At 50.5% G+C, this 70,570-nt stretch overlaps 1 protein-coding gene and 1 long non-coding RNA gene across 5 annotated transcripts; one reads left to right on the top strand and one right to left on the bottom strand.

Moving 5' to 3' along the window:
- Positions 1-12,151: 12,151 nt before the first annotated feature.
- On the bottom strand, positions 12,152-26,896 carry LOC131485529 (uncharacterized). The gene is made up of 3 exons (XR_009248890.1): positions 26,766-26,896; positions 16,590-16,775; positions 12,152-12,481 (listed from the first exon to the last, which is right to left on the bottom strand). It is a non-coding gene; the product is annotated as an uncharacterized LOC131485529 (long non-coding RNA).
- On the top strand, positions 25,473-69,689 carry STK35 (serine/threonine kinase 35). 4 transcript variants are annotated; one of them, XR_009248889.1, is made up of 5 exons: positions 25,473-25,914; positions 26,505-27,102; positions 39,318-40,067; positions 65,142-65,251; positions 65,391-69,689. XR_009248889.1 is itself a non-coding variant. In XM_058685104.1 (4 exons), exons 1-3 carry the CDS (start codon positions 25,609-25,611, stop codon positions 40,028-40,030), a joined length of 1,617 nt encoding a protein of 538 aa, XP_058541087.1. In that variant the 5' UTR covers positions 25,473-25,608; the 3' UTR covers positions 40,031-40,067; positions 65,142-69,689. The 4 variants fall into 4 exon arrangements, 3 of the variants coding, with proteins under 3 accessions (XP_058541087.1, XP_058541088.1, XP_058541089.1); XM_058685104.1 differs by having other exon boundaries at positions 65,142-69,689; XM_058685105.1 differs by lacking the exons at positions 65,142-65,251; positions 65,391-69,689 and adding an exon at positions 40,263-40,409.
- Positions 69,690-70,570: the final 881 nt, after the last annotated feature.

Raw genomic sequence — 70,570 nt, 5'->3', positions numbered from 1 at the left:
TACCCACTTGTCCAATTACCTCCTGGAGATCAATTAAATCCTTGAAATGAAATTGCTGGGCCGAAGGTGCTGCACATTTAAAATTTTTGATACACGCCGCCAAATCGCCCTCCAAGAAAGGTTGCACCAACTCCGTCGCTGGAACAATGAACATGCATCACTGGCCCACCTCGCCGGAGAGGAGAACGGGTGGCTTTGTTAACACAGCCTTTGGAAGCAGAGAGCTTCGTCATTCAGGTACCAATTACATTTGGAAATGAGATGAGCATGTGGAATCTCCCCCATTCATCTCTCTGGGAGTTTCAAGGCTCCGCTCCTGGGCAGATGAAACAGTGAAACAAAACCGGTGAGAGGAAGTCAGTGTGGAGCCAGGACGTTTACCCTGATGAGTGTTTTCATTTAGGACTGACTTCCAGGGCTTGCTTCGCTCTGACTGGAAGGAGCAGCCACAGCACACTCTGTCCCCAGTTGTTCTCTGCTGGTGACGCTTCCTTCCTAAACCAGGCACACTGAGCCCATCAGCCGGCTTCTTAAAAGCCAATCGAGGGGCGCCCGGGTGGCTCAGTCAGTTAAGCATCCGACTTCGGCTCAGGTCATGATCTCACAGTTCATGGGTTCACGCCTTGCACCCGGGTCTGAGCCGACAGTGCGGAGCCTGCTTGGGATTCTCGGTCTCTCCCTCTCTCTCCCCTTCCCTCTCTCCCTCTCTCTCTGCCGCTCCGTCACTCGCTCTCTCTCTCAAAATAAAAAAATCAAGCAAATCACGATGCCCCACCCGAAACATGTTCTGGAGAATGATGCCCGACCTACCCACACAATTGCAGCCCTTCACTGCATGATAATAATGATAACATCAACCACAGCATAAAAGTTAGCACTTACACTACAGGACGTTACTGTTTAATGGGTTTCAGTTGGGATGATAAGAAAGTTCTGGAGACGGGATGGTTGGTGATGGTTGTACAACAATGTGCAAGTACCTAATGCCTCTGACTTGGACACTACAGGATGGTTAAAACGATAACTTTTATGTTATGTATATTTTACTACAATGGAAAAAAAATGTAAAAAAAAAAAAAATCCCCGACTTCCCGTTTCTGGTCCAGCACCCAAGACACTTGGAAGTCGTCACTCTGTCCCGACAGCAAGGACAAAGCTAAACAAACCGAAAAATCAACAATTCTTCTTAAATCTGTAAGAGACATGAGGTCCCAGGGCACACTCCTGCCCCCAAATTGCACAGACAGGCAGATCCAGAGAATCGCAACTTGCCGAAGCAGAAACTTCTACGCGAACCAGTGCCAGGGTAGGAAAACCTGAGCGATAATCGACAACTTGCAGCGGGTGTGAATAAGACTGAGAGATAAAACCTGGGGCACCCAGTCACGGGGAGCCCCGAGACTTTTTACAAGTTTTTCCTCCAGCAGCTTGACCAGGTTCTCAGGGTGAATATTGGAATTTTAGTGACTATGGAAGGAAAATCCCGTCAAGCCTCTGCCAGGGCAAGTAGGAAATACACCAAAGCACTCTATTCTTCCTCCCAATGCCCGCCCTCAGGAGAAACCATTTCTTCCAGAGCTTTACCTACTGGGTTTTATCAGAGCCTAACTGACCCAGGGGAAGGAAATATCCAGCTCCAGCAACTGTCTAGGCATCATGTCCCCTCTCTGGGAGGGAAAAACTGAGAAATGCTTGTCAAGTCCACAGCCCAGAGACACAGACTCATTTACAAGACTGAGACCTCATCACGGGACAATAGCATGCTGGCCCTCCCTACGCTTTATCACCACATCACTAAAGGTCTATTTACCAGGGTTTCTTTTATCCAGTAGGGCTTTCAAAGCAAACAAACAAACAAATCATAAGGCATACTAAAAGGCAAAAACACAGTTCAAAGAGACAGAGAAAACATGAGAACCAGACTCAGAGATAGCAGGATGTTGAAGTGATCAGACTGGGAATTTAAAATAACTATGATTAAAAAATAAGTAAAATAAAACATGATTAATATACTAAAGGCGCTCATGGAAAAAGTAAACATGATGCAAGAACAGATGGGCAATATAAGCAGAGACGTAGACATTCTAACAAAGAACAGAAAGAGAAAGGTTACAGTTTAAAAACCCTGTAACAGAAAGGAAGTCTGCCTCCCTTCAAGACACATAACACGAGGGGTTATGTGAACAACTATAGCATAGGGGTTCAGATGCGGGGTGGCTCCCAGATACTAATTCTATTCAACACATCATGTGGATTAGGGCTGGACCAACTCAGACACTTCACACTCTTCTCCTGGTAGATATTAATATCTGGTGCTGAACCAGAGGGGTCAGGTGTTGCCCTGACCTCACCTGCCCTTTACCAAGTTCAGGTTCAAGTTCACAGTATTCAGAAGAGCCTCAGTAAACCCAGCCCTAGTAGGTAACCTAAGGACAGAGGCAAAAAGAGTTTTAGGGATTGCCCTGTCTTCCCCTTTTTCTTTTTCCAGTCAGCTCACTCTGCCTTCTGCTGAGCTTTGAAGCATAATTCAAAGGCCTGAGCTGATCTACTCCCAAGCACCTGCCCAGCCGAGCTCTCTGCCCAATTAACAAGCACTTTACCCTGAGACTGGGCAGATGGGTGCTGCTGGGATATTATTACTCGGTTCTCCAGCAAGCCTGGGCTTCTGCATCCAGAGGCAGCAGATGTATTCCTCTAAAGGAGGTGAGGAAGGCGTACAGAGGCCCAGGGAAGCACCAAGGGGGTCACCCAACCCAGACAGGAGGTTGGGGGTCAGGGAAGACTTCCTGGAAACCCAGTATTTCAGATGAGTCTGGAAGGAGGGGCGGGAATTAACCCTATTGACAAGGAACAGATGCTCCCCAAAGTGTCTGTGTATGCAGAGCCTGGAGGTGTGAGAAGGCAAAATAAATACACTTAGGAAACAAGCCCAGGGTGAGAGCTTAGAAATCCAGTCGGTAAGTGGCTCATCTCTTCTCGCACCTCAGACTCCCCCCCCCCCCCCCCCCCCCCCGGAGAACCTGATGCGTTCTAGCCCCGTTGTGAGCTCAAATATACACGGACACAGAAACTGGCACCCAGCGGCAGCAGGGATCCCAGGTTCAGGGTCCGTTCCTTAGGTCAACCCCGGTCTGTAGCAGTTACCCAAACAGCCCCCAGAGAAGGCCAGCGTGGCAACTGCAGCAACCCCCTGCCTCTGCAACATTGTTTTCTTTCATCTCTCTCGTCCAGCGGACACTTAGTGACTAATAATCTTTATTTCAAAGGGAGGCAAGGAAAAGCCAACTCAAAGCTTCCCGAGCTTGGAGGCGGTTTGACAACTGATGTGTTTCGCTGTAGGGCAAACGAGTACCCAGCCAGACTTGGCGAGGAGGCCCAAATGTCATGATTGCAGGTCTTTTCTTTGGGGCAGTTGGGTTTCTTCACAAAAGGAAGCTCCAAGCCACTGCTTGGGGCAAGGGAGCCGCAGGGGGTGTTGCTTAATGAGCCTCAACGCAAATACTCTGAAGCCCTTTTTTAGGCAACCCCTGTGTCTAAATTCAGCACCCCCCTCTCTTCCCATATGCTGGGACTGTGGTCCCGAAATCTGGAACCTCTCTGGTTAAAGTTCTCCAGAGACTAAACCCCTGGTATCCTCCGAGGAGAGAAGCACCTGACGACATGGGTTCCAAGTGCCCCACGACAAAGAATTTCAGTCCGTCCTCTTCGTTTTTGGCAACCCGATTTCCCTCCACTTCCTGCAGTACTTGGTTCTCTGGCAATTCTAGAGCCTTCCAGGATTCCGGGGTGAATCGGCTGTTCCTTTACATGTGTTCCTCCTTCGGCAGGATGGTTGACCCTCCTCCACTCTGCCAAATCTTTTGCCATCCACCAGACCGGTTACTGGCTTCCTATTGTGTTTCACGTTTAGAGGTGTCTCCTGATCTCATCAAAGACGTAGAGGATGTTTGCTTATTCTTCTTATCGTCTGAAGTGGAGCTGATGAGCGGAGAACAAGAGAGAAAGAAAACCCGGCCACCCTTGAATATACTTAACGCTACTGACCTGCACACCCGCAAAAGGTAAACAGACGGTGCACGCACTGTCATGTGGTTTTCACTGCCACGAAAAGCAAAACAAAACTGAGCCACCTTCAAACCCGAAGTCTCCCCGCTGAGTTTTCTATGGATTCTGAAAACCAAACACAACAAGCCATCTCCTTGAAACCCTATTTACCTGCTGCACGTGGATATTTTGATTCCTTCTACACAATCGATGGAGACAGTTACTGGGGATACCCACGGCAGTGGTCCTCAAAGTGTGGTCCCCAGGCCAGCAGCCCTGGCGTTACCTGGAAGCTTGCCAGAAATGCACATTCCCAGGTCCTACCCCAGAACTACTGACTCAGAAGTTCTGCAATGTGTGTTTTGAGGCCCTCCATGACTAAACATTGCCTATCAGCTTTGTGACAGCTGACACATAAAGTTTGAGAACCACTCACTTCAGCAATATGGGGGCGGGGGGGCCGGAAAGAATGAAAGCAAGTACAGGCTGGGGCGCCTGGGTGGCTCAGTCGGTTAAGTGCCTGACTCTTGATTTCGGCTCAGGTCATGATCTCACGGCTCGGGGGTTCCAGTCCCGTGTGGGGCTCTGTGTCAGGCATGGAGTCTGTTTAAGATTCTCTCTCCCTCTCTCTCTCTGCGCCTTCCCCCCACTTGTGCTCACGCTCCCTCTCAAAAACTAACAATAATAATAAGTAAAAAGGGAATTAAAGAATAAAAGAGAAATCAAGTATAGGCTGAACATCAAAGGAAGGGTCTAACTTCGTAACACGGATAAAATGTAAAGGAAATCATGAACTAGGAAGAGAAAGTAAGTCACTGTGTGCCTCCCATGTGTCACATGCCGTGCTTTCCAGTTTCCATACTTTTTTTTTTTAACGTTTTTTAAATTTATTTTTGAGACAGAGAGAGACAGAGCAAGAACGGGAGAGGGGCAGAGAGAGAGGGAGACACAGAATCGGAAGCAGGCTCCAGGCACTGAGCCATCAGCCCAGAGCCCGACGCGGGGCTCGAACTCACAGACCGCGAGATCGTGACCTGAGCCGAAGTCGGACGCTCAACCGACTGAGCCACCCAGGCGCCCCATCCAGTTTCCATACTTATTTAATCCTTACAGTTTCCTTGAAAAGAAAGGATTATTCACCCCATTTTACAGGTAAGAAAACTGAGGCTTAGGAAAAGTAAGTAACTTAGCTGACTAAGAAGGATTTCAACCAAGGTCTGCCTGACTCCATTGGCCCTTCTCTCTGTTTTCCTCAACACCGAGAATATTGCTGGCTACGGAAGACAGAAATGAAAACAAGGTTTCTCCTCTGCTTGGTAAAATCCTATTCACCCTCCAAAGCAGAACCAAATTTCACCTCCCCTGGGAAGTCTTTAAGAACTGCCTCGCTGGGGCACCTGGGTGGCTCAGTGGGCTAAGCATCCAACTTCAGCTCAGGACATGATGTCATGGTTCGTGGGTTCGAGCCCAGCATCCGGCTCTCTGCTGTTAGTGTGGACCCAGCTTTGGTACTCTCCTCTCTCTCTACCTGCCTCTCTCTCTGTACCACCCCCCTCCTGCTCACACTTTCATTCCCTCTCTCTTTCTCTCAAAAATAAACATAATCACTAAAAAAAAAAAAAAAAAAAAAAGACTATCTGCCTTGCTCAAAGTTAACCTGCCTGTAGCATTTCGCACATACCTATCTTGAGTACCTCATATGCCTTATTATCGAAGTTCTGAAATCTTTGTTCCCAGGATCCCTTAGAATTTATTGATTCAGAGGCAAATGAATCTCGAACTAACCCCCACAGTTTGTACAAAAATTTTTCATCAAAAAAGGATTAGATGTAAAATGTAACACTTTTAGGGAAAAAAACACACCTTTTCAGAAAAAAAACTTACAAAAATCTTTGTGACCTAGGGCTGGGTGAAAAGTTCTTAGAAAAAGCATGAGTCATCAAAATGATAATAATAATACATCGGACCATGCAAAATGAAAACCTTCTGCTCCGTGAAAGGCCCCATAAAGAGGACAAAAGCATGGGGAGAAAATATGTGCAAACCACATACATAAAGAACTCTCTGCACCCAAGAGTGAGCACAGACAATCTGATTAGAAAATGGGCAGCAAACATGAACAGACACTGCACTGAAAAGGATATACAGATGGCAAGTAAGCACATAAGAATATTTTCAACATCATTAGCCGTCAGGAAATGCCAATTCAGATCGCAATGAGATTATCACTACACAACTATCACAATGGCCAAGATAAAGCACAGTGATAACACCAAATGCTGGTGGAGATGGGGAGAAACCAGTGATTGGGTCTTCTGCATGTAGTTTCTAGATCAAGTCCAGAAAAATCCTTGAAGTGCCAAGCCAGTCTGGACGCAAACTGGACTCAAGAGTGAAACGGTACAGCCACTCAGCAAAAAAAAAAAAAAGTATGGTGACTTCATACAAAACGAAACGTGCTTACTATACTACCCAGCAATTGTATTGGGGGGCATTTACCCCAGAGAAGTAAAAGCTTCTGTTCACTCGAAAACCTGTACACGAATGTTCATGGCAACTTTATCTGCAACAGCCAGAAGTCAGAAACCATCCAAATGTCCTTCCAGAAGGGGAACGAGGCAAAACCATCATGTATCCATGGCATCGAGCACTCAGCCATAGTACAAGGGGGCACCACTGATATTCACAAGCCCTCAGCTGGATCTCAAGGGACTTATGCTGAGCGAAAACGCCAATCTCAAAAGGTTACACAATAGGGGCGCCTGGGTGGCGCAGTCGGTTAAGCGTCCGACATCAGCCAGGTCACGATCTCGCGGTCCGTGAGTTCGAGCCCCGCGTCAGGCTCTGGGCTGATGGCTCGGAGCCTGGAGCCTGTTTCCGATTCTGTGTCTCCCTCTCTCTCTGCCCCTCCCCCGTTCATGCTCTGTCTCTCTCTGTCCCAAAAATAAATAAAAAACGTTGAAAAAAAAAAAATTAAAAAAAAAAAAAAAAAAAGGTTACACAATATATATTCCACTTACAGAACATCCTTGAAATAACAAGATTACAGAGAGGGAGACAGGGGTCAGGGAGGGGAGGGGGAAGGAGGGGACTGTGGGTCCAAGTAGGTAGTAGGGGAGACACCTGTGACGGAATTGTTCTACATCTTGACTGTGGTTTGGGTCACACAAATCTCTGCATGGGATAAAGTGGCGTCGATTTAAGCGCACACACTCGTAAAACTGATGCAATCCAGATCAGGAAGCTGGACTGTATCACTGCCGATCTTACACAGGATGTTAACCATTGGGAGAAACTGGGTGAAGAGCACCCAGGCTCTCTCTGTACTTTCTCACAACCCCACGTGAACCTCCCATGGTCTCAAAGTGAAAGTTTAAAAACATATATGGTCCGCAAAGGGATTTTGTTGACGTGAGCCATGTTAACTGGCATTTACTATATTAGACACTAAAATGGAGATTTTTCTTGTTGTTGTTGTTTTTTTAATTTTTTAATGTTTATTTATTTTCGAGAGAAACAGCACGAGCGGGGGAGGGGCAGACAGCGAGGGAGACGCAGAATCAGAAGCGGGCTCCAGGCTCTGAGCGATCAGCACAGAGCCCGACGCGGGGCTCAAACCCATGAACCATGAGATCATGACCTGAGCCAAAGTCAGACGCTTAACTGACTGAGCCACCCAGGTGCCCCTAACTTATCTTCAAAACAGTAATAAGCCCCTCTCGTGTTAATGTAGACAAACCACTTTTCATGAAACACAAGCATAGTTTTCGAAACATAGCGAGAAGAGTGACCTTGTTTTGCAAATTTACAAATTCTCTTTAATGTCTGCTTCACAGACAACTGATTCTCCTGTCTGCTTCTGCATTAAAATATGTTGTGATAACACACTTCATGCAGCCCTTGGAAAAGTCCATCTTACCCACATGAAAAATTGAGAGTGAAAAAGGACATAGAGCATCTTAGTGTTATGGTGAAAATAGTTTGGGCCTCATGGACCCCCTTAAAGGGTCTCAGGGGCCCCCCAGGTATCCTGGGGCCACACTTTGGAAATTCTTGTATTATCGCGATCATTCTTTGCCACATCCACACCGGTGCTTAGTGAGTGAGGACAGGGAGACTATCTCTGTCATTTTTGTATTCCAAGCACCTTATACCGTGCCTGGCAAAAAGATGATACCCAATAAATATTTGATGAACCACTGGAATATTAACAGCTTGTCAGCCCTTGGAGAGAGAGAGAGAGAGAGAGAGAGAGTGAGAGAGAACGAGCGAGATCACCAATCTGCTTGACAATATGTGCTTTAGACCTTTCAGTTCTGAGTCAGAATAAAGGTCAGACTGTTCTGGCAGAGCTCGGTCCCAAAGAACAAACATTGTTCTGAGAAACCAGGAGGCTCCTGGGGCATGAAACATGGGTTTGCAAGGACTGAGTGGCCTTTGGAGAAAGGTCTCGCTGTGTCACAACTTCTCACAAGTCTTGACCTTGAAGCCTTGCCACACCACCCAGAGTAAAACCTGGGGAGATGGGGGCTTTGTGGGTTGTGCCAAGACATAACGAATTCTCTTCTCCCACTCTATTATCCTCCTACCCCTCAGTCCCTAGGTCATCCCCGGAGCACCCACTGGTGACCAGTCTGTCCACTTGGTCCACAGCCACCCGTTCTAACCACCGCTCCAGGTTACAAGTTGGTTCTCATTTCTCATCCCAAGAGTTCGCCAGAGCATAGAGCAGGGAGCCTAGAAAGATGCAGAAGTGGACTTCGAGTCGCCACTGAGAAAGGCTCGTTAGAATCCACTCTGTGTCAGACACTGAGCCAGGCCTGTGGGCTCTTCCGCCATGACCAGGCTCATGCCCCGCCCCCAGCAGGAAGTCCTGCTCTGGTAGAGAGATAGCTTGGCTCCATGTGAGGAGGCAACAGGGCTCTGAAGCGGAGACAGAAATCCTCTCTCCTAGGATCAGGGACAGGAGGTACATTTGCTTTTGCCTTAAAAGGAAGGAGATGGCTGTTGCCAGGCAGAGGAAGGGTCAGCACACCTAAAGGTGATGTGTTAGGGAAGTTGTGTTGACACAGACCTCAAGGAACAGTGGGCTAAATAAAATGGAAGTTTCTTTCTTTCTTTGGTCACAGTCGGGACTTAGATGGTCTAGGGCCCCGATGGTGACCCCCACAGCATCAGCGGGCCAGGAACTCCAGCCAGTGGATTTCCAAGGGGAAGCGGAAGGGAAGACAAGTTCTTTCCTAACGAGGGCACGCATAGGAAGTCGCTCAACTCCCGCTTCACCTCTGCTCACCTCCCGATGGGCCAGAGCACAGTTGCAAGGGAGGCTGGGAAATGCGATTGCAAAACGCCACCTCCCATTGCTCTATAGAGACCAGGGGACAACTGGAGGTCTCTGCCCCAGGCATAGAGGGGAGAAAGTGCAGGGAGGTTCGAGGAGCCAGTAGCTAGGTGTGTTTCAAAGTTGCGGGAAGGAAAAACGAGAGATGGGTTGGGGCCCTCCGGTGAAGAAGGGCCACTTCATTCTGGAAGTCGGTGAGGCCCAAACTTGAGCACACCCATCAGCATCACCAGACGGCCTGTTGAAGCCCAAATCCTGAGCCGCCCCCCTACCCCAGAGTGTCTGATTCAGCAAATCTGCCGGGGGGGGGGGGGGGGGGGACACAAATGCACATTGCTAATCACTTCCCCCGGTGCTACAGGGACTGAGAAATGTGGGGTCACAGAAAGTTTTAAAGAGAAGAACAAGACGACAAGATCTGTTTTTCAGAAGGCTGTTTCTGTCCAGGGATAGAGAACGAGCTGTACTGGAGCCTCCCCAGAGCACTAGGACTTCTCACCCTCTTGTTCCTGCGTGTTCCTGAGAAATTTCACTCAAGAAAAACCGGGATGATAAAGAGCCTACAAAGCAGAGTTCACAGAACGCCAGTGCTCACGGGTCACTCCCTACTTCCTGGCAGGGCTTGATGGCATCGGTACCAACCCGGACCGACCCGCTCTTGGCATTGAGTGCAGGAGCCTGGATAGGGGTGAGGGTAGGCAAGTGCCTTTCCTCCCTGGCCCTGGGTTTCTTCACCAATAATACTCATGAGGAGCATTTACCTATCTGGGGTGCCGATGACTGTCAGGTGGCACAGATCAAAAAGTTGGCCAATGTCCTGAGGCTGTGGGGACTCACAGACCCATGGCACCGTAGCTTGGAGAGTAAAATGGCATGCCCCCCGAAGGCAACTTGACAATCAAACCAGAATGTAAGATGTCCATGCCCTTTGATCCGAGAGCTACATTTCCAGCAAATAAGCCCATAGATATGCTCACGTTTATGTGCAAAAGACAAGTTGTTCAACACCCATTGTTTGTACTGGCCAGAGGCCGGAAACAACCTAGATGTCATCCAGAGAGGGCTGGTTAAATAAACCATGGTGCATTCACAAATGGAATAATGGACAGCCCTTCAAAATAATAAGTCAGGTCTATACGAGCCAGTTTACCTGTCAGAGATTGATGATGGTGATGATGATGATCATGGATAAATATATATAGGTATGTGTGTGTATCTCTCAATATATATGTATATTTCATATATATATATATATATATATATATATATACACACACATATGAGAGAAAGGGAGATACACACCCACACACACACAGATACAGGAAGAGGTTATATGTAATATATATATGAGAGAAAGGGAGATACACGCACTCATACATACAGATAAAGGAAGAGGCTATATGTAATATATATATACATATATATGTATATGAGAGAAAGGGAGATACGCGCGCGCACACACACACACACACACACACACAGATACAGGAAGAGGCTATATGTAATATATATATATATATATATACACACACACACACACACACACATATATATATATATATGAGAGAAAGGGAGATACACACACGCACACACACACACAGATATAGGAAGAGGCTATATGTAATGTATATATATATATATATATATAGAGAGAGAGAGAGAGAGAGAGAGAGGGAAAGGGAGATACATGCACACACACACACAGATACAGGAAGAGGCTATATGTAATATATATATATATATATATATATATATATATATATATGAGAGAAAGGGAGATACACGCACACACACACACACACACACAGATACAGGAAGAGGCAAAATACTGCCATGACATCCTGCATTTAAAAAATATACACGTGTAGGGGCGCCTGGGTGGCGCAGTCGGTTAAGCGTCCGACTTCAGCCAGGTCACGATCTCGCGGTCCGTGAGTTCGAGCCCCGCGTCAGGCTCTGGGCTGATGGCTCGGAGCCTGGAGCCTGTTTCCGATTCTGTGTCTCCCTCTCTCTCTGCCCCTCCCCCGTTCATGCTCTGTCTCTCTCTGTCCCAAAAATAAAAAAAAATAAAAAAAAAAAACGTTGAAAAAAATAAAATAAAATAAAAAATATACACGTGTAAAGAAGAAAAGAGCACATCTATATACACACACACATATACATATATATATATGAGAGAAAGGGAGATACACACACGCACACACACACACACACAGATACAGGAAGAGGCTATATGTAATATATATATATATATATGAGAGAAAGGGAGATACACACACACACATGTACACACATGTACACACACACAGATACAGGAAGAGGCTATATGTAATATATATATATATATATACGTATATATATATCTAGATATATATATATATACGTATATATATATATCTAGATATATATATACGTATATATATATATATATCTAGATATATATATATATGAGAGAAAGGGAGATAAACACACACAGATACAGGAAGAGGCAAAATACTGCCATGATATCCTGCATTTAAAAAATATACATGTGTAAAGAAGAAAAGAGCGCATCTATATACACACACACATATACATATATATATATGCTTACCTATCTCTGGAAGGATTTGGAGAAACAGCTTGCCTGTTCAAGACAGGAATTGGAACGGAGGTCCAGGGTGAGAAAGAAACTTACTTTTCACTGCAACATTTTTTTGTCTTTTTTTTTTTTCAACCCTCGGTATGCATTATTTATTTAAATAAATAAACATACAAACAATGCCATATGCTTTACATACTTTATCGAACTGAATAACCTAGAAGGGAAGTACTCTTACTATTTCCAAGGCACAAGGACGTTCACTCATTTGGGGGAAGGATGGGGGTGGGGAGGCGGCAGAAGGAGCCTTGATCGGTAGGGTTTGCCAGTTCCCATGAGGTAACTTCTCCCACCGTGGCTAATTTCAAGCTGCCAATGGGACACCACCGAGCAGAGCTGGGAAGACACGCACACGATCAGCTCTAATGGGCCTGGCGGAACCAGTTCCAGCACACGTCTGTCGGGGATCTTGCCAAGGAAGGCACCCGTGGCTTCCCGCTTCACACCTGAAAGGGCTGCTTTTCAAGAGCAAAACAAATGTAAGTAAAATACACCACTTCAGGACCTAAGGGCAGCTTCCGGGGATCTTTAGACATAGATGCTGGAGCATTTATTTGTAGTGTAGATAGCCTGGCTTGTTCTGCAACGGATTTGAAACAGACACCCCGAAATTAAAATTAAGCATCTGCCATTCTCTTTATGAAATACTGCCACAGCCATACCAGCAGAAGGCAATAAAAGAATAATAAATTAATCAGTGTTAGCATTCTGTCAACACAGCCCCACAGACTTACCGGGGCCAGCAATCTACATTAGGAAGTTGGCGTAGAAACTTTCCCAGGGCTTTAATGGCAGAGGTGGGGGCGAGAGGACCAGACGGACTTGGATTTGCGTGGTGTCCTGGCTTTGCCGTCTGCTAGGCACCTTGGGTAAGTCACCTTACCTTCTGACTCCCAGTTTGCACATGGGCTACGTGAGGACAGTGGCATCACAGATTTGAGCAGACACGTTCACCACATTTAATAGATGAGGTTAACACGTGGTGTATACTTAGAGATGAGGCAGGGTGTTCCTCCCTAAAAAATCACCCCACAGCATAAAGTGAGAGCTGTCTTATATTTAGGATCTTATGAAGGCTCATAGAATGTTCCATGTTCCCTAGACTCTCAATTACTTGCTTTTAAACAACAAAGTATTCTTCCAGGAAGACCCATTTATAGAAGTCACCTGATGAAAGAAGTTTTTTTTTAAAAAAAAAAAAAAAAAAGCAAACAGGGGCGCATGGGTGCCTCAGTCTGTTAAGTGACTTTGGCTCAGGTCATGATCTCACGGTCTGTGGGTTCAAGCCCAGCATCACGCTCTGTGCTGACAGCTCAGAGCCTAGAGCCTGCTTTGGATTCTGTGTCTCCTTCTCTCTCTGCCCCCCCCTCACTCACGCTCTGTCTCTCAAAAATCAATAAACATTAAAAAAAATTAAAAACAATTTTTTTTCAACTTTTTTTTTAATTTTATTATTATTTTTTTTTATTTTTGGGACAGAGAGAGACAGAGCATGAACGGGGGAGGGGCAGAGAGAGAGGGAGACACAGAATCGGAAACAGGCTCCAGGCTCCGAGCCATCAGCCCAGAGCCTGACGCGGGGCTCGGACTCTCGGACCGCGAGATCGTGACCTGGCTGAAGTCGGACGCTTAACCGACTGCGCCACCCAGGCGCCCCTAAAAACAATTTTTGATACATTATACTGCGGTTGGCCTCATACCCCCTATAATGAAGCAAGCCTTATAAAATGACTTTGAAAGCAATAAATTAAATGTTAAGATGCTGTGATTGCAAACAGAAACCAATAGAACAAACAGAAAAACAATAGTGTCCTAAGATTAAGTGAGTCAGGACTTTGAGATTAAAATCTTTCGGCAAGAGAATCAATAAAGGCTGAAAAAAGTGCTGCATCACACACAATTTAAATAGGAGGGAAATTTATGCGATCCAGGAAGCAATCCAGGCGATTCAGAAACCATCCCCAGCAATAATAAAGATCCTGAAATATAAGACGCACAGAAAGAGATGGAATAAAATCATTTTGTAGCTGTAATCACCAAGGCGGGGTGTGGTACCGGCACAAAAACAGACACATAGACTGATGGAATAGAATAGAGACCCCAGAATTGGACCCACAAATGTATGGCCAACTAATCTTTGACAAAGCAGGAAAGAGGATCCAATGGAAAAAAGCCTCTTTAGCAAATGGTGCTGGGAGAACTGGACAGCAACATGTAGAATGAAACTAGACCACTTTCTTATACCATACACAAAAATAACCTCAAAATGGATGGGAGACCTAAATGTGAGACAGGAAACCATCAAAACCCAAGAGGAGAAAACAGGAAACAACCTCTTTGACCTCAGCCCCAGCAATTTCTAGCTCAACACGTCTCCAAAGGCAAGGGAATTAAAAGCAAAAATGAACTATTGGGACCTCATCAAGATAAAAAGCTTCTACACTGCAAAGGAAACAATCAACAAAACTAAAAGGCAACCGACGGAATGGGAGAAGATATTTACAAATGACATATCAGATAAAGGGTTAGTATCCAAAATCAATAAAGAATTTACCAAACTCAACACCTGAAAAAGAAATAATCCAGTGAAGAAACGGCCAAAAGACATGAATAGACACTTCTCCAAAGAAGACATCCAGGTGGCCAGCAGACACATGAAAAGATGCTCAACGTCACCCCTCATCAGGGAAATACAAATCAAAACACACTGAGATACCACCTCACACCTGTCAGAATGGCTAAAGTTAACTCAGGAAACAACAGATGCTAGTGAGGATGTGGAGAAATGGGAACCCTCCTGCACTGTTGGTGGGAATGCAAACTGGTGCAGCCGCTCTGGAAAACAGTATGGAGGTTCCTCAAAAAATTAAAAATAGAACCACCCTACGACCCAGCAATAGCACTACTAGGAATTTATCCAAGGGATATAGGATTGCTGATGCATAGGGGCACATGTACCCCAGTGTTTATAGCAGCGCTTTCAACAATAACCAAATTATGGAAAGAGCCTAAATGTCCATCAACTGACGAATGGATAAAGAAGTTGTGGTTTATATATACAACAGAATACTAGTTGGCAATGAGAAAGAATGAAATCTGGCCATTTGCAGCAATGTGGATGGAACTGGAGGGTCTATGCTAAGTGAAAGAAACCGGGCAGAGAAAGATAGATATCATATGTTTTCACTCATATGTGGAACTTGAGAAACCTAACAGAAGACCATGGGGGAAGGGAAGGGGAAAAAATAATTACAAACGGAGAGAGAGGGAGGCAAGCCATAAGATACTCTTAAATACAGAGAACAAACTGAGGGTTGATGGGGGCATAGGGGAGAGGGGAAAATGGGTGATGGGCATTGAGGAGGGCACTTGTTGGGATGAGCACTGGGTGTTGCATGTAAGTGATGAATGATTCACTTTGGGGGGAATCTAGCCCCAAAATCAAGAGCACACTGTATACACTGTATGTTAGCCAACTTGAGAGTAAATTATATTTAAAAAAATCATTTTGGGGGCACCTGGGTGGCTCAGTTGGTTAAGTGTCTGACTTCGGCTCAGGTCATGATCTCACGATCTGTGAGTTCAAGCCCCACGTCAGGCTCTGTGCTGACAGCTCAGAGCCTGGAGCCCGTTTCAGATTCTGTGTCTCCCTCTCTCTCTGCCCCTCCCCTGTTCATGCTCTGTCTTTCTCTGTCTCAAAAATAAATAAACGTTAAAAAAAAATTTTGTTTTTAAAAATCATTGTGTAAAATGTGAGAGTGGAAAAAAACCCAGTACGTCTCAATTAACATATTATTTCTTAATATACATTTAAATATTATTTAAATAATATATTAATAAACTTGAAAGTACGTGCATACCTAAAATAATAAATTAAATATTGCACATGGACATTTGATTATTTCATCTACGGCCTTAAGAATTTATGTATTCAAGAAGCACCTGGGTGGTTCAGTGGGGTTATTTAGCATCCGGCTCCTGATTTCAGCTCAGGTCATGAGCTCGCAGTTCGTGGGATCAAGCCCCGTGTTAGGCTCTGTGCTGACAGCACAGAGCCTGCTTGGAATTGTCTCTCTCCCTCCCTTTCTGCCCCTCCCCCACCCATGCCCACGTGCACACTCACTCTCTCTCTCTCAAAATAAATAAATAAACTTAAAAAAAAGGAATTTGTATATTCAAGTTGACCCCCCCAAATGGTTTCTTTTTTGCAATCTTCTCGTTGTGAAAAATGGGAGGGTCGCCTTATATTTACAACTACCAAATACTGAGATAAGAATGTGCAAGCACTTAAAACTCAACATAGCCCTGTGTGATCTGTAACAAGAACTATTACAGTTAATACTATTTTTATTCTGAATGTTCCACCACCAGCTGGGATCTTTGGCGGTGCTCCTCAAAGCACTCACCTGGACTGAAATTCCCCAAGCTACTTCCTAGCTGTGTGATCTTGGGCAAGTTGCCTAACCTCTCTGTGCCTCATCCGTAAACTAGAGATCATAAGAGTATCTCCCATGGTTAGAACTTCAACAGATCGGTATATGTAAGAAGTGTTTGAACCAGTACCTGGTGAGTGTTTCTTCAATGTTAGTTATTACCATGACATTCAGCAATGGAGAACTCTATTGATGAACACGGCAGCTTTCTTCACAATGCAGCGAGATTTCATCATCAACAGGGAACCTGTCTTGCTCATCAGGATTCCCAACTCACACACAGGCAGAGCTGTAGACCGGAATTGGTGGAACCACTCTGGAAAACAGGACAAAGATTCCTCAAAAAATTCAATATAGACCTACCATAGGATCCAGCAATTCCATTTCTGTGTGTTGATCTGAAGAAAATGGAAACACTAACCGGAAAAGATCCGTGCACCCCTAAGTTCATGGCACCATTATTTACAACAGCCACAAGATAGAAACAACCTAAGCGTCCGTCAGTGGATAAACTGATAAAGAAAATGTGATACATGTATAGGAATATCACTCAGTCGTAAAAAGGAAGGAGATCTTGCCATTTGTGACAACGGGGATGGACTTTGAGGGCGTTATGGGAAGTGAAAGAGGTCAGACTAAGACAAATACTGTATAATCTCACTTATATGCAGACCCTACGAAAAGAAACAAAACAAAACAAAAACAAAAACAAAAAATATTCCAACAACCCAAGCCCTCAGATACAGAGGACAAATTAGTGGTCACTTTCAGAAGCAGGGGGTGAGGGGAACGGGTAAAGGGGGTCGAAGGTACAATCTGAAGTTAGAAAATAACATGGGGATGTAATATACAGGATGGTGACTATAGTTAATGATAGTCTGTTGCATATTTGAAAGTCGGTAAGAAAGGAGATCTTCAAAGTTCTCATCACAGGGGCGCCTGAGTGGCTCAGTCGGTTAAGTGACCCACTCTTGATTTCAGCTGAGTGATCAACTCTTGATTTGATCTTGTGGTTCGTGAGTTCCAGCCTTGAGTGGGGTTCTTCCTCCTCACTGACAGTACAGAGACTGCTTGGGATTCTCTCTCTCCCCACTGCATCTCTCTCTCTCTCTCTCTCTCTCAAAATAAACAAGTAAACTTAAAACAGTTATTTTAAAAAGTTCTCATCGGGGCGCCTGGGTGGCTCAGTCGGTTAAGTGGCCAACTTCGGCTCAGGTCATGATCTCGCGGTCCGTGGGTTCGAGCCCCACGTTGGACTCCGTGCCGACAGCTCAGAGCCTGGAGCCTGTTTCAGATTCTGTGTCTCCCTCTTTCTCTGACCCTCCCCCGTTCATGCTCTGTCTCTCTGTCTCAAAAATAAATAAATGTTAAAAAAACAATTTTAAGAAGTTCTCATGACAAGAAAAATAATTGTGTAACCATGCGTGGTGATAGATATTAACTAGACTTACTGAGGTGATCATTTCATAATACATGCAAATAGTGAATCCTTATGTTTTACCCCTGAAACTAATATGTTATGTGTCAGTTACACCTCCATTAAAGAAGAAAAAAAAAAAAAAAAGCCTAGACTGGATATTTCTTTACGTCCCTACAGTGAGTTCTTCACAATAAGAACTGAATTTTATTCATCTCAGTCCCCAAATGACAAACAGTAGGTGCTTAATCAGTATTCATTGAGCAAGTGAGAATGAGGTGCAGTCTACGTTACTGCACATTATTTTTCACTGAATTGTATTGTTTTTTTTTCACATCTATAAAAAAGTACTTAAAAATTAATCCCAAAAAGGCATACATTAAAAGTTCAAATCATACAAAAATGTTGAGAGTAGAAGGACCACCTGGAGAGAATGCTTCTCGGCATCTAGAGTATTCTTTATCAAAATGTTTCCTTTATGTATGCATAATCTAACATGTAAGTACCAAGGCTATATCATGTACTGGTTTAAGACCACGAGCTTTGGAATCAGATATGCTGGGGTTTAAAATCAGGCTTTACCTTGGGGCACCTGGGTGGTTCAGTCAGTTAAGCGTCTGACTACAGCTCAGGTCATGATCTCACAGCTTGTGAGTTCAAGCCCAGCATCGGGCTCTATGCTGACAGCTCGGAGACTGGAGACTGCTTCGGAGTCTGTGTCTCCCTCTCTCTCTCTGCCCCTCCTCTGCTCACTCTCTCTCTCTCTCTCAAAAAATAAATAAACATTAAAAAAAATTTTTTTTAAAAATCAAGCTCCACCTTTTCAGTGGCATGGTCTTGAGAAAGTCACATAACCTCCCCATGCCTCATGTTCTATGGAAAATGAAGATAATGAAACCTACCCTATGGGCTTATAGGCTATAAGTCTAAATAGAGCACTTAGGATAGCAACAAATACAGAGAAACAACTCGGTGAAGGTTAGCGATTATGTACGTACATATATTTAAACAAAATTTGAAGTCACACTATAGATCCTAGTTTGCATGTGCTTTTTTTAATGTAACAATATGTTGCAAACACTTGTTCTGTGGCAGTACATACGGGAGCCAATTCCTTCTTTCTGATGCCTACATTATATTCAAATGTGTATATAAGTAATCTCCTGTCTCTGCCACCTGAGTATTTCTAATATTTTACCATTACAAACAACCACAATAAAAATCCTCGTTGCCTATATATTGCTTTATCCTTGGGTATTTCTATAGGATAAGTTCTAGAAATGGGATCGCTGGATCCAAGTGTATGAATTTTTAACTATATTAATAAACAATGAGTTATCAAATTGCCTCCCCCAAAGGCTGTATCCTTTACACTTTGATCAACGAGTGTACTTTGTTGCCTTGTGCCTGTGGATGTTTTAACCCGGTTCCCCCAACCATTTATTTGGACCGTCCCAGTAGTTAACCAGAATCAGGGACTTCGCCCTGTTACTTCTGCATTATATTCCCTCATCTTTCCAAAAATCATAAACAACTCCTAAGAACCTAGCAACCAGTGTTCTGCGGACACATAGCCTGACAAAGAATGTTTACGCTATTCTCAGATGGGAGAAGAGAAAAGGTTGGAATTTCTGAGCCTCTTCTGCGGCCAATAGGAAGACCATTTGAAATTACAACAATCCATTAAGTTTGGGAAACAGGTGCCTCTAACTGCTTCCATCTTTATTTTCCGTGACTCGGACCCTCTTTGAAGAGACCAGAGGCCCTCTTTGTCGAGTCTTACTGGAGGTGCGATGTCTCCAGTGCAGCGTCCCCAGGGTGTGATTTGAGTACCTAACTTACTTGTAGGTCTTCTGATGCTTTTAGGTAATACCAGGACAACAGGTGGATGTCAGAGCCAGAAGCTGAACAGCGCCACCAAGCTGACAGGCTGCTTCAGTGGTAGCTAAATCCCATGCCCATGTTTATTTTTAATTTCATTTTAATCCAAGTAGTAAATATACATAATGTTGAAGAGTTAGTTACTACTGCAGACTGGACCCTACTACAAGGCTTATAAGAAGAACCTCCCGTGCTACCCCCAGTCACAGCCATGAAGCAATAACTCATTCTGTAGTTATCTCTTCAAACCTGATTATGGGGTCACTTCCAAGATCTTTTCATTTTAGGCTTTTTGTATTGATCTGCGGCTACGGAGAAAAAGAATTTCGTTTTCCTCTCTCTCGCTCTCTCACTCTCTCTTTCTTTACACACACACACACACACACACACACACACACACACCCTCTCCAATTTTCCCCAAATAATTACATCATAATTTTTGGTTAAATCAATGTGCTGTTTTCACATTATAATGACAATGTAATATTATCTCCAGCTAAGTGTTGATGCTTATGATAATTACAACGTTTTTCTTATGAATCGCTTTTGTTTTCTTGGCTTTAATAAACACTGTGTGTCTTATTTGCTTAGTTTTCTCTATAATAGCTCCAATCCATCTCCAACTTCTTTGCCAGAACTCCAATCCTTTATAATTGTCTCAGCTTTGTGCTCAGTCTAGGGGCAGCGTAATGTAATGTGGTTCTTCACGTGTGGTCCCTGGACCAGCAACAGGAACAGCATCACCTGGGACCTAGCTAGAGATGCAAATTACCAAGCCCTACCCAAAGACTTACTGATGAGCCACCACTCTGGGGCTGGGGCCCAGCAATCTGGTTTTTTGACCAGCCCTCCACCTCCAAGGGATGCCGACGCGCACTCACGCTCGAGAGCACCAGGACAATGGTTACGAGTTCGGATACCCAAACCCAAGGCCACTGGGGTTCGGATCCCAACTACTGCACCCGTTTGTGATGGAACAGCTTCCAGGGCCCAATCTTCCCATCCATAAAATGGGGCCAAAGCGTCCCTCCCACATAGCTGGGCAGCATAACCGGCTTCAGCATTGCTTTTTTCCTTTTGAGATGGAGTGCAAGCAGGGAGGGGCAGAGAGAGAGAGAGAGAGAGAGAGAGAGAGAGAGAATCCCAAACAGGCTCCATGCTTTCGTCAGCACAGAACCCCATGTGGGGCTTGAACTCACGAACTGTGAGATCATGACCTGAGCATAAATCAAGGGTCGGAGGCTTAACCCACTGAGGCAGGTAGGTGCCACAAGCTCTAGCTTTTCTTGTAGACACCCCTCCTGGAGACCAGTAGAACCAGTTCCATTATGGGAGGGGAGTGCAAGCCAGCTGCAAAGCCTCCCCCAGTCTTCCAGGGTCTCCCGCTCAGAACCAGCCCTCCTCTGAGCACACACCTCAAGCCTCTGTCTGTCAGCACCTCCAAAGTGAAGCCCCCTCCGGCACCCCTGTAGGAGCCTCTCCTCTTTTTAACGCCTCCCATCCTCCCCTCCCCCTACGACAGCCACCATTTCATACCGTTCTCTGCCTCTGCTGCCTGGCCCTACCCTCCCTCCGCTTCCCCCTTCCCTCCTAGCCCACCAGAGCCAGCTCTCCCCCTTCCCCACCATTCCTTCCACACCCCTCCACTCCACCCAACTCTCCCCTCCTGGGCCAGAGCTCTCCACTGTCCCAGGGAGTCACCCCTAGGGTGGCCCCTGGGGCGTTCTCCTCCCCCTGAAATACTGCAGGATGGGCGGGAGCATCACCACTCTGCCTCCTCCCCCTGGGCAGTACTCAGAGTAACCATCTGTGAGAGCCTCAGCTCTCCCCTCCCGCTCCCTCGCTTTCCTTGAGGTTCCGTATATCACAAAGACTCAATAAATCCCAAGTCCTCATAGGGCCCATGCATCCCTGCCTCACGACCCACCTACCACATCTCTCTCTCTCCACTTCCGGCTTCTCCTGCCCCGTTCCCTGCGTTCCAGCCACGCTGGCCTCCTTTGCACCTACTGTTTCCCTCGGACACAAATGCTCTTCCGATAGATACGCATTTGGTGGATTCTAGCAGGTCTCTGCTCAACGGGCACCTCCTTAGAGAGGGTTTCCCAAGCCGCCATTCGAATATAGCACCTGCTTGGGGCGCCTGGGTAGCTCAGCCGGTTGAGCCTCTGACTTCGGCTTAGGCCATGATCTCCCGGTTCATGGGTTCAAGCCCCGCATCGGGCTCTGTGCTGACAGCTTGGAGCCTGGAGCCTGCCTTGGGTTGTCTCCCTCTTTCTCTGTCCCTCCCCTGCTTGCACTCTCTCTCTTTCGCTCTCAAAAATAAATAAAACATTCAAATAAACAAACAAACAAAAATAAAAAGGCTCAGTTGGGAAACTAGCTGGAAGAAAGACTCCATTGGCCTTGTTCAGCTTCTGGGGCCAGGAACAGCACGAACAGGGCCAGCCCTGCCTCAGCACTACACAGCCTTCGGTCCTGAGAAGTGCTAAGTAAGGACACTGGTGTTCATGGCCTGGCGGGATTTGGGTTTGTGTATTCACATTTTAAACCAACTTCATTGCCATATAATTTACATCCCATAAAAGTCCATCACCCAGAAAATTCCCTTGCGCCCTTCAGCAGTCCCACTCCCACCCCAAGGATAACCACCGATAGGTTTTCTGCTGCCGTGGATCAGTGCTGCTTGCCTGTATATTAATGGGATCATCTAGTGTGCTCTTTTTAATTCATTTTTTTTACAGCTTTAATGAGGTTAAGCTGTAAAACTGATGCACAAAAAACCGCACTTATTCAAAGTGTACAATTTGAAGTGATGTTAACATATCCCTCCCCTGAAACTACCACAAGATAACTTCTTTTTTTTTTTATTTTTTAATGTTTATTTATTTTTTAAAACGTTTATTCATTTTTTAAAATTTTCTTAACTTTTTTTTTTAACGTTTATTTATTATTGAGAGACAGAGATAGAGCATGAGCAGGGCAGGGGCTGAGAGACAGGGAGACACAGAATCTGAAGCAGGCTCCAGGCTCTGAGCTGTCAGCACAGAGCCCGACACGGGGCTCAAACTCACAAACCGCGAGATCTTGACCTGAGCTGAGGTCGGATGCTTGACTGACTGAGCCACCCAGGTGCCCCCATTTATTCATTTTTTGATAGAGCGTGAGTGGGGGAGGGGCAGAGAGAGAGGGACACACAGAATCCGAAGCAGGCTCCAGGCTCTGAACTGACAATACAGAGCCCGACGTGGGGCTCGAACTCACAAACCGTGAGATCATGACCTGAGCCGAAGTCGGACGCCCAACCGACTGAGCCACCCAGGTGCCCCTAATGTTTATTTCTTTTTGAGAGTGAGACAGAGCGTTGAGCCAGGGAGAGAGAGAGAGGGAGACACAGAATCTGAAGCAGGCTCCAGACTCTGAGCTGTCGGCCCAGAGCCTGACGCGGGGCTCGAACTCACAGACAGCGAGATCATGACCCGAGCTGAAGTGGAAAACTTAACCAACTGAGCCACCCAGGTGCCTCTACCACAAGATAATTTCAAGAGAATAAACACATCCATCACCCCCAAAAGTTTCCTCGTGTACCTCCCTCCCCACCCCAACTACTAATCTGCTGTCACTGTATATTAGTTTGCATTTTCAAGAACCGTATACAGAATCATGCAGTATGTATTCTTTTGTGCCTGGCATCTTTCATTCAGCATCATTACTCTGATTCACGCATGTTCTTGTATCAATACGTCAGGCCTCCCCACCGCCCCACCCCCACCCCCAGCAGCATCTCATGGTGTAGGAAGACCACAGTCTAGTTATCCATTCACTTACTGATGAACATTAGAGTGAGTGTTTTCTAGTTTGGGACTCTTATGGCAAAAGCCACTATAAACATTTTTATGAAAGTGCATTTGTGAACATAAAGTCTCGTGTATCTTGGGTAAATGCCTAGGCATGAAGTTGCTGGGCCATCGGGTAGCTCTGTATTCAACTTCCTAAGACATTGCCGAACTTTTTTTTCCCCCCAAAGTGGTTGTACCACCTTACACACTCACCAACTGGCTAAAGTTGAACATCAAGCTTGTTCCTTCTATACTTTTTCCTTCTTCCTTAAATGCCTTACCACTAGTTTTTAGCATGGCTGACTTCAGGTCTGCCCCCTAAATTCATACGTTGAACTCTGATATTAGTCGATACTAATATCACTAATATCGGGACAAACCAACGTCCTGTGCCTTCTGATGTGATACACTCAGGACACAACTTTCTTTCAGTGGCCTTCCTGCCAAAAATGCATAATCTGAATCTAATCATGAGAACATATCAGACAAATACAAATTAAGGACATCTACAAAATAACCCCCCAGTACTCTTCAAAAATGTCAAAGTCATGAAAGACAAAGAAAGGCTGAGTAATCGACTGCTTCTCCAGATTAAAGGAAACTAAAAAGAGGGGACAACTAAAGGAAACCCGTGATCCTGAACTGGATCCGGGGGAATGGCTATATTATTGGGCCAATTGGCAAAATTTAAATATTAAAGGGGTGTTAAAAGAATCATACCATTGTTGAAATTCCTGATTTTGATAATTATACAGAGATTATGCAAGAGAATGTCCATGTTTCTAGGAAATATACACAGAAGTATGTGGGAGAAAGAGGCATAATGTCTGAAACCCACTCTAAAATGATTTGTGGGGAAAAAAAGTGTATGTGCATATTATACACACATACACAGGAGAGAATATGGTAATGCAAATGTAGCAAAATATAACAATTTGTTATTCTGGTTAAAAGTATGTGAGAATTCTTTACTATTCTTGCAATTTACATGTAAATTTGAAACCCCCCCCCCACACACACACACACAATTAGTCTTTTCGATGGATGCCCACATTATCAGAAGTGGCCTATTCCCAAACCCAAGGCACTCTTTCACATTCCCCATCATACTTACCAATGTCAAAAATTATTCTATTGTTTAGTTAATAACATCTAACATTTACTGAGTGTAAGGCCCTGTCCTGTTGTTTTAACTGTATAACTACAGTGATTCCTCCAACTACGGTTCCTCCCATCTTACAGATGAGAACTAAAGACACAAGAAAGTTAATTAACTTGCACAAGGTCACCCATATCGTTTGTCTCCTTCAGGGGCCTAGAACCTCAACTAAGGTAGAGATTGACTTGTTCACTGCTCTTTCCGCAGCGACTTACAACAGTGTCTAGCACATTACAGGAGTTCAATTAGTACAGGTTCAGCTTAAAAATAACGAGCACCTACTAGGCACTGGAGTACAAAGCAGTGAACAAACTAGCACTTTCAGCCTTGCATCCTATTAGCCACCTTATATATATTTTGCTACTCTTAATATATGCATTTAAATTATATATATTTCATTTGGCGCTATCAACACTGGCAAGGTAAGGTCCAATCACCCATTTTGCAGAACAGAAAACTGAGGCACGGAACGGGCCGATGATTCACCCAGAGTCAAGGGGCTATGGGGGGGCAGGGTGTGGATTCCAACCCAGGCCAGGCGGTTCCCAGGCACTACCTATGAATCAATCAAACCGACCAATCCAATCAACCAATCAGTATTTATTAGGCGCCTACTGCGCGCAGCCCCACTTCACCAAGCGAGGGCGAGGAGGGAGGGGGCTGCGGCGCGCAGTCGGCCGCGGAGGCCAGGAGGACGCTGCGGATCGCGGAATTTGGCGCCTATTTTTTGTTGGCTGGGTGTTCTCGCCTGTGATTGGGCCCCGGCGCGGCGTGCCCGGTGCGCCTGGCTGCGGCTGCTCTGTCGACCTTGGCAAGACCCAGGCGGCGCGGTACTCGACCGGCCTCCCGGGGGATGGGCCACCAAGAGCCCCCGCTAGCCCGAGTACGGGCGGGAGGTGCGGCTTATATAAACAGGTTATGTAAAGGGCTCAGCTGGCGCGAACACGTGGAGAGCCGCGGGAGCCCGGACACCCGGTTCTCCCCCGCCAGCGCCGCTGCCACCCCCCGCGCGGCAGCAGAATTCGGAGCACACCCGGCCCGGACCGCCACCTCTGGCGCCGCTCTGTACAGGAGGCAGCCCTGGCCGGGAGCGGACCATCCCCAGCCCGGGACGCCAGGGGGGAAACGGGCCGCCCGGAAGTGGAGGGGCGCTGGCCAGGTAAGGGCTCAGTCTGCGGAGTCACAGCAGGCGCCGAGGCTGGAGCCACCCCCATCACCTCGGGCGCTTGGGGAGGGCAATCGGGCCCCCAGTTTGGCGGGCTCAGGGACGCGGAATTCTTAACCCAACCCGCCGCCTTCGGGGACTTGGGTCGGTCCGCCGGGCTCAGCTCTGGCTTAATTCAATGGACTGTTTACACCCGGGAGAACCTAAAGCGGGATGCGGGGAGGGGTATCCCAGAGGAGACCAGGCAGGAAAGAAGACTTCCACAGTCAGAATTGCTTCTTAAGGCAATTTTCTTATATTGTAAAGACTGCTGGTCCTTGTTTTTTCTGTTTTTAGGCGACAGTTTAGCTGAGAAGACGGGGATGTTTTGCTTTTCTTTCCGGTTCCCCCTCTGAGCCACAGTCTAGTGGTTTCGTCTTTCCCGCTTTCCCCTCCCCTCCCCTGTTCAGTCATCAGCGGCCGCTTCCGTCTTAAAGGGGCCGTGGAGGCCGGAGGAGGAGAAGGAGGAGGTGGGACGCCCTGCGGCCTGCGCTCCTAGCCTCCCTGCTTCGGCCTAGTTGGTTAACCAATCCTTTCGTCCGCAGGTCACAATCCAAGGTCCCGCTCCTCCACGTCCCGGGGCCGGACGGAGGGATGAGGCAGGGGGGACCCGGGCAGCGCCGTTGCTGCTCCCCCCGCCGCCCGCAGCCATGGAAACGGGGGAGGAGGACGGCGCCCGCAGAGGTACACAAAGCCCCGAGCGGAAAAGGCGAAGCCCTGTGCCGCGGGCGCCCAGCGCGAAGCTGAGGCCGGCAGCGGCCCAGGCCATGGATCCGGTGGCAGCGGAGGCCCCGGGCGAGGCCTACCTGGCGCGGCGGCGGCCAGAGGGCGGCGGCGGGTCGGCGCGGCCGCGGTACAGCCTGTTGGCAGAGATCGGGCGCGGCAGCTACGGCGTGGTTTACGAGGCAGTGGCCGGGCGCAGCGGGGCCCGGGTGGCGGTCAAGAAGATCCGCTGCGACGCCCCCGAGAACGTGGAGCTGGCGCTGGCCGAATTCTGGGCCCTGACCAGCCTCAAACGGCGCCACCAGAACGTCGTGCAGTTTGAGGAGTGCGTCCTGCAGCGCAACGGGCTAGCCCAGCGTATGAGCCACGGCAACAAGAGCTCGCAGCTTTACCTGCGCCTGGTGGAGACCTCGCTCAAAGGTAGGAGCGCCGCCGGCTGTCCCGCCCCCATGGGGCCTGAACCCGCTCCCCTGGATGGCTCGGCCCCGGCTGACCCCTAGGCCCGTAGGCCCTGGTCCTGGTCCTGTCACCCTGGGCCCAGACACACACCCTCCTTCCCAGGGCCCAGGCATTTGGGCCCTCTTCTCCTCTCAGGACCCAGGATCAGCCCTTGGTGCACACGTTAGCTGGTATTTTCGTAAAAAGGGCCCCTTAAGTGCTAACTATTATCTTAGTGCTCAGTAAAGGCGAACTGTTATTAAACTTCTAGCACTTGGAAGTTCCACAGGGCCAGAAGGGGATTGGGTTCAGAGTTGGTGCAAGAACTTCACAGCCCCCTCTCTAGGGCCTCTTCTCTTTCCCTCCCAAAGCAAACAAAAAGAACTTTACTGGACCCACCCACACCTCCTCCCTGTCTGGTTCCAAATGTCCTGACACCCTCCAGCTCCACCCCCAAACTCTTAACTTTCTAGTGTTCCATTTTCCTTGGGGACCCCCCAGCCCATCCCAGGACAGTCAAACACACTGGTGGGTTTCCCTGGCTAAATCCTCTGGGGCCTGCAGAATAATAACCCCCCAGGAGGGCCTAGAGCTGTCACCTAACTTGTAACACCTTTTTCCTCCTTTCCTCTGTTTTACATACTTAATCTTTTTCTTAACTCCCTAAGACTGGCTGTGTGGGGTATTTTTCTTCATAGTGAAGATGGGGCCCCCGGGAGGCAAGGGAACTTTGCAGTCATGGGAGGGCTAATCCAAAATTTTGGGTTTTAGCTGCTGTTAGGGAGTGAGTTCATGCTACAAGTAGCCAAGGATCTCTTCAGAGAGGAGAGGGCAGCTGGGCTAGAAAGGTCTTAGGAGACCTTCTCAAGAGAGAGGTCACCAATCTGAGTCCTAGCTAGGTCCTAGACTTTGGGTTATTTTAAAGGTAAACCCTTTCCTCTTTCTATAAATGAAGAAACTAAGGATTAGAGGTGAACAAATAGAAGTTGATGAGGTTAATCAGCTTGTACAGGAAAGTTGGGTTTCTTTACAGTTTTTCAGAGCTTAAGTGACAGTGAACCCAGATGTGTCTTGATTCAAGGCCTAGATTCTTTGAAATGGGTAATGATGCCCTCACTTCCCCAGAGAAGAAGGTGGAAGTGACCTTTAAGAATGGGTAGGATTTGGGGTGGGGCTGGATAGGGCATTTTATTTGAAGCTTTTGCCTGATTTTAATCTCCTACAGCCCATCCCAAGAGAACTCTGTTCCATTTCAGTTGTTTGACAGTGGGTTGAGGGACATGATCCGTATCACCTGGGGTCCTATTTTTCCAAACAGGTTTTTACTTTTTATGCCCAGCCCTGTCTCCCACCTTAAAAAGCCCACCTGTCTCCCCAGGGTAAAGACATTTGTTTTGAAAAGACTTTCCAGGAGATTTGAGCTTACCTGTGTTCTGCTCCCTCTTCACTTCCGTTCTGAGGCTGTCTTCTCCCCTGGATAGTCTGGATTTCCATAATACAGGACTGCCTTGGGATGTGGGATTTCACACTTTGCCAGTGGTCCCCTTCTACCCTCAGTTCAGCAACGCCAGTCTCGAAGTTTCCACCTGGGTGTGGAGTCTTGACTTCCTCTCCTTGCCTATAGATACTGTTCGAATTCTCTCGCATGTCGGATTTGTCAAAATTCCATGGTAAACGGCCGCAGCCTAGTCTGGTGGTTAATACCATAGACTTTGGCGTTAGGCTCGCTTTCAGTCCTGGCTTGTCTGAACTGACTACATGAGACCTACAACAAGTTGTTTAAAACCTGTGGGGAGCATTCCTCTATCCGTAAGATAAGTGTGCCTATGTCCTGAAGCTTGCGGTGCACTCTGGGAATGTCCCTAAGTGCTCAGGTCAGGAGGAGCTAGCAGCCTCAGCAAGTTCAGTCCACACTTTGAATTCTCTGTCATCATCCCTTTTGAGATTCACTGTGTTCTTTTTTTTTTTTTTTTTTTTTTTATTTATTTATTTTTTATTTTTTTTGAGACAGAGAGAGACAGAGCATGAACGGGGGAGGGTCACAGAGAGAGGGAGACACAGAATCTGAAACAGGCTCCAGGCTCTGAGCTGTCAGCACAGAGCCCGATGCGGGGCTCGAACTCACAGACCGCGAGATCGTGACCTGAGCCGAAGTCAGAGGCTTAACCGACTGAGCCACCCAGGCGCCCCGAGATTCACTGTGTTCTTGTTCAAGTTTCTGAAAAACTTGTCTGACCATGGAACCCATCCTGTTGTCTGCGTTGTCCATAACACCAGGTGGAGGGAAAAACTGGTATTTTCTACCTCTTTGTGTGAATTAAAACCGGTCTAGAGAAAGGAAATTAATTTTGCTTTAGGGCACACACTTTAATTGTCCCTTTCAGTTGTAGGGAATCTTCTATAAAGTGTGGGAGCCTCTACTGTGGGTCGGGTAACCCTCTGGGCTCAGAGCAATAAAGGAAATGTAGACAACCTAGCTGTTGAAACTAACATTGACATTTACATGTCAAATGTAAATTTAGCAAGCTGTAAATAGGCATTGTTTTCTGCTATTAGTATTAAAGTAAAGAACAAAAAGGCCCACTTTACTCTAGGTTAAGCTTTCCTTGCCTTCAGCTTCCAAAATTTGCAGTCTTAAACTGCCCTGGGGCGCTGCAGTATGCTGTTATCACTCAGAAATGTCCGACCTGGAAGGAATCTTACAGATAATCTGGTTCAACCCTGTCATTAAACAAACTCTTCTGCGGTCACCTTTTGCCCAGTCTCCTGCAATTTAGACTAATTTTGAAATAGGCCAAAAAAGTGTTAATCTGATTTTAAAGCCTCAATTGAACCAAATCTACATAATTTTACTTAGTCCCCATAGTAGCATTTCTGGGGATTAGGGGGGTGGGGGAAAGACAGTCTTTGCCCCCAAAGCAACCTAAACTGGGAAAGTTTGAGGACCTGTAGGAGACTTTAAGTGCTAATCAGGGTCACCTGAGGAAAAGGTAAGTTGGTTAACGAGGGCTTTCTACAGAGTGTTGCACAGGATTAACAGGAATGATAATCTAGAGTTAGCCAGGAGTTGGCAGAGAAGGTAGGCTTGAAAGAAGGATGCGTAGGACCGTGTAGATAAAGAAAGGGGATTTATTTCACAGTTGGGCCAAATAGAGAATAGTTTGGGTTTTTTCCCTCTTCAGTATCTGCTGTCTCGTGAATACACAGTAGCCATCTCTATAGTCTTAATCATTTGACCTATAAATCCAATGTCGAAAAGAGAAACTTAATGTAGTTCTTGGTTCTGTCCAACTTTTTTTGGTAGCTTCTATGTCTTATGTCGTTCCCTTCTCTCTGAACATGGACCAAACAAGTCTCTGTGTTAAGTAGAGAACAGAAGTTTCAGAGTCAGTGGACGGAAACAAGCCTAGAAATGAGGATTTGCCCCCCTACAGAGTTAGTGGTAGCATTCAAACCAGCCTCCTAGGCTTTTTTAAACCAGATTAACAATCCTGTAAATTATTTGGCTGATGAGCTGATGTCTTTGTTTAGCTTTTTTAGTACTTTTCACAAAAAACAGGAGTTAAAACATCAACAGCTTGCTTTTATCCCCTGTTTCCATTGCCAAAGGACCCTGTCCCAAATGCACCTAAAACTTAAGTTCAAGGTGGCTGCCGCTTAGAAGACGGCAGACAAGTCTAAGACTTAAGACTCACTGTCAACCTAAACTCAAATTCTGGCACACTCTAAAGCACATGCTGATCCTTCTGACAAACAGCAACAAGTGATGTATATATAAATATTTATATTTACCTATATAAATTTATATATATATAATTTATATATGTAAATAAATAAATTTATATTTATAAATGAATTTTATATTTATAAATGAATTTTATATTTATAAATGAATAAATTTATATTTATAAATTTATATTTATAAATTTATATATTTATAAATATATATATTTTTATATATAATATATAATCTCCAGGACGAACCCAAGGCTTGTTAAACCAAATAAGTTTGGAAAAGCTGGGGGTCTGGCTTATCCCGTCTTGGTAAGACACAAGTTCTGCTTCACCAACTTTCATGTTTACTGTATCAAGAGATCTTTAGGTGGCTTCCCAGGGGCGGGCATCTAGGTCCTTGGGAAGTCTTGGCTGTGCATCTATGCCCAGTGGTGACGGTGAGTCAGTCAGGCACTGCATTGGGAGAGGCTTTGCAAAGTTCCCTCCATGGGGCGTGCAGAAGACACAGGCCCAAGTGACCGCAATTCAAGGTCATGAGTGATGGGTAGCCTAGCAAACGGCAGAGGTTCCCTCTGGAGTGGGGAGACACGGGGGAAACAGACAAGGTAGACTAGATAATAAGTAAGTTGAGGCCAGAGATCCTGTGGGATGGGAAACCAGGGTCTTAGCCGCCCCAGCCTGTTGAGTGCCTAGGAAAACCTTAGGCCAGACCCCTAGAAAGCAACTCTGAATTCTCTAGTGTAGAAGTGAGTCCTGCAATTACCCCTGTTTTACCAGTGGGGAGACTGAAGTTTGTGAACTTGCGCAGTGTAAAGAAAAAAAAACAGCCAAGCAAATAACCAAGCACGGGCGTTAGGGCTCGACTCCATTCTCCTGACCAGCTGTGCCGCGCTCTTGGGACAGGTGGCTTAAGTTCTGGGTGCGCTTCTGTTTTTCTTGGTGGTTAAATGGGCATAATCACATTTTACTCCGAAACTAATGGCTACTGTTTGTTTTTAATTATGTACTAATCAGTACTTGGCACTGCTGATTTCTACTGGGGCCTCCCCTGTGTCTCAGCTGCCGGGGACCTGTTACCTCCCTTCTGGTCTGCTCTTGAACGTCCGGAGACAACCACGCAGACTTCCCTCACTACTGACTGCCTTCTGTGTGCACTGGGAATTGTAGATATCGGCCTCGGGAGACGGGAACAGCCCTTGCTTAATCGAGAGTTTTGGCTAATTGAGTTGCACTGGGTAGGCTTTTTATAGTGGAAATTCCTAAGAATTGCTCAACCCCCTATAAAACATCCGTTCACTTTCAACTCCGATTTGGCCTTTGGTAGAGTCCTTAGTGACTCCAGAATTCTGGACCCTTACCTAGTTGTCTTTAATGTACATATTCTGCATGCTTCCTACTGGAACTTGCCTTGCTGTTGTTGTAAGCCTCTCACAGTTCTCATCTGGCTTCATTTCGCCCAATTACTGAGCACCTACTGTGTGTGAGGCGCACCGTGAGGAGGCCAGAGGCTTGGTTTCCTTCCGCCATGAGTGCCCAGTCTAATGGAGGAGATAAACAGAGCACAGCAGAGGTTACCTCAGGATGGCCTGTGAGTGGTGCTCTAGCTGAGTGGCGGCCAGGAAGGTGGACTGTGTTTAGGGGAGGGAAGGAGGAGCTGTGAAAGGGTAAACAGAAGCAATCTTGGCAAGAGGTGAGGCGTGGGGAAGCGGTAAGGCCCTCACGGGTGGAGAGAGGAAGGAGTTGGCCGCCAAGGGTTATTTCCCACTCCCTGCCTGGCTGGTGGAGTCTGCATTCTAACAAGACCCCTCTAATGTTCTAGAACTAAGAGCCGGCCTCAGTATTTTCATGCTCCTTGTCTCCTTTAATCCTCCCACTTGCAAGTGTGTGTGTTTGTAGCCGGGTCTCCTATGTGGAAAAATCCGGATCTGTGAAGGTCAAGTAACTCGTCCAGTACTACCAGCGAAGGGTCAGCTGTAGATTTACATCCCGATGCTCTTTCCAATCTCCGCATCCTTGACACGCTGCCTTATGACCCTCAGAGGGCCACCAGTGGTGTCCAGACACAGAAACATAATTAACGCCCAGTAGTTGTCTGTTCTGGCATCCAGGTACCATGCAGAATGCTTCCTGTGTCACAGTTAAGCCTTCCAATAGCCTCAGGAGGTAGAGGTCTCCCAGCTGATGGAAATGAAACCAACCCATAGGGTCTTACTCGCCCAGAGGTTACATAGCCATGTAAGTGGAAGAGTGGGGGCGTCGACCCTGGGCCTGGCTGGCTCCACAGCCCTTGTCCTTTTCTGTTAGGCCTGCGGCTTCTTGGGTTCTTGGCCTCTTGGCCTCTGTAGGATGCTGTGTCTTGTCTTGGCAGCCACCATCAGGGGTTGATTGTCCAGAGCACAATGACATTTGACTAATCTTGTGAAGTACTTGGAACACACCCTGTGTGTTGATACTGGACCCAGCCTCCTTATAGTAACCTGACACAGCCCAAGGTCATTGAGACTGGGAGTTCATCTTTCTTGATTTTTTTTTTTTTTCCTAACCCTTTTTCTTAGAAAAAATTATAATTTTCTATTTTTAAAATTTTGTATTAAACTTGGCATCGGACATGGTATGTGACCTCCTCTTTTGACTTATTTAAGTAAATTAGAAGTATAACACGACCCTTGAAAGCATTCAGCTAAGCGGCAATACCATAATCATCCACTAACCCTTCTTGGGCTCTTGTTTTTCTTAAAATAAATTCCTAGAGTGAGATTTTTTTATGTCGCAAGGATGGAGCATCTTGAAGACTTGTCAAAATCCTAATTAGTGCTCCGCTGAAAATTGCGTAGTTGGCTATCAACACTGGGGACTTGGTGAACGTTAAACTCCTTGGGGGCATACGTTCCTGAACTTAACAGGGACCTTGCATCACAAGGGGTGTAGAACGGCTAGGGGTTCCATTCAGCTCGGGCCCCGGAGCCTGCGTCAGATTCTGTGTCTGTCTGTCTGTCTGTCTGTCTCTCTCTCTCTCTCTCTCTCTTTCTCTTTCTCTTTCTCTCTCTGCCCCTCCCCCACGCGTACTCTGTCTTTCTCTCTCCCTCAAAACTAAACTTAAAAAGGAATCCAGGCTGTAGAGACTGGGCCCTGCCTCTTACTAGCTGTGAGACCACAGGCAAGTAATGTAATCGTGAGCCTTAGTGTCCTCACCCGGAAATGGGGATACAGTTATGGTCTAAGTAGATAGGGGTTCGGAGTAAGAAGAGGGTTGGCCAGAGCTCTCTCTCAGTTCTTCCTTTCCATCACGGAGGACGGGTGATATTCCTAAGTTCTGTTGATTCTAAACCTCCCGAGACCTCCCCCTCTCCCCCTCTCCCCCTCTCCCCCTCTCCCCCTCTCCCCCTCTGTGCCCTTCTCTCCCCTCCCCTGCCATCTTGGCGGTCAGAACCCAGCTTCAACAGTCGCGTGTGGTAGGGTTGTCAGCAGCCTGTACGTCTTAACGTAAACGGTATGTCTCCAAATCAGTGACTTAAGATTCAGGAAGCAGTATATCCTTCTAAAATATGCCAACAACTTTTATGGCCCATTTCTTTTTTTTTTTTTTTTTTTTTAATGTTTTTATTTATTTTTGAGACAGAGCATGAGCAGGGGAGGGGCAGAGAGAAAGGGAGACACAGAATCCGAAGCAGGCTCTGGGCTCCGAGCTGTCAGCACAGAGCCCGACGCGGGGCTCGAACTCACAGACTGCGAGATCATGACCTGAGCCGAAGTCAGTCGCCCGACCGACTGAGCCACCCAGACGCCCCTTTACTGCCTGTTTCTTAGAGCCGAAGTTCAAATCCTTCAGTGGGCCAGACACCGGTTCTTCTGACCCAACTCAGGCATCCTTCCCAGCCTCATTGCTGCCCACCTCCTCCTCTGTTTTCTGCGTTGACCCCCAGATTACTTGGGTCCCTCGCTGCAAGCTCACACCCGCCCTGTGCGGTGTGTTCATCTGCATCCTTGGAGACCCAGCTCAGGGGTCGCTCTTGAGTGATTGCAGCCTGCCTTTCTTCTCTCCTAACCACCCTTCCCGCTTCCTCGGGCACAACTGTGGCCTATTCCTTGCTCTCTTAGCTGCGGTTGGTCATTCTGCATCGAAAGACCAGAATCCCTTGCGAGGGCAGAGACCACTGGTTATCTCAGGGCCGGTGTCTGACCAGCAGTGTGTGCCCAGGAAATGTTTAAATGGAATGGACTAGAGCAAGGAGATCCAACTTCTGGAGGCAGCTTTGGGTAGAGGCTTCTAAATCCCTGGGGATTTTGTGTCCCTTTCTAGAAGGTTGCTGCTGTCCCAAAGCTCACGCTGACTTATCCTTATGCTGAGCCTACTGGCCTCAAGTCTCTGAACAAAGCAGGCCCCATTTTTGTTGGGAGAGGCCAACAGTACCTATTCCCCTGAGTAATGAGATAGGAGACACCTGCTTGACTTTTTTTTCCCCTCCCATTTTCTCACCCGTGAGCTGTGGCTTAGCATACATTTTGACGTAGAGTTTATGTTGTGGTCTCCTGGCTGTTGGCCTTGAGGGGAAGGTAACCAAACTATCCTGAAAGTGGGCCTGTCTCGCTTTAATCAAGCTGCATTTCTTGGGACCCAGGCGACAGCCTTGGGTGGTGGAAGGAGTTGGCAATGGAGGTTCACATCTTACCCAACCAGTCATTTCGGGGATCTTGGGCAAGTTACTTAACCTTCCTCTTAGTTTCCCCCACCTTATAAAACAGTGTCGGAGAGATGAGACCGCTCCCACGTTGACGTTTAAATGGTGCCTGGGACCCAGAGGCCAGTGGCCTCTCCCAAATCCTGAACAGTTCCAGGTACCAGTCTTTTCTCCCGCCTTGGGGAAGCTAAATTTTTAACTCCTCACCTTACAGAACTGTCAGGCTGCACCAAAGGAATTATAAAATTTACTTTCGTTTCTATCCATTCAAAGAGCTGTAAGCTTCATGTGGGGTTTCTACTAGATGGCGCATGTGTATTCCACTTATACATCTTGAAATTGGGGATAAGCATGGGGTGGCTTGGTGACCGCTGGGCCCGCCGGGAGATGGACGGGCGCCGAAGCTCCCTTGGATCACCTGACCTTCATGAGCCCCCTGCTGACTGGTGGACCCCAGCAATGTGTCTCCGGGAATCCGTGCTTGGTAATCCCTGGAGGTTTGAGCCTTTTTCCTTCGCGGTGTGCAGTCACCTTGGTAAATTACAAGGCTAGGGCTGGTAAATTACAAGGCTAGGGCGGTGGCTGGTGGGAAGAAGGAAGTTACTGGGGGATCAGGCAGGCATCCAGTCGGTTGGCATTCAGGCAGGACCCAAAGGTACGCATTCAGATGCACCTGCAGAGACCTGGGAAGAGGGGAGGTCTTATAGGGAGAGAGCACCTCAAAACCGTCTGGTCTGGCTAGAACATGGGTTTGGCTCGTAAGAACCTGAGCAACACGACAGAATCTTCCACTTTTCATTTTCTGATTCCAGGGTCCTAACATGTGGGAGCTTCACTCTGGCCTACAGCACCGGGGTTGTTGGAATCGGTGGCTTCCTCGGACTTGGCTGAGGCCCAGGAGGGATGTTACTGATGGTTAGGATGTCCTTTCCCCAAAGTATCTTAGGCTCTGCGAAGTGTATTTTTTGCCTGAGACTTAACTCCCAGGAATATGTGGTGTAGGTGTCCCTCTCGTTTGGCAGACGAGGCAGAGGCTCAGAGGGGTTCGGCCATCTCTCCCAACCTTTGCCCACGGTTCTAGCCATCTTTCCATGGTATCTCTGGCCCTCCTTATTTTCCATTGAACTAATGAACCACCTAGTTAACCAGTGGGCAGAGCTGGTGTCTAAACCAGACTCCTCATCTTCTAAGTCTCCCCTCCTAACCCTTCCCATTTCTTTGCCCGGCCTTGCATCTCCACAAAAATGCATCAAGTGCCCTGTGCCCTCCCTCCTCCCTCTTGCTGTGAGGTAGGTAGGGGCTCAGGTAGGCAGTCTTCCCGGAGGAAAGGACTGGAATTCTCACATGCCTGTCTTATGTTTATGAGTAGGTAGCTGGGGATTCCTGCATGAAAACACATGCTGTGGTTTTCTTACGAAAGGAGCCCACGGCCCCGTGCCTGTGCAGGGAAATGGCTTCTTGCATCTGGGACAAGTAGCCGCCTTCCCCAGTTTTCCATTCTGTCATGCTCGCTGATGCCATCTGTGTCTGATTCTGAGACTGCTTCATCCTGACCTCTCATCCAGCAGCCCCCCTGTAGCACCTTCTGGGCTTGGATCATTCCCCCAGTGCTAGCTTTTCAGTCCTGGGGCCCGTCTACCCCCCTTCCCTACCCCCCATTCCCTGCTTAGGACACTTACGTACCCTTCTCCCCCCCCCCCCCCCCCCCCCCCCCGGGTTCTTCCAACCTGGACCTACAGTGTAGTCTGTTTTGCCGACTTGTTTTCTTTTGCCTTTAGTTTCCGTGGTTACCAACTTTGTATATAAAGTAATCACCATTCCCCACCCTCTATTTCCCCACTTTCAGTGAAAAAGTTTCACTGTTTTCTGATGGTCGCCCTTGCCGAGGGAATTTGATGGCTTTTTAATCGCTTCCTTTCTGGCTGTACCACCAGTAAACCTTTCTTGCCCTCCTTTTTATGAGTCTTTACTCTGGAGCCTGGATTGATTTGGGCTTCAGATCACTGCATCATCTTGCAGTGTTTTCAGATAAAGAACCTCAGCCCACCAGAGCCAGTGACCTAGAAAGAGGATGAGGAGGTGGGAACAAGCTAATTAAAAAAAATAATAACAGCAACAACACCCATCTGCCCTAAACTGGTTCTACCTGTATTGCTTTGATTGTGAGTAATCTAAACAAATTATATAATTACAGGGGAAGTGTGGTCTGACAGATCGTGGTCAAAAACCTAGAGCTTTTGCCTTGTTCATCTATCGGTCTTGCCTCACCCTAGAGCTCCCAGAGTGGCAGCTTCTGGAGGACTCTGCCTTGGTGGAGGCTGCATGAAGAGGTGTGACTCTTGCTTTCCGGGGGAATGGGGACACTGGTAGGGATCTGAGGACTATCTTCGGGCATTGGCTCAATCATGAATGACCCATATGCCCACCCCCCGTGGGCCCAGCCTTTTCATCAGCAACATAAGCCATCTGCCTCTTTAGACTCTGGGGGCAGTTCCAGTCCTCAAGTAACTTCCACCAAAGGACTCCCATGTGCCATTTATTGCTTTATAAAGAACATTGGGATTTGTTGGTAGATGCCAATCACCAACTTTCCTGGAGTTTCTTTGGGTCCAAAGGAAAGACTTCTGGAAAGGCAGAGCCGGAGTTTCCGGCCGACACAGTTTGATTCTAACCCCTACGTCTACTTTGGACCCCACTGTTCCTCCAGACTTCCTGTTTACGCCTCTGGTCCATTTGTTCCTGTGTTCCATTATCCATCCTGTCTCGCAGCCTAGAATTCTCTTGCTTATCCCCACTGATCTGCCTGTCCTTTAGGTGTAACTCCAGTCTTCCGCCTCCCTCCTGACTCCCAGATCTGGCAACTCCCACCCACCCTTCCCTGTTCGTAAAAGCTGACCTCGATGCAGATGCTTAAGATGCTTGCCGTTCTAGATACCTGTTATCTCCCTGAAGCTAAACTTTATGGAGACAGGGGCCTGTTCTATAACTAGCTTGTGCTGGGCAGATGTGGGTGAGCAGGAAACTCTGGTTGGAGTATGCCTCTGAAATGAAATCGTGGTGCCATTCTAAGTGCATTGACAAGAGACTCACCGGTTATAGGAGAGCGGGGTGGGGGGAAAGGTCCTTCGCTTGGAGTGGATGAGCAGACCGTTGATGGCCTCCGTGCACACTTGCCCTTGTCTGGCCCGCAGCCCCGCAAGCTGTGGGGGCGTGCTGCTGTCTGGAGGCACGGTAATGAGATACCATGGCTTCCTAGTCACGCATTTGAGTCCCTGGACTCTTAAGTCTCTGTGAGCCTCAGATTCTTCATCTTGTAAGATGGGGCTATTTCCTCCCACCTCCTGGGCGGTGGTGAATACCGAATTGAATGGCAGGTGCCGGTATAGGTATTCTGCGAGTGATTACATGTGGCCGTTTACAGGTGAAGCAGCGGAAGCAAACTTGGACAAGTGGACCGAGGGCAGTTGCCTCCTGGTTATTCATCCAACCAGCCAGCAGTAAGCCCCTTGGTACCCAGGCGCCAGGTGATTCCAGAGCCAGGTGTCTAACACCCGCCCCTGCAGCCCGTGCCGCTCCTACCTTGTTGACCCTGATTTCCTCCTGCGTGCTTAGAGATGGGCCTGCTTGTGCAGTGTTGGCTCAGTGCCAGTTTGGCGGGTCCTCTTGGACCGGAGCGTTGTCACCAGTGTCACTCTTCCCTTACCGAGCCGCGTGCCTGCCGCCTTACCGGTGACGCGAATGTGTCCATGGCACTCAAGTTCTTTCCGGTCTTCTTTGATTTAGGAGAAAGGATCCTGGGTTACGCTGAGGAGCCCTGCTATCTCTGGTTTGTCATGGAGTTCTGTGAAGGTGGAGACCTGAATCAGTACGTCCTGTCCCGGAGGCCGGACCCAGCTACCAACAAAAGCTTCATGCTACAGCTCACGAGCGCCATTGCCTTCCTGCACAAAAACCACATCGTGCACAGGGACCTAAAGCCAGACAACATCCTCATCACGGAGCGGTCTGGCACCCCCATCCTCAAGGTGGCAGACTTTGGACTAAGCAAGGTCTGTGCTGGGTTAGCCCCCCGAGGAAAAGAGGGCCATCAAGACAACAAAAATGTGAATGTGAATAAATACTGGCTGTCCTCAGCCTGCGGCTCAGACTTCTACATGGCCCCCGAAGTCTGGGAGGGACACTACACAGCCAAGGCCGACATCTTTGCCCTGGGCATTATCATCTGGGCAATGATAGAAAGAATCACTTTTATTGACTCTGAGACCAAGAAGGAGCTCCTGGGGACCTATATCAAACAGGGGACTGAAATCGTCCCTGTTGGCGAGGCGCTGCTAGAAAACCCAAAGATGGAGTTGCACATCCCCCAGAAACGCAGGACTTCCATGTCTGAGGGGATCAAGCAGCTCTTGAAAGATATGTTAGCTGCTAACCCACAGGACCGGCCTGATGCCTTTGAACTTGAAACCAGAATGGACCAGGTCACATGTGCTGCTTAAAATTCAGGGCAAAGCATCTTGAGTGTTTTTAAACTAGGTGAGTGTACTCTTTTTGCTCTGCTCTGCATGCACACTTCCTGGACTGGATCCTTCATCCTGGGCCCTTGAGGGAGCCCTGTGGCGTTGGGGGGGGGGGGGGGTGGGGGGAGGGGCAGATTGTAGGGTTAAAGACCACAAAGTGCTTGTGATCAGAGACACCCCCCCCCACTGCCCCCACCCCCCCCCCCCACAGGTCACGAGGAGGAGATCTGTGGGGTGGAGGAAGAAAGAGCCCGAAAGTCTAGCGAGGTTTTCCAAGTGGACGTTGCATTTGAGTGGAGTCTCAAGGTTTTTAGAAATCCCTTTTCCTCATCCATCGATCAATAAATGTGCAAAAGAGGTACGGACAGTGTTTTTCAGAGAATACATGCTACCCCTGATGGTATCCCTCCTGGTCACACGTGCAATTCTGCACGGTTTAGAGCGTGCTATATTTAGGCACCGCTTTGTTTCCTGCCCTTTCGGCGCTAATCTGAGCATTTCCCCATGTGATCCTTTGAAAGTACAGTTTTCCAACATTGGCATTCCGTTACATGTGCCATAACGTAACCTTTCCCCTGCTTTAGGCATCTGATGGGTTTTCTCCATTTTAGATAACTGTAAATGACGTGCGAGTGAATAGTCTTATGTGGAAGTCTTTGCTTATTTAAGGAGATTGATTCGGGCTTTCGTTTGAGTGCTGTGCTGGGCCCTGGGGTAGCAGTGGTCAGCAAATTCAGAAAATGGCCCCATCCCCATGAATTCTGCAGCTTAGTTGGGGAGAGAAACATTGATCGGTACTTACCATAGTTGCTTTACCACAAAGGAGAACTGATAGGAAGGGAAATGAGCCTTTTAGGGGAGTTGGGGAATTGGGGGTCAGGGGAGCATTGCAGGGAAAAGGACTAGCCTCTGCAGAGGACCTGAAGACAGGCAGCCTGGCGCCTTTGAGTATCTTCCCTGGTTTGGGGTCGCGGAGACAGCAGACCGGTGGTAACCAGAGAGACTGTGACCTGCCAGGAGAGCAGACGGAGCTGAGGTGGCAAATCCCAGGGTACCAGCAGTGGCAGTGGGAGTTCACCTGGACCAGAGTCTGAGGTGTGAGCGAGGGAAATGAAATCAGAAATCAGGTGGCACCAGGGACCCTGGAATTTGACCTTGACTTAGTAGGCATCTGGGAGCCACCCGCGGAGCAGAGCAGTGCAGCAATTAAGAACTTCTGGCACGTGCGAGTTGAGTTGACCTGGAGCCTGGGAGACCAGACGGACCAATTAGTTTATTCCCACCATGAGGGATGTCAGTGAACCTGAAATTGAGTAGCCGTGAGGATGGAACGGTGCCTGGGTCTTCAGGGCAGGCGGTTGGCAGGACAGCTGGCCGGATGTGGAAGCACAAGGAGCTCCTTTGGTCAGATGTGAATTAAGCTCACATCGGCCAGCCTACTTTTGTGGGAAGGGAAAAGAACGTCGACCGCCAGATACGCGAGGCGGGACACAGTAGCATTTTGGTTCACCTTTGCGACTCCACAGGGGGTTAAGTCATTTCTCCACCGTCCTAATTTAAGTTGTAGGTGTATTTCTCCCTCCCTCCTACCTTCTTTTTCTTACGAGGGCAGGTTGGAAACAAGCTCCTCTTAAATTCACTGAATCCTTGAGATGAGGCGATGAGGGGTGGTGCTAATCCCAGGGGTCACATTGGGCACAGAGCCGTCGGTCACCCGGGTTGGTTCTTAGTCCCTTCCTTCCCCTTCATCACCCTCAGAGTGCTAGTAGGTGGCGGTGAGTGCCGAGTTGAGCCTGGTCACATCTGTAGTGTTCTCCGTGAACTTCTGGATTGAGTCACCAGGTTAATCCTTTCCAAAACCCCTGAGCACTTTCCAGATGCCAGGCCAGTTCGTCCCCACTGCCCACCGAGAAAGAGTGTTCCCTAAAGCTCAGTAGGAGACAGTGCCGGGTCAGAGCCCAAAAAGGGTTGGCTAGACCAAGTTTCGTCGTATTTCACGCCGTCACATCTCCCTTCCGCTTATAAAAAAGCTCTTGGAATTCAAGTTTGCCCTGGAGTAAGATGACGGTTGTCATTGGAAGAGAGACCTGAATGTGGGTTAGAATCGTGGGGTTGTCGCAACTGATTGAGATCGGGGCTCCATTTGCACAGCCCCGGTTGGGATTTGTGCTATTTTGCAGGGCACAGTTTTAGCTCCTATAGGGGTGATTCCTTCAGGTAGGAGAAATAGATGACCTTGACATAAGATAAGATGGGGCACATAGCCCTGCAAAGTGCCCCAGGCTCTGACTGCTGGTGAGGACAATAGTTGTGAGCTGTATCTGGCCAGTTCAGGGATCAGAGGCTTGAGTTGGGATGGACTATTGTGCAGCCTCCCCCTGCTCCCCACTTAAGTTTTATAGACGGAGAAGCTAATTCCACATATTCAACATACTGTTGGGAAACTATTTGCCCAGGACTCTTTGGCACAAAAGATACGTCAGTAGATAAACTAGACATATATTCTCGGCAGTCGTGGAGCTTATATTCTGTTGGGGAGATGGACTTATAAGTAATATGTTTGAAAATACTCAGTACTCTGGGGGCCTTAGAGCAGGACAAGGGACATCAGACTACTGAGAGGTGGAGAGTAGAGGTGTACTTTTCAGTGGAAGAGATCGGGGTGGGTCTCTCGAGACAATGACATTTGAGTAAAGGTTAGGAGTGGAGGGAGTGAGTCATGAGGATTTCGGCGGGGGGGGGGGAAGCATCCCAGACAGGGAGCAGTCAGTATAAAGGCTCAGAAGCTGGACAGAGCAGGGAGGGGAATGTACGAAAAGAAGCAAGAAAGGTGACTGGGAGTCAACTAGGATAGGCCTTGGAGGCCATTGTAAGGATTTGGGGTTTTGTGCCTGGGTAAGATGGGAAGTCCTGGGTATGTCCTTCTTGGAACCATGGAGCCAGGGAGGGGAGATTGGATTGGGGATGAGTTTTGGAGTCAGCCAACAATTTCCTGCTGGAGCAAATGGTACAAGAGAAAGGGATCCAGGATGACTTAGAGGTTTCTGGCCTTGGAAGCCTTTGGAAGGATGGAGTTGCCACCAAATGAGATGGGAGGGGCATTGAGAGGAAGAGGTTTGGCTGGAGAAAGTTAGGCTTTGCTGTCGTGTGAAAGTTTGGAATGCCTAAGTGGAATCCAGGCACAGAGGTGGGACAGGTAACTAGAGGAGTCTGGGGTTCAGGGGTGAGATCTGGTCTAGAAATAACAAATTTAGAGACTGCCAAGGCACCACAGCGGGCATAGTGATTTCCAAGAGCGACCGAGCTCTGGGCCATCCCACAGTGAGGTTGGGGAGAAGGAAAGGAGCCAGAGAGAGAGGAGACCTGGGTCTGGTGTCCTGGAAGCCGGATGAAGATGAGACATCAGGAGGGGGAAGTAATCAGCTGTGGTCCTTGTGGCGGTGGGTTGAGGGAGAGGCGGACCGAGGATTGACCTTGGGCTTCAGCGATCAGGAAGAAAGACATTAGCGCTCACCAGCAATTTTGGTGGCGCATAATGGGGAGAACCCCTGATGAGGGTGGGTTTGAGAGGAAATGAAAGGAGAGGAGTTGGAGACAGTGAGAGAAGAGACCATTGATTCTCCAAGTTTTTGGTTTAAAGGCTCGGTTACACTCATGAAATTGAGGACTCCAAAGAGGTCCTGGTTTGGGTTCTATCTGTGGATACTGGCAGAATTAACAATTAAAAGTGAGAAGCGTTTTAAATGTTCTTTTCAAATGAATAAAAATCAGCTACACTTTAACATAAGCATCATAGTTTATGAAAAATATTTTCAAAAAAAAAATTTAGTAGAGTGGCCGTGCTTTCTATCTATTCTTGCAAGTCTTTTTACCATCTGCCTTAACAGTCAGCTGGGTTCTCCTGTCTGCTTCTGATGTTTAACCTGGTGCCACGTCCCTCCTCATATAACCTCCAGAAAACTCCACGGTACATGCAAGAGAGGAGGAAAGTAAAAAGGCAAACGTGTCTCGGTGTTACTATGAAAAGAAAAGGTTTGGCTTCATGGAGTCCCGCGCTCCAGACCACACTTTGGAGAACCGGGGGTGTAGATGTCTCTCCCTGAGGAATTTTGTGTGGAGGGCAGCTGGAGACCTAGAAAGAAGGAATTATTCAAGGTCCCAAATGAAGACAGGGAACTCGTGTGTCCTTAGTCCTTGCCAGCTTTCCCATTAGACCTGTTGTGGCTCAAACTCCCACCACGTGTAGGCAACACTCTTGTCCCCTGTACCGGCATGATGGAGAACCGCCTCCGTAATCTGGGGTTGTAGATTTCAGAGTAATGTCCAAGTCAGAGTCCCCCTGGCTTTAGCTCTCTGCAGCACTGAACGCATGCACTTGGGGTTGACAACACAGGGCTCCTCTGAAAAGAGCCTGGTGGACCGTCCGGGACCAAGTGGTTCCGTTTTTGTGGTTGCCTGGCTGTGGGACCTCGGGCAAGTTATTTTACCTCTCTGGATTTTATCCTCCATTAAATGGGGTAGATCATAATTATCTTATTGAGGTTTTACTGTCCATAAAATGAGATAGGTATTTCTTGTTGAGGTGGCTGGAATCACAAGAGGTTGTGCAAGTGCCCTGTGTAAACTATGTAAGTGCAATGCTAAATTTTAGATACACACTTTGGCTCGAGGCGAAAGTATTGTCTTCTGTTCCTCTCCGAAGACCATGGTTTTTAGTAGCCTTGCCTCAGAGGATTACCAGATTGCTTTTTTTTTTTTTTTTTTTTTTTAAACAAAGCCGGGCTCAGAGGCAACTCTGTCCAATTGCTTGTTCCAGAAAACTTCTCTATTTTTAAAGATTACTCAATGGTGGGTCTTATCGCTCCCTTATTTGTCATTTTTTAAAGATGTTTAATAATTCCTAATGTTTCCTCCCAGCCGGCCACAAACCTTACCCAAAGTGGGTAAGCCAGACTGGTGTTCTGCGTGCCACCGCCCATGTTACCAGGGAGGGTGCTGTAAGACGAGGGAATCCACATTCGTGTCCAAGTTTGCTGTCTCCTATACAAGCCTCGGTTACTAGGGCTGGACGAAGCCAGGGCCCTTGAGTGACATTTACTTGGAGCGGGTGGCTCAGGCCTGCTGAAGGAAATCAGATGTTGCTGTGACCTGAAGGGTCATAGAAAATACTCTTTGTTCCATATGTGATCTTGGTAGCTGCCTAACATCGGAGAAAAAAGAATCCGGCTTAAGTTATTGTTGAAGTAATAAAGGATATATTTATCCTTGGCCTGTGGTCCAAAGACGTGGCTCTGGGCTCGCATGCTGGATGACCTGAGTTGACCCTTTGACCCGGGCTTCAGATTTTTCTTGTTTTGTGAGATTTGAGAGGACGGTCCCCCAACCTCTGGCGGGGCCCCTCACGGTCTTCTGCAGATTCCCAACCTTTTTCAGATCATCCAACAGGCAACAGCATGTTCGCTCGCATCAGAGCTATAGAAATCTATTCAGATCATTTGTTTGCTTTTGGCAGAATCTTACCCAAATTGTGTCCCATTCTGAGTGTCCAGTTAATCAGTGGTGATGCTGGAGACTAAAAGATGGGAAAGAAATGCTTAACGTGGTTCGTTTTAAACAGCTGAATTTCCAAAACAGGATCCCTGGAGGGTAAATTAAAACACAGGTTGTCAGGGGGAAAATTGGGAACCTGGGACAAATAGGCATTTGGGTCCCCTCTCAGTTGAGGGTGACTTCCTGCCCCAGCTGTGAATCCAGGAGCACATAAGCCCTGCCCTTCCCTCACAGGACTGCAGGCCCTGTGGGAAGCAGACACATGAAACTGAGCTTCCGGGCCATGGGACCCCTACCTGGAGACCCTGTGCGTGGGAGGTTAAGGTTAAGGGGGTAGGTTTTGAAGGAGGGCGACAGTTCCGAAGGTGGCCAGGATGGGGGTAGTCACTGGCCGTCCGTGGGCCAAGTGTTTTTGACCATTATTTCATTTATTTCTTTTCATGTAACTTCCCAAAGGTCACCGCTGGTCTGGAGCTGAGTCTAGACTTAAACCCAGGTCTAAGTCCCTGGTGTCAGCCGATATGGGGTATTGCCTCATTGAATCATCTATGGAAATCATGGGTCTTTGCATTTTTCTTTATTTTAATGTTTATTTTTGAGAGAGAGAAGGACAATGCAAGTGGGGGAGGGGCAGAGAGAGAGGGAGACACAGAATCGGAAGCAGGCTCCAGGCTCTGAGCTGTCAGCACAGAGCCGGACACGGGGCTCAAACTCACAAATGGCGAGATCGTGACCTGAGCCGAAGCCGGATGCTTAACCAGCTGAGCCACCCAGGCGCCCTGAAATCATGGGTCTTTGTAATTGTGTTTGGCAAACGGTTGAGCACCAAGTGAAGGCTGAGACGAGTAATATGGGTACTCCAGGAGCACCTAGTAGGTCTCTAGTTGGGGCTAGTTTCTTCTCCAGGAAAGCACTGAGTGCTGGTGAACACCTAGGTAGCCCAAAGAGGGATAAGAAGGACACTTTGTCCGTGAAGCCTTAGCTGCTGAGGGGACTGGAGTCCGTTTGATTCCTCCCACCCCAGAGGCTCATCCCACTTAGTCTCTGGTGGAGCCTTGACCCTTCCAAAGAGAGGATGGGAGGAGGGAGACGCCATCCTTGCCCTAAGTAGATGACCTAGATCCTTAAAGAGTGGGGGTCTTATTTAAAATTGAGAGCTCAGGGGTGCCTGGGTGGCTCAGTCGGTTAAGCGTCCGACTTCAGCTCAGGTCATGATCTCACGGTCTGGGAGTTCGAGCCCCGCGTCAGGCTCTGTGCTGACAGCTCAGGACCTGGAGGCTGCTTCAGAGTTTGTGTCTCCCTCTCTCTCTCTCTGCCCCTCCCCTGCTCATGCTCTGTCTCAAAAATAAATAAAAACATTAAAATTGAGAGCTCACTGGAAGGGGAATAGATTTGAGTGGGTGTTTATAGATCTCCTTGGATCAAAGGATTGATAGTCTTGAGCCTCTCTTGAGTCCCCCGTCTGTAAAATGGAAATCTCCCCGCTCGCACTCCACGGGACTGCGGGGCTGCGTAAGAGTGCAGGGGTCAGGAGCAAAGATCCAGAAGGTTCACTACTCCTTTCCCCTGGAAATTAAAGCTCAGCCTTCACCGTGAGGACCTGGCAGCCCTGGGTACCGGCTTACAGGGAGGCCGCAGGGCCTGGTCCGTCCACTCGTGTTTTCTGGAGGCTCCCCCGGGTCACAAAGGCTGGTGTTTGTGAGACCAGACAGTTCCCTGGGAGGGGCTGGCTTCTGCCCCTGCTGTCGCCATCCCTGCTCCGGCTCCAGCTGTATCAACGGGAGGAAGCTAAGCTGAGCTGTGGGTTATGTAATGGGGCTGGTGGCCCCCGGGGATAATCTGTCCCTTGAAGCTCCTCAGGACATCAAAGCCTCAGTGAGGGGACAGGCCTGCCCCAGGGCTGTTGTTCCTCACATTCTGCTCCTCCCTGGCATCCTTAGCTCCTCTGAGCCCAGACGGCATCCCTTTGGGCAGCGCACAGCAAAATCGCTTTTGTAATCATCCAGCTGTAAGCGGGCCTGCCTGATGGTTGGGGTCCTTCCAAGTCCCATTTCCTGCCCCCCACTCCAGGACACAGGCACTCCTACTAACGATCATAGCCCCTGATTACCAAACCTGCTCTGAGGGGCCCCTGACTGGTGTTGAGCAGAGGTTTTGTCCTTTGTCCTCACCTCTGAATTAAATACTTTCCACATCTTTTTTATAGTGGACACTGTATATAATCAGCCCATAGCACCTGCGTACCTGTCCCGGGCGGCCGTCCTTCTGCAGTTGAGGAAGCAGAGAACCACTTTTACTAAGTGTTGAGAGCCAGGATTCAAAGCAGGGTGTCCGACCGGAGGTTTCACTGCTCCATTCTGCTTCCTGCAGCCTCTTCAAAAGCGGCTTTCGATGGGTTGACGTTTTCAGGCAGATGACAGGGTCCCTCTCCAAGCAGCACCGCACCGGCGACCCCTAAGGCATTCGTGCACGGTGCCGCCCGTGGGCAGCGTTCAGTCTGACAGCCGATCTTGGCCGCCCCCCGCCCCTTCGGGTGACCTCACCTGTGTGCGGATGCCTCCTGTGTCACACCGCCGCGGCCTCCAACGTGGGCAGGGGAGGCGAGGCTGGGAGACGGGAGGCACCCACCTAACCAGGGGTCGGGGAGCAGTAGGCAGAGGCCACCTGAGCAGGCAGAAGTGAGAATTAGCCAAAGGTTGGACCGTGGGAGACCCGAAGCCCACTGCCGCTGATGGCCGCCAGGAGGGCGCTTGCGCTGAGGGAGTGCCAGAACCGTCTGTGGCACCAGTGTGCGGAAGGGGCTCTGACGAGACCCGAAGCAACCTGTTGCCCGTTCCATCTGCCAGGTATCCTGGTGGAAACCCGTCCCAAGTAAAAGCGGAAGTAGCCTGGGCAGTTGAGGCTCTGGACCCAAAGCAAAATGGCAGTGGTTGTTGGGTTTCTCCCCGACGAAACTTCCAGTGCATTTATTAAATCTTGACTAAACCAGAGGATGTCCTCATTTGGTGCCTCTCAATGGGGCCACGTCACATTTGGTGTTGATCGTATGGCCTCCAGTGTTGCCCCCTGGCGGTTGACCCGTGTGGCAGCGCGGATGAGACACGGGTGCTCAGTTGTGGTCGCTGTGGCTCCGGAGAGCTACAGGAAGCCTGGAGAGAGTGGAGGGGGGGGCTTCCCGGAGGAGGTGGTACCTTGAGCTAGTTCCCAAAGGCAACTTCAGAGGCACCTTGTAAACCAGGTGATAAGCGAGCAGGTCACAGCTCAGGGCTTGCCAGAAACTCGCCTTAGCTTTACCGAGGCTTTGTTGGGTACAGGACCCAGCTGGCGAGGAGAGGATACAGTTCTGATAGCGAAATCCCAACCAGAGATGCGCTGTGGACCCAGGACCTGGGGAGAACGCCCAGGGTGCTGTCTTGATAAACTAGGGCAGCAACATACAGTATCGCAGCCCTTCCTTTCATTTCCACTAGTGAGTCCTCTGTGGTCTTACCGAATCAAAGGAAATGGAGACCTCCTCCAGCATTTCTGGGATTCAGAGGCATGGCAGGCCTTAAAACTGCCAGCCAAGTTTAAAATAAATCAATACCATAAAATACTGCAATGAATTTCCCAACTTTAAAGGAATTTCACTTTCAGTTAGAGGTGCCAGGGGAAAGCTATAACTCAGCCTGCATCATACACAGGTCAGATTTCTGTGTTTTGTTTCTTTGTAAAAGAAAATGATGTCTAGGGACTCGGGAGGAATGGATTAGAGCCACCCAGGCACACCATAGGGCATAGTGAGGAAGATGAAAACGCCTCTATTTTTCTAGGCAGCAAAAAAGGAGCCTGGAAGGCACCTGGGCAGGTAACCTCCCGCGTGGTAAACCTTGGCTCTTCGTCATTCCAAGGCCTGGTCGGTACTGTAGCAGTGATGGAGAGCAGGTCAGCTTTGGTATATGATGTGGGATTTTGGCATCGGCCAGCTGCTCCAACGGGAAAGTCACACCAGTGGACTCGTTCCAGTGGACTCGTTCTGCGTTTACGTCCATCCTTCTGGAAAAAGGAAACCCCGAAATCTCATGGACAGCACCCTTTTGGTTTTGTTGTTGTTGCTGTTTTTTCCTTTCTGCTTTTTTCAGACATGTCTCAGACATGTCCTTCCAGAAGGCTCTGGTCTAGGGCACATCTGAGGCCTGGGCTGGAAGTACGATGCAGTCAGATCTTGGCAGAGTACGTGGGCCTTCACGGCCCAGCCCAGCCTCGCGCAGACATAAGGAGAACTGGAAGTCACAAGTAAAGACTCATTTGTTGTTAGTAACCAGATTGCATACTCCGTTTGACGAATGTTTGGAAGGAACCCTTGGTTCGCATGGGGCAACAGAAATGAGGGTGAGTATACCACACCCCAGACAAACAACAGAGTGGCTTTTACCTTCTAGAAAAAAAAAAATTGTTTGGGAGGTTAGGCCAGTTGCCTAAGCTGAAATCCAGATGTCCCCGCTGATGGGATCCAGACATCCATCCCTCTCCCCTGCCCCTCAGATGCTCGGGGCAGGGGCACCAACCAGGTGTAGCACGAGGAACCTCGGCAGAGCACCTCGCTCCAGCCCAGTGTTTTGGAAGCCCTGTGGCGGTAGGACAGCTGTTCTGGAACTCTGGCGTCCTGCCCACTCTTAGAGTGTCCTGGAGTTGGGCGTAAGCTGGTGGTGCCGTAGGCAGACCCAGATGTGAGTCTTCAGGGTCTGCAGCCTGATTACGTGGCCTTGGGTAGGCTTTAACCAGGGTCCGAAAGGTTGCTTCCATTGCAGCAGTGGCAGGAACTGCGAATGACATAAGTAAGAAGTCTCCTACTTGATAGATCAAGATTCTATCCCGTGGACTTGAAGATATTGACAAGCTGTTGCCACACTCCTCCCCGCCACCCCTCACGAGCTCCCACGCCCCAGCACACACGGCATTAGTGACCAGTCTTCTCAGAGTGTGGTCCCGAGGCTGGCGGGATCCCCTGGGAACTTGTTAGAATGCGGATCTCTGGCCCCACTTCGGTCCCATGGAGCTGGAAGCCAGGGAGCGGTATTGGGCAAGCCCTCTGGGTGAAGTTGATGCCCACTCAGGATTGCGAGTGGGCCGCACAAAAGAGGGCTACGGCACAGCCTGCCTACCTTGCCGTCTGTTGCACCTTGCCTCTTAACCTTTTGCCCTCAAAAAGCTTAGATTTAGGCTTAAGCACTAGGAGGAGGGACCCCACCAGGTCCTGATCCTGTCTCTGCCTTCCATAATTACCTAGCATTGGGACTTCAGGCAAGGCACTTCTCTGTGGGCCGTGGTTTCCTCATTCAGAAAACCAGGGCAGCTGAAGGACCGCTGCCGGCCCCCCTCTCCCGCTCCCTCAGCCCTGGCGCACTCGTGGGCTCCAAGGTGGAGGAGTTTCCAGGACTCAAGACTCCCGATTCTTTGTCGGTTTCTCCCTCTGTGCAAGTGTCCTTAGGATGAGATTGAGTTCCTGCAGCCACCTGCTCCTGGGAGGAGAAAGGAAATAATTGAACTTCTCCGTGGGCTTCCGTGGCCCTGGGAGACTAGACTGCTGAGCCATAATAATACAGTGGGCCTCTTGGGAGGATCCCCAGCAAGTACCGCCAGGGGAATACGGCGCCCTGTGAGGTCTCTGTGGTAGGACGGGCGATCGCCCTTCCAGAAAGGGGGGGAATTTGAGAGGCAGCTGGACCGAGGGAATGGGGGAGCAACAATATGCAGGGAGGGCTTAGACGTCTAAGTGGAGTCTTAGACGTGGCTTTGAATCCTGACTCCAAACCTTCACTTGTTCGTCCCCCAGGCGCGCATGGAGCCCCTGCTCTGTGCCCAGCTTGGGCCATGGAGATGAAGCTAATCCCTGACCTCAGTCTGGCTAAACCTCCGGCACCTCTCTGAGCCTTGGAGCCCTCATTTATAAGATGGCCTGCTAGCACGTCCCCTATAGGGTTTGCATGCGGATTAAAAGGAAAATTAATATACAGCTAGCCTAGGAATGCTAGGCATGCGTTAGCCACTCCATAGCTGTTGGGTTCTGTTGTCTTTCCATACTAATTCTTGGCCACACCGGTAACAGCTAGAAGCAGTCTCAGAATGTGTGTGCGTTCATGTGCTTCTCACCTGCCCCCACCAATAAAAAGAAAACACACACCCCAGAGGGGCTCTTTAATTTCTTTTAAGTTTGCTTATTTTGAGAGGGAGAGAGAGGTGGGGGGGGGGGGGCGGGCAGAGAGAGCGAGAATCCCCAGCAGGCCCTGTGCTGTCAGCGCATGGGCTCGATCTCACGAACCGTGAGATCATGACCTGAGTCGAAGTCAAGAGTCGGACGCTCAACCAACTGAGCCACCCAGGCGCCCCCCCGTTAAATTCCTTGATAGCCTGTAGGTGTTGCAGTATATCGGGGACAGCTCAGATCTGGTCCCCACCGTCCAGGTACTTGGACCATGGTTTGAGACACAGGTCAGGTCCTAAAGGAAAACTAGAGCTACGATTTCAAGCATGTACAGGGAGAGGAAATAGCAGAAGATAGGGGACCTGCCCGAGGCGGTCTGAGAAAGTCTTGTAGAGGAGGTGACATTGAAACTGAGACCTGAGGAATGAGCTGTCTACCAGGCAGGGGGGCAATGAATCGGTAGGGGCAGGTGAAGGAGACAGGAGCCTGATCTGTGAGGCTCTGGAGGTGGTTGTAAGTCCCTGCACCGGTAACCATCGGTTTCCATGTTTACAGGAGCACTGTGGCTCTGTGCCCAGGATTGGAGAGGGCAAGTCCAGACGCGGGTGGGACAGGGTGGGCAACTGGGAAGTCAAGTTTCCAGGTTAGGGTGGATGGTGCATGGGATGGGGAAGAGTGAATTCAAGGTGCATTTGGAAATCGCCGGAGGCTTGCAGGTGGACCGAATGAGGGAGACGAAGGTAGGGGTGGCTCCGTGAATCTCTGGGCTGGGGGTCAGAGCCATGTACGAGACCGTGAACCTGCAGGAGGAGAGGGGCTCTGGGGGGTGGAAAATACACAGATATATCTTGGAGGTGTGGCCATAAACCCATCCTCTCTCCTCTAGACAGGCATCTGGTAAGTTGTATGTGATTTTCTGGGTCTTTTTGGGGGTGCCATTGGATCCCAAATTTGGGGCTAAACACGGGAAACCTTCTTGAGCCCCGAGAGCCCCCCTGAGACCCGAGGCTGCCTTTGCAGCCCTCGTTTGATCACCGTGCCTTCCTGTGATCTGTTCTTTTGTAATCAGCTTCTCATTAGGTGACTGATGTGTCTGGCTCTTCTGTCTTGATTTGCATATGCACTCTGCTATAATTATGTCCCAAGAACATAGCGTTTTGTTGTTTTTTGTATTTACTTTTGCTTTTTCAGAGCTGAAAACCTGTGCAGCGTCCTGTCACATGGGCAGGCTGCTGGTTCTGCCAGAGAGCAGCTTTCTAGCGCTGGCATCTTGCTCTTTGTGGGTGTGTGTGTGTGTGTGTGTGTGTGTGTGTGTGGTTATATAACATCAGGACCATGATTGCTGGCTATAAAATTGATTTTGAGAGCTACTTTAATTTGTAAACTGGGAACTACTTTCTATTTTGGGTTAAGGACAGGAGTACAGGGGGAGAAGGTGCGGGGGAGTCCTCTGCTCTCGGTCGCCTTCGGGCATGTCTGTGCAAGAACCAAGAGCTGCGGGGCGGCCCCATGGCCTGAACTTGCCACGGGGAAAGGGGCTTCAAAGTCAGTCCTTCAGCTGTCCCCAGACGCCTTGGTTTTCAAGACATGTGGGGCACAGGGTAGAAGACACGTGGGGCACAGGGTAGAAGCTGGCCCCACCTGTTCACATCTCCTTCCCTGGAACCGTCCATTTCTTTACTCCTTTACACATGCTTCCTGAGAGCTTTCGCAGCTAGCTGGTGGCCTTGCCTTTGCTGTATTTGTTTCTGTATAGGAACAGGCCTGGTACAGCCTGGAGTCTTTATTATTATCGTAAGGCGTGAGGGCAGGGGGTGGGGGGCTCTGTCTCTCTCTCTCTCTCTCTCTCTCACTCTCTCACTCGCTTACTGAGCACATGCCGTTGGCCAGACTTCGTACTCTCCCACTATGTTTATTATCTTGTTAAAACCTCACGTGCGTCCTGGGTATGGCGTCCTTTCCACTCCAGAGACAGGAAGTGACTTGCCCCACTGGCCACGTGGCTAGCAAATGCCACCTCCAGGGCTAGAGGTGTCCCTGCTCTTTTCCACCCGCTTCTGAAGACAGGTCACGTTAGCAAGTCTAGCGGCCCGGTGCTCAGTGCTCCTGGGAGCTCAGCAGAGGTAGCACTGGCTTTTGGTTGAGAAAGTGGGTAATGGCAACACGTGGGACCTGTGACTTAAGGTAGCCATTGAAGAAAGGAGGGCCGATGGGTGTTCTCAGCAAGGGACACCGCATGAGAACATTGAGAATCTGTGTCAAGAGCGGGTCTTTGGGTTGGTTCACACAGCGGTGCAGTGGGAGAGCGAAATAGCGTGAAGTTGCCGAGAGCCTTGAATGTCAACCTAAGGAGGGTGACCTTCGCCGTGGAGAAAAGGTGGGGGTGGGTGGCAGTGGTTGTATACAAGGCTGTATTACTCTCAGCAGATGAGCCAGTCCGCACAGGGGGAGGGAGGAGATGCCACACCCGACCGTGCCAGCCTCCAGAAGGTGCGAGACGACGGCACAGCCCTTTTCTGAGCCCATGAAGGGCGATGAGGCCACACCCGGGAAAGCCATCAGGAGCCCGGTGCTTCCACGCTCGTGCCAGGAAGGCACCTGCTTGGGGATCTGGTATGCTGATAAATCTAGGTTTGAATTGCAGCCCTCCCGCTTCCTAGCTGGGTGACTTTGGTCAAGTCCCCTAACTTCTCTGGGTCCCCACTTCCCGTCTGCTCAGTGGTACCCGTTGGACACGGCCGTTCACCGTCCGCTGTTGCAAAGACTCCATGCACGAGAAGCAGGAAGGGCCCGACGCAAGTCGTAGCACACGGGGAGAGCTAGGTTAACCGACAGCTCGGTGCATTGGCCTTCGATCTGCCTGTTTGTTTTCGCCAAATCCGTACGGGCTAATCATTCATTTTCACGTGGCTTTCCGCTAGCGATCCGCAGGGCTCTTCTTTTCGCTGAGAGAGCGCCAGGCCCCTTAGCAAGTGGCCCCAGTGAGTTCCCCTGGGCACGCCGGGCTTCGTTCCGCCTGGTGGCTGTAGCCAGAAATCCATATGGTCTCCTTTTGCCCAGACCACTGTGGGCATGACCTCGTCGGAGTCTTGCCTTTTATAACCACCAACTGTCCCATCACCATATGGAAGAACCACCTCTTCCCTTTAGCTGTGCCCGCACCTTAGATCTCCTCCTGGCAGGGGGCCAGCGAGGAGAATTCTCCCCGGAGCCCTTTGTCTGTTCATCACAGCAGCCACAGCTGCACCTCAGTCTCTTCGGGGACCGATTGAGGCCCTTGGCAGCGATCGTTTCATCCCCACGCTTAATCAGTTGAGGAGGGGAATTAGTTAGGGTGTCCCTGTAGCCGACTGCCAATTACCAGGGCTGTTTCTGCAGACAGAAAGTTCCCGCTTAGTTCATCTGGAGCGCCAGCTGGTACCTGTCTACCAGGTCAGGTGCTCCCCGGCTCCTGAGGTCTCCCGAGGTGACTTCCCAAGGCCAGGAAGACTGGCTTTAAGTGGGTCTGCAGCCTCAGATTGGACCCAGGTGGGGGTGATGCGGGGTACAGTCCTGTGGTTGCTGGTCACCAGAGAACCTTCCAGATGTCCGACTCTTGGGTCTTGCCAGTACTTCCTTTTGAGGGGGGCGCCTGGGTGGCTCAGTCGGTTGAGCGTCCAACTTCGGCTCAGGTCATGATCTCGTGGTTTGTGAGTCCGAGCCCCGTGTCGGGTTCTGTGCTGACAGCTAAGAGCCTGGAGCCTTCTTTGGATTCTGTGTCTCCCTCTCTCTGCCCCTCCCCTGCTCATGCTCTGTCTCTTTCTGTCTCAAAAATAAATAAAATATTTTTAAAAAATTAAAATACTTCCTTTTGGGCATCTGGCATGCTTTGGGGCCGCGCACCTGGAGGAATGGGAAGGTTTGAAACACTATTCAGCAAGTCCACAGCGGTGACGACAGGAACACTGCTGTAATCCGTCCCGGGCTCGGAGTCTGCAAGCTTCCGTGGTACCTGCTGGCTGCGTCGTATGCGGAAACGCTCCCTGCCCTGGACGACCTGGCTGACACCCTGGGGATGAGGCTGCCATCTGTTTGCAGCCGCTCGCCATCTTGGCTCCAAGCTCTGCCCGCTCCCCTTTCGCTCAGCAAACCAGGCCCTGCCAGCTGTTGCCACGACAGTGTGTGTCCTCACTGTGGTAAGTGGGCCACCGATCGAGCTCAGCTGACTCGGCACAGAGCCTGTCTCCTCCCCACGGCCTTTGTCCGCTCTAAGAGTCTCAGGTTTGGGGCTCCTGGGTGGCTCAGTCGGGTAAGCGACTGACTTTTCGGCTCAGGTCATGACCTCGCGGTTGGTGGGTTCGAGCCCCGCGTCGGGCTCTGTGCTGACAGCTCGGAGCCTGGAGCCGGCTTCGGATTCTGTGTCTCCTCTCTCTGCCCCTCCCATGCTCGTGCTCTGTCTCTGTCTGTCTCTCAATTATAAATAAACATTAAGAAAATTAAAAAAAGAGGAGTCTGTGGTTTGCCTTGAACATCTGCAGGGAGGGGATCTTCCCCAGCCCACCTGGAGGAAGGGCTCTGCCTGCCCCCCCAGCAGCGCGCCCTGCAGCCCTGAGCCCCGGCCTGGCTTGTCGTGCCCACCTGTGCGGTGGGGAACCCCAGTAAGCCCTCCAACATTGCTTTCTGCTTAGAGTTTTTGCTCTGATAGATAGGGAGCCCGCAGAAGTGCCCATGGCTCTCAAGATTCCTTGCATCGCGGGCCCTTCTCCGAATCTGAGTGTTGGAGCTGTCCCTCCAGAAAAAGGCCCAGGACTGACACGCACTGTGATACTTCATGTGGCTTCAGGGCATTTGCAGACCCCGTGCATCCTTGGAGTTCCCAGGACCCCAGATTTAGAACCCCTGCCCTGCTCCCAAGCGCCCTGGTGGCCCAGGAAGAAATGAGGTCCTCGGCAAAGAGCAGGGAAAGCTAGATGACTGGAAATGGGTTCCCAAGGCCAGGCGAGGTCCTGTATCATTTTTTCCGCATTTTACCTTAGTGTCTCTTAGCGGATTGCAGCACAAGAGTAAATTCCTGTAGTTGGGTTTGTGCCCGTTACAGCCTGGGTGACGGTTTGCCTTTCAGAATTCCTGGGGCTGCTTCCTCCGGACACGCATGAGTGGGTAAAGAGGATGCCGAAGACAGGGCAGGTGGCCTCTGAGACAGAGGTGGGCCGCTGGCTGCAGGAGAGCTGGTGTTTGCTTCCTCGGGAGGGGGGAGGCTGCCCTGCCCCTCTCCGCCCTGCCACCACCTGTTGCAACAACCCGCGTGCTTCAAGTGTAGAGTGTGGATGTCTGCCCTGCCCGACAGGACCCTGGCCGGCTCACCGCCACCCCCTCCCTGGCCGGCTAAGGCGCGTCGTTGAGCATTGTTACATTTTCCAGGTGGCCACCCCTGGATTTCAGGCTTCCCTCTCTAGACTGAACAGAAGGGCAGTAAGGGAGGGGATGGGGGAGAGGGCTGAAATCGGCCGGGGAGCCCCCCGGTCCTGTAACGGGTAGGCGATGTCATGTCGGGGAAACCCTTCATCCCCGTGCGCCTGGTCTCTCCACCCAGCTCGGAAGGTATGTGGGGGCGGCATGGTGTGTCTCGCTTGCACAGGCAGCATCCCAGCTCCTGCCTTGCCACCTGCTGGAGCCTGGACAAGTGGCCCGGTTTTCCAAGGTGAGGGCGAGCATCTCTCTTGACCCAGCTTGGTGGGGGACGTTCAGTGGGACCCCAACTACAGGCAGGGATTTCATAACCATATTTTCGCATTAAGATCTTGTCACGCTGAATGATTCTGTGAAGTTTGTAAATTAATTCTCTTACTGCCTCGTGTGAACTCCCGGTTCCTGTCCGTCAGCCAGGATTGGACTCCTTCTGGGCTTGGCAACCCGAGAGGCTCAGGAGAAGCACAGGACGGTCCTGTCCTTTAAGGCAGCTTGGGGTTAGTGGTGGAAAGAGGGGAGCACAATGGTTTGGCTCGTGGGGGTCTGTGGTCCCTCCGTGTCTGCTCGCCGGAGCGCAGGGACTGGGGCCTCCGGGAGGAAGCATGTGGAAGAGGCCTGGAAGGGTGAGTGTGGTCTCGGGACAGCGAGGGGGCAGGTCGAGGGCCAGGGGAAGACGCAGCCAGACCAGCACTTGCTGAGGCCCCAAGCTTTCTGCTGAGACAGAAAGGAGGCTGTCCCCTCGAGAGAGGGCTGACTTAAAGCCAGGTCGCCTTGCCAGGCATTTTTGCCTCAGCTGGTGGTGCCGTGAGGTTTTGGTTTGGGGTGTGGTCTCACGCGGCCGTCCCCGCACATCCGTGACCTCCCGCACTCCCCACCATGCCCGTGTACCCATGCCGCCACCAGATGCACACCCTGCGTGGCGGGCACGTCCACGTTGTAAGTTGAGAAAACCGAGGCTCCGGGGCCCCGACTAGTAATGGGAAAAGGTGGGGTGTCCATTTTAGATCTTCTCCCTCAAAGCCCAGACCCTCGACACAGCACCAGCCCCCTGCCACTCTGTGACAGTATGCTCCAAGAATGATCTATCTTCTCCCCACGTTCGGCACCTGCTTCTAAACTTGGCACCTCCGTTGGGCCTCCGGGTCGGGGCTCAGAGACCATAACGCATGCCAGGACCCCGCCCGTGTGCTGTGCCATGGGCCGCTCGTGGCAAGGTTTTCCCTAGTGGAACAGCCCCGCTCCGAGCCCCACGGTTGCTAACAAAGCCTTAGATAAATGGTACGTCAGAAAGCTTGGCTCCTGGCCTCGGTCCCTCTGCCAGTGAGGGGACAGGCGGTGTTGCCGTGGCCGCTGAAGTGGGGCGGGCATGTCGATTGCTGAATAGGAGAAAAGCCAGCGGCTCTGGTGTATTAAACAAGTGAGGAATGACTTGGTTTGAAGCTGATCCTACTTGGGAGGGGACTGCCCCTCTGTGACCCTGCCGTCCTCTTGCCTCTGGTGCCTCCGCGGCATATGATAGGCTGAAAACGAATCCCTGAGCCTTGGTTTGCCCATCTGTAAAGTGGAGACGGTTCCTACGTGGCCCCTCGCTGGGGGCAAAGGAAACATTACTGATGAGGCCTTGCGTGGTGTGTAGCGTGTCAGAGGCATCATTAACTCCATGGTGACACCACCACCCCGGACTGCGGGGAGAACTTGGGTAAGAGTTGAGTTCTTAACACTGCAATTTGAGTTTGTGCTGTGTTTAGTGTATGGGCCTGCCAACCAGATGGTTTCCTTTTCTGTTGAACAGATGAGAGGAGGGGCGCCTGGGTGGCTCAGTCGGTTAAGTGTCCAATCTCACGGTCTGTGGGTTCGAGCCCCGCTTTGGGCTCAGTGCTGACAACTCAGAGCCCGGAGCCTGCTTTGGGTTCTGTGTCTCCCTCTCTCTCTCTGCCCCTCGCCCACTCGCGCTCTGTGTATCTGTCTCTCTCTCTCTCTCAAAAAATAAAATAAACATTAAAACTCCCATCTTGAGGCCTGAGCAGGTTGAAGGGTGCCAAGGGTACCTTTGCCCGCTGGCACTCCTTGAGGCAGGGGCTCGCTTTCAGAGAAGGTGCTTGGAGAGCGCCCCTCTCCTCCACTACTCCGTCCGCTGCCTTCATGTTACATCTCCATATGGAACTTATGGGGCAGAAAGTTCCTGAATTAAGCCCCATCTCTGGATAAGCTGTACAGTTGGGTCTGAGAACCGCAGTGACCATTAACACAGCTAACAACACGGTGTCCTGCCCGGTGGCAAGTGCTGGGGCGGGCAGTTCCCTTGAATCCTCGCGGCAGACCCTGAAAGGGTAAACCCCATCGGCCAGTAAGGAAAAAGGAGGCTCAGATGATTAAAAATGGCTGGTAAGCGGCAGAGGCAGGATTTGAACCCAGGACCGCCCACCTCAGCCTGTGCTGTTTCCTCGATAGAGCATTTGAGTGAAGATACGGAGTTAAAACGTAGGCGTGGCTCCTGGAGGCTTTTAAATCCTGCAGCTCCCAGACCTGCGCATTTTGAAGGACCCTGTGCAGTTTGAAAGGAGGAGGCGGAGTATAGGAGTTGGGGGATCACCAACCAGGCCCAACTGGTTCCATCAAAACATGACCTTTTGACATCAACAGAGTAGGAAGGCCGCACCTTTGGAGTACGGGACAGGCCCCTCTTCACCCGGGTGTTCCGCGTCTGCGTCCTGGGGGGCGGGAGGGGGGGACGTGGGAGCCCATCCATCCTGCACCGTCATCCTCACTGCCACCACACTCCCCCCCCCCCACTTCCGTTGTCCAAACTGCTGGTGGCATTAACAGGAGCACTTTGCTCCCCGGTCTCCTTGATCAGACCAGACAGCCGCTTTGCTGGCAGAGGAACACCGCATCCCATGATGTGCTCTAGACCCCAGGCCTGTGCGGCGGTACCTGAGCCAGGCCGTCCGTGAACCCTTTCCTGGGTGACCGTGTCCGTAGATGAAGGGATCACGTGGGTTTTAAGCTCCACGTAAGCTCCGGTCGCTCCAGGAAGGGATTTCCCGTGACCGTGACATGGTATGAGCAGGAGCTGGCGGGGGGGGGGGGCGGAGGGCGCGGAGGCTGACCTAGGCCCAAACCCTTTCCCCTCCTGCCCCCCTCGCCATGCAGTCCTTGTTCTCTGAGCTTCCCTGGAACCGGGTGACGATAGGTCCTGCATCACCGGGTGGTTGGCTGAGGGCTCCGCGAGGGGACACGCTGGGTAGCAGTGTAAGAGAGCTGAACACCGCCTTGATAGGTTGTTCCCTACAAAACCTGTAGCGTGTGCATGTTAGTGCCCCGTGAGTGATTGCTGTTACGATAAGTACAGAGAAATAAGGTTGGATGTGCTGAGGGGCCCTCATCCGAGAGCCGAAATAAGAAAGCGCGGGATTTGCCAACACGCCTTCCCGGATCACCGGCCCCTCTCCCCCCAACCCAGGACCATCGCAGACTCGGGCTGTCGGAAGCCACCGGCCAGGCAGCTCTGGGAGCACCAAGTGCGGACTGTCAGAGCGGAAAGACCGGGCAGGGACACTGGGGAAGTTTGGATTCGGTGCCGCGTCTGCTGCTCAGCAGCTCTGTGGCAGGGGGGTGAACTGTGGCCTCTCTCTGGGCCTGTTCCCTTGTTAAAATGGGGCAGTTGGGGCGCCTGGGTGGCGCAGTCGGTTAAGCGTCCGACTTCAGCCAGGTCACGATCTCGCGGTCCGTGAGTTCGAGCCCCGCGTCAGGCTCTGGGCTGATGGCTCGGAGCCTGGAGCCTGTTTCCGATTCTGTGTCTCCCTCTCTCTCTGCCCCTGCCCCGTTCATGCTTTGTCTCTCTCTGTCCCAAAAATAAATAAAAAAAAAAAAAAAAACGTTGAAAAAAAAAAATTTAAAAAAAATAAAAAAAAAATAAAATGGGGCAGTCATCCTCACCGAATGAGATGGCCAGGGAGGCGAACGGCTCAGTGTGCTGCTGACGTTATCTGTAGGTTAATCACACACGACTCTTCGTTGTGCCCCAGCCTCCTCCCAAGAGGGCTCTGTGGTCAGAGGTAAGCTTTCCACTGGGAGGGATTAGGCAGCCCCTGGGTGAAGCTGAGAACGGAAGGGGCAGTCAGGGAGCTGGGTCTGACGTCTGCTAGGATGAAGCCCGGGGGCCCATTCGTTGTTCCAGCAGGTGCCCGGGAGGGTCCGCTGCTGCTTTAACCCAGAACTGGGTGGTCCGAGCCATTCCCGCTCGTGACCGCAGATCCTGTGTTCTGATGTGGCCGCTGCCATTGGCTCCATAAGAGGGTCGGAGGACCTTCTGTCATGGGAGATGGGAGAGAAACCCAAAGCCAAGGTCCTCTTCCTGGAAGACAGCACTCTTACTTTCATTGTCCCTGCCCTCCCCCCCCCCCCCCCCCCACCGCTGCCCCGGGGAAGAAGCAGACCCTGACCTCTAGGCCGCCCTGGGACCTCCTACTGGGAGGACCAGACCCAGTGCCAAAGCAGGGGGAGGGGGGAGGAGCCGGTGGGAAATGTTCTCCTGGCTTCCTGGCAGGGGACCCGGTGATCACAGCGGTCATTACACGCTGGTGTCTCGGGAGCGCTTGCGGAGAGCTGAGCTGTTGGTTTGACCTTCCATGGGCACACTCTGGTTCTGCTCGTTCAGTGTGTACAAGGGAGTCCCGGGTTCTGAATCTCTCCGCCTCCTCGACCACTGCTTTGCTGCTGCCGTGGGCCACCTCTCTGCTGATGGGCATCCCTTCGAGCAGGTTGTCCTCAGCTTGCATCCTGCCAGGGGAGGGAGGAAGGCAGGGTTGAAACTGGTCGTCACTGGTCCCAAAGAGTATCTTAGGAGATCACACACGAGCCTACAATTTCCCGGGCTTTTCTTGTCCTATTTTACACGGACTTAGGATGTCCTGGATGGTGAGATTCCCCCCAAGCCCTCCCGCCCCCTGGCTGCTGGTTGCTCTCCTTCATCTTGAAAGCATGGGGCCGGGAGGCAGCGGGCACGGCTGAATAAAGCCAGAGTTTGAGGTGGCTTCTACATCATCCCAGGGTGTGCTAATGATGATTTTATTTTTCCAAGTCAGAAACTGGGATACCAGACCCGCCAGTGGATTTGTTGTTGTCGATTGAGGGAACCTAACTGCAGGGAAGCAGAGGCAGCAGAGGAAAAGGTTGGGGCTGAGAAGTCCCGTGTTTTCTTCCAGATCAAATACTTTTCCAAAAACTGCCTTTATAATGCACTCCCCACTTGACTCATCTACAGACCCCGGGAGCCCCCTCCCTCGCCTTGAACTAGAGGAGGAATTGCACGGTCTAACCGCACCTGACAGATGTGGCAATTTCTCGCCGTGCACTGTGTGTGGAAGAGCCCAGAAAAGAGCTTGGGTCTGGCGTCTTGGGCTGCTCCTCCCCAACCTTCCTTGGGGGCTGCCCGCTTTTCGTATCCGTTAGAGTGCGCGATTTTTCCCATCACAAAGTAAAGCATGAAAACGCGATGTGTCCTCGCTCCTAAGTGGGGGTAGAAGAAAACACACCCGTGACAAGTACCACGTTTCGACGTATTTCATGCCAATTTCCATCCACTTGGAGGTTCTTGGTTGTTGCACAGAGATGGCCGTACCGTCTGCCACAGAACCTCGTAACCTGCTTCTTTCTTAACCCTGGGAAGTATGTTCAAAACACCACACAGCCTCATTTCCTCTGTAATTATATCACTGAGTAGATGGATCATTGGCTTCAATCTTTTATCTTTGGATTTGTGGGTTGTTGCGTCAAAATTTAAATAACACTCCAGTGAACATCTTTATTCGTAAAGCCCTTTTCATGTTTTAAGATGATCCGTTAAACTAGGTCTAGAAGTGGAATTTTGGGGTCTAGAGGTCTTACACCCATCTGAAGCTCTGAGAACACATGGCCAGATGGCTTTCCAGAAGGCGCCCGTGCACTTCTCCAGCAGGGACTCCCCTGCTCCCCTCACCCACAGCTAGGAGCAGTTCTGGTGGTCACAGGGCTACAACCTGCTCAGATCTCACACATTCGCGATTTCTGGCCAGCGACGAGGGGAGGACAGGTTCACGGAGTAAGTCAGTTCCCACCGTGGGCGAGGTAGTTTACAGTCATTTACTCAAGTCAGACCTTAAAGAAGCACCCCCCCACCCCCATTTCGCCCAGGAGGAAACAGGCTGACAGGAAGCAAATGGTCTAAAACTGCCAGACCCCACGGCTTCTCGTGAGGACTAGCCAGGCATCTCCCCAGGACCTGAGGACGACAGGCCTGTGTGGTCGGGCTGCACGGGCAGCGAGAGACGGTGGGCAGGGCGCTGGGCGGGGAGGGCAGACCTTTCAGGCCGGACAGAGCGTATCCAACAGTGAGGCCCTTGGGGGGGGCGGGGCGGATTTGGAGGGATTTCAAGTGTGCCGTGGAAGACTTGTGTGATTCAGTTGTTCAGGGTGAGAGCAGGCACTCCAAAACCCCGAGATGAGGCCGTGTGCCACACAGATGGAGCGTTGCTGCCCTGGGTGCCCGGCCTGCCTAGGACGGGGTTCTGCTTAGCTCAGACGGGGACAGCCGGGCTGGAGCCAGGGGCTGGTCCAAGGCTAATCTCCGTAGGCTCTTGTGTTCTCAGCCTCCAAGAAAACAGGTCCCTGAAAGGCTGGTGGCTGGTTTTGCTCCCGAGACCTGGCACCAAGGCCGTTCCCAAACAATAGCTAATCATAATAGGGCCAGGCACAGTTTCTTTCTTTCTTTTCTTTTTTAATGTTTATTTATTTTTGAAGGAGAGAGAGATGGTGCCGGGGGGGGGAACGCAGAGAGAGAGGGAGAGACAGAACCCGAAGCAGGCTCCGGGCTCTGAGCTGTCAGCACAGAGCCCGACGCGGGGCCCGAACCCACAAACCGCAAGATCATGACCTGAGCCGAAGTTGGACACTCAACCGACTGAGCCACCCAGGCGCCCCAAGCACTGTTTCTAATGTCACATGTATTCGTTCATTTGGTCCTCATCATAGCCTGCGATTTGGTACAGGCGATGGGACCACAGGGCAGAGGACGTAAATCTACCCCATGGTCAAGTGGCAGGACCTGTTCACCACTGCAGGTTCTGGCTCCAGAACCTCGTTCTTAAACCACGGCCCTGAGTCACCCCTGTTCGTCCGTGGCTGTGGGATGCTATATCCTCCGGAGACCTGAGAGCTTCGGCTACAGGTTCTCAGACCTCATACAGGACCTCACTTGTCTGTGAGATAGGGTAAGTCAACTCGAGAGCATGGCCACGAGGCACAATCAGGACGAGGAGGACAATGGGCCAGGGCCTGCAGGGACGGACAGCTGGGGTCCCGTGGCAACTCTTCCTAATAGCATAGGGAAGGAGTTCGTGATCGGATTTGTAGCTGCAGCCCACAAGCCTGGGTTCCCGGCCAGGGCCTGCCCCTTGGTCAGTGCGTGATGTCACTCATGTAATTTAACCTGTGCCTCAGTTTCCCTCTGTGAGAAAGAATAATGTGTCTCGGGGCGCGGGGGTGGCTCAGCGGGTTGAGCGTCTGACTCGGGCTCAGATCATGATCTCGCGGTTGACGAGTTCGAGCCCTGCGTGGGGGTTCTGTGCTGACAGCTCAGAGCCTGGAGCCTGCTTCGGATTCTGTGTCTCCCCGTCTCTGCCCCTCCCCGACTCGTTCTCGGTCGCAAAAATAAATAAACATTTAAAAAAAGATTAGAAAGAAAGAAAGAATAATGTGTCCCTACAGCAGGGTGGTTATTAGCGTAACTAGATTTACTCCCTAGCAGGGGGAGAATGTAGAAACCTCCCCGGCCCCCAGCACATGACAGGTCCTGCCGTCCTGTGGTCGGATGCTGGAGCCTAAATCCCCAGCCTTGTGTCCACTCATCCCCTGCCTTCTGTCCTCCAGGTTGATCCTCGGGACCCACAGTCTCATCACGTCTCACACAGAGGACGGCAGAACGTGCAGGTGACGGCTTGGTCGGTTGGCGATCTCCCAACAGCTGGATCTCCGACAATGTGAAGCTTTTGTTTGGGATTTCCCCCCTCCTTTTAGTTTCGCTTCATTTTTTTTTTTTTTTTTAATCTTATTTCATTGTTTGTCCTTTTTTTTTCTTTTTTCTTTTTTTCTTTTTTTTTTTTAATTTAAACGATTAAGACTTCAGAAGAGCAAGCAACTAATGCTGTGGAGAAACGACACGGACAAAGCATATGTGTAAATTTCATTTTTAATTTTTATAAGGGGTTAGGGAGCTATTTTGTTTTGTTCCTTTATTTTCCCTCTGTCTTCTTGGTTTTGCCCATCCCCCGGTTCTGCTTCCAACACCTCACTTCCCCAGAGCGGGGCGGGGGGTCGGTCCCACCACGGGGGCATGAAGACAGGAGGCAGCCTGCGGGCTGTCCTTCCGTGTCCCCCACCAGACGCGGGCACTGCCGTGCTGCTCCTCGCTCGCCCTCGGGCCTTAGAAATGATCAGAGGCGAAGAACCACCCGGAAGAGGAAGACAGGGTTTGGCCAGGAGAACTCAAGAAAGTCCAAACTGCGGGTTTGTTCTCTTTCGGCTTCTGGAAACTCTGGGCCACGCCAGGACACGCAGTGGTGGGAGTTCGCGGGCGGTGGGGGCAGGCGGGGGGATGGAGGTGACTCCCCCCCTCTCCTCCCTCCTCCAGCTTCCTAGTGGTTGAGTGTCAGCCCCGCCCAGCTCGACAAGCCTACCTTTCTGTTATCGGGTCTCCCTCCCTGAGGAAGACCCCCCCCCCACCCCGCCCCAGGAAAAAACTATTGTGCCAAACCTCTACCTGGGACATGGCCGGGTCTTCCGCAGGCAGCTGTCACTCCTGTGAGGTCAGCGCCCGTCACCTCCTGCCTCCTGGATCGTCCCCTTCCCACATGTGCCCGCCAAACGTCCCCGTTGTCACAGAGACTGCCTGAGTCCCTGAGATCCCGTTGTGACCATTGCCATAAGAACAGGGTGTCCTGAACTGCCTGCCACTGTCCTCTCCCCTTGAAGGGTGTGCCCCGCATGTGGGCCTGTGGTATCACGGCCGGAGACAGGGTCAGGTGCTGTCTTCCTCACCCCTAGGGACTTACTGTTAGGTCCCCACTCAGCGTAAGCATGTCTGGTGAGGAAAGAAGGGACCTGCCGAGAGCAGAGAAGGGGATGGGGTAGACCCCCTGCAGCTGTCAGGTGCCTGTTTGTGACCTGCCACCTTATGGCTTCCCCAGTGCCACCCCGTGGACCTCACCACCAGTGTCTGCTCGGGCTGTGGTCTGTCCGGCCGTCCATGCTCTCTGGCAGTGCTCTCGCAGCTCCCTCCTCTCGGGCTTCTGAACCCTGGCAGGGGCACGGGGACTGGCCTCGTGTGGTCCCTGTCACCCAGAAGCTGCTGGAGCCACTATAGAGGCTTTTCACCCCCTAACGGCCAAGCAGGAAAGGGTGTTGGGGAAAGGGGAAAGGAATTGTGTCACATTTGTTTTCTGTTCTCTCTAAACCAGCATAGGATCGATAGGGGAGGTAGTTGGAGGGCATTCGGGTTGGTGTGTGACCAAGGTGGGGGTTCCCCCCCCGACCCCAAAGCAGCCGTCCTTTGGCCCCGGGAGTTTGGGAGAGACCCACACGACACCACCCCCCAGACTGCAACCCCGCAACACATTTCCTACTGCTCCCCACCACCCCTCCCCCCCCCCAGCAGGTGGTTGGCAGCTGGGAGCAGGGCTGCAGGTGCGAGCCGGGCCCTTCCCTTCCTGGTGAGACCCGTTGTGCCCACCTGCCTCCTGTCTCCTCTCGGGCGCCTCGGGTTTGGGCAGCGCAGTGTCCCTAATTACAGCACACTCCCCTTCTCTGCCCGTCGCCTGGCCCCCACTTCCCCTCGGGGAGCTGCTGTCTCTGTATGTGAACGGATGGGAAAAACAGTCCCTGAACTCAACCCCAGCCCTCCCTGCCTGTGGCCCCTGCCCTCAAGTCCCTGGTGAAGGCTCAGGCCTAACAAGGTATTTACCTTTTGCTCGACTTTTCCCCCTCTCTCCCCAGGTCCCTTCCCTCCATCTGGGCGAGGTCTTGGAGCTGCCGCGGTCCCCCTTTGTTACTTCTCTTGGCATCAGAGTAGCCCCTATAGGTCCCAGGGTGTCTGTGCCCTTGGACGAGGCAGGTGGCCTGGTAGGGATAGCCGGCTTCTGCGTGCCCTTCCCTCGCAGAACTCAGCTGATCCTTGCTTGGTGGCGGGGCCTCCTTCCCTGGCTCAGGATGGCCCGCTCCTTAGCCCCAAGTGCCTGCCTCTCCACCCCGAAGAGAGCGCCGGCTCTGCCCGCGGCCAGTGGACCAGCTTAGGGTTGGACCCGAGGAGCCCCATCCTCTTCCTCGGCCCCTCCCCCACCCGTCAGCTTCCTGCCTTTTCATCCTCTCCACCTGCGCAGCAGCTCAGGGGCACCTCATTCTCCACGCCACCGCCTTCGGAAGGCCCGTCCAAGTTCTAGGAGTTTCCAGACCTTAAAATAGCAGTCATTCTCTTCTTGGATCTGTGAAAAGGTTAGCCCGGAGGACGGAGCTTCTGGGCCTGAGCCCTGTGGGTGTTGGGCTCAGTTCCCCCCTCGGCTCGAGGACTCAGCAAGACAGATCATAGTGCCTTATCCCACTGCCCTCCCTTGACCAGACCTGCTGGCTCCGCCTGAAGCCTGCAGCATCCCTCTCCCTGTCCGTGTCCGTGTCGTGCCCGTCTGTCACACTCTCATTCCTGCCCACAGAGAGCCACAAAGGAAGGGTCCCCCTGTCCCCTCGCCCCATCCCACCCCGAGGGTTGCGGCCAGGCATAGGGTGTTTGGCATAGGGTGTCCTTTAGCTGAGGACAAAAGAACCACCGACTGGACTCTGGCTCTCACGCCCCCAGCAGGTCCCCTCCCTCTTACCTCTAGCCAGGAGGATGCTGCCATCTGTTTGCTCAAGACCGGCTCCGCCTGACCCCTTTCTGGGCACCGGGGACTGAGGACCAGGCCTTAGCCTCCTCTCTTCCCAGAGGCATCAGGACAGGAGGGTGGGAATTCTTTCCTCCCACCTGGACGTGGCTTGCCCCCGACGGCTGCCCTCCCGAGGAAGTGTGTTCAATGTTTACTTGAGAAATACCCTGTTTACAGCTGGAGGAGAAACGTGCCCAACGCTGGCGGAGATCTGCCTCCCGACGGGGCCTGGCCTCCTTTACGGCACTGCCAGGAGCGGTCCCAGAGCAAATGAGGGCAGAGACGGCCGGGCGCGCACCCTGACCCCGCGGTGCTAAGACTACCCACTCACCACCTTCCTCGCAGCCTTCTTGCCCCCTGGACATTCCCCGCCTCGACCATTCCCTTCCTCCAAGGTTCTCTGCTCCTTGACATATCAGCTGGCTCCTAGAAAACCAGTGTTAGGTTATTTTTTGCTTGAGTCTTTCTAAGAAAGGGTAGAGCTGGCGTGGTAGGAACGTTCTTTCTATGCTGTCGCAGTTCACCTTTTTAGAAGACGGATCTTAATAGGACGGATGTCTGGGTTTCAGCCTCAGAGTCTCTTGTGGAAACTTGAGACCGCAGGAGTTGGGCCTCTACCCTGTAAGGAGGGGACCCCCCCAACTCTCTGCCCTCAGCTTGCCCCTTGCTGCCTGGGCTTCCGGCCCTGCCCCCGAAGTGCGCCTCTCACCTTCGATCCTGCTCGCGCCCCCCACCCCTTCCCCCCGAAACACATCCGGGGGCTCCTGGGCGATTGCTTTCTCCCAACCCCTCTCCCCTTCTTTGGCCTGTCTGGTGGCCCTCAGACAGACACAGCACTGCTGGAGTCACCTAGGAACCGGCAGCCTGACCACAGCCAAGCTTGGGGCTGAGAGGCCAGGCCTTTGGGACGCTGGGCCGGTCTCTGCTCCTGCCCGCCGGGCTTGGTGGGCAGGGACTCGACTCCTGTCTAGAGCGATGCCCTCAGAAGGGAAAGCAGGAGGTGAGACATGAGGGTTGCCTCCACGGCCACCCGTGGAGAAGTGAATCCAGCTGCCGTCGGTTGCCCCGGGGGGGAGGGGGTCCCCACTTTCCGCGAGAGGCCACAAGAGGAAAGGAATGTTCAGGAACATTGTAAAGAAATCCTTCGTGCCCCAGGGACCTCTTTCAGCAGAGCAGGGGAGCATTTGCGGGCGATTTCACATTCATTTGGGGGTGCGGGAGGCACGAAGTAGCCCAGGCACAAAGTTAGCTTCGAATACTAGTTGATAAATCTATTTTTCTTTATTTTCTTGTTTTGCACAGAAGCTGGTAATCTAGGACCTACGTGTGAACAACTTTATATGACTATTTTTTGTACTTGGTTTACTCGGGTTGGTATGATACATTATATTTAAGTTCCTTGAACACTGTGGATCCCCCTAATGTGTATGAATGACTGAGGCTTTGTAAATTAAGGGACGTTTGTGTGAATAAAGTTATTTGATGGGGTCAAAGAAGCCATACGTGATTTGGAAACGAGTGCTTTGTGGTTTCGTTGTCACCTGTTTGGGGGAGGGAGAGGCCAGCCCGAGTGGTGGCTCCCCGGGCCCGGGGGCAGGGTGGGTGTGGGGGGCGGGGCACAGCACCAGACAAGAAAGAAGACCCCGCCACAGGGGTTCCAGGGGATTCCAGGGCCTCGGCCAGTGTTACCAGGCACTCAAACGCCCTTCCAGCCCCCAACACTTTTTCTACAAAGTTCTGTCCTCGGGATTTCCTTTTTTTTTAATGTTTTTTTTTTTTTTTTGAGAGAGTGGGAGAGAGACTGAGTGTGAGCAGGGGAGGGGCAGAGAGAGGGGGAGACAGAATCCGAAGCAGGCTTCAGGCTCTGAGCTGTCAGCACAGAGCCCGGTGTGGGTCTTGAACTCCTGAGCCGAAGTCGGACGCTGAACCGACTGAGCCACCCAGGTACTCCGGCCCTCAGGATTTTTTAATGTAGAGATAAGGAGGGTCTTGCAGGGGGAAGGGGACGGGGGACTGTCCTTGAAAAGCTCTGGGGGGGGGGGGGGGAGGTCTGATGACAGAGGAGCACAGAACACCTCTGTGAGCTGAGGGGGTACCACACACGTCCGGAGAGCAGAGGGCTCTCTCCGAGCTAGGCCGCACTGGTTGGCCATAGAGCCGCTCTCCCTTTGCCTGGCCAACAGCAGCCAGTTAATTCCACGGGACTGGCGTTAATGAAAAGCCAGGTGCTTCAGGGCGCCTGGGTGGCTCAGTCGGTTGAGCGTCCGACTTCCGCCCAGGTCATGATCTCGAGGTTCGCGAGTTCGAGCCCCGCGTCGGGCTCTGGGCTGACAGCTCAGCGCCTGGAACCCGCTTCCGATTCTGTGTCTCCCTCGCTCTCTGCCCCTC

Source organism: Neofelis nebulosa, chromosome 9 (assembly GCF_028018385.1).
Source record: "Neofelis nebulosa isolate mNeoNeb1 chromosome 9, mNeoNeb1.pri, whole genome shotgun sequence".
In the NCBI taxonomy this organism is placed as follows: Eukaryota; Metazoa; Chordata; class Mammalia; order Carnivora; family Felidae; genus Neofelis; species Neofelis nebulosa.
The sequence above is the reverse complement of the archived record's forward strand: the minus strand, read 5'-3'. Positions and strand labels throughout refer to the sequence as shown.

Excerpts from the sequence above, each read along its gene's own strand:
- STK35 (XM_058685104.1), top strand. The coding sequence starts at position 25,609 with ATGGGCCACCAAGAGCCCCCGCTAGCCCGAGTACGGGCGGGAGGTGCG. Across the intron at positions 25,915-26,504 it reads AGTGGAGGGGCGCTGGCCAG|GTCACAATCCAAGGTCCCGC; the intron begins GTAAGGGCTCAG and ends TTTCGTCCGCAG. Across the intron at positions 27,103-39,317 it reads GGTGGAGACCTCGCTCAAAG|GAGAAAGGATCCTGGGTTAC; the intron begins GTAGGAGCGCCG and ends TCTTTGATTTAG.